This window comes from Mixophyes fleayi, chromosome 1 (genome assembly GCF_038048845.1).
Source record: "Mixophyes fleayi isolate aMixFle1 chromosome 1, aMixFle1.hap1, whole genome shotgun sequence".
Lineage (NCBI taxonomy): Eukaryota > Metazoa > Chordata > Amphibia > Anura > Limnodynastidae > Mixophyes > Mixophyes fleayi.
In genome coordinates, this window is record NC_134402.1 from 383,617,941 (window position 1) to 383,679,899 (window position 61,959).

A 61,959-nucleotide genomic window follows, 5' to 3' on the forward strand; every position below is an offset into this window, starting at 1 on the left:
TAATTTCGAACTACCCCTAGAGTGATTCCAGGGCCTCATGCAGAGTTGGATGTAAGACCATTTGCGTAACATCAAAAATGAATTTCATTACTGCGCATGCGCACAAAACAGACTTACAATTGTGTCTGTATGCAGAGTCAGTTGCATCTTGTTTATATGACTCGTTACACATATAGAGGTGGCTCGGGGCAGGCAAGGAGCGTGCAAGCGTAGGCCTACAGTCATGGCCAAAAGTTTTGAGAATAACACAAGTATTGGTTTTCACTATGTTTGCTGCTTCAGTATTTTTAGACCTTTTTGTCAGATGTTGCTATGTTATACTGAAGTAAAATTACAATCATTTCATAAGTGTCAAAGGCTTTTATTGACAATTACATTAAGTTTATGCGAAGAGTCAATATTTGCAGTGTTGGCCCTTTATTTTTGAAGACTTCTGTAATTTGCCCTGTCATGCTGTCAATCAACTTCTGGGCATCATACTGACTGATGGTTGCCCATTCTTGTCTAATCAATGCTTGGAGTTTGTCAGAATTTGTGGGTTTTTGTTTGTGTCATTTTCAGAACTTTTGGCCATGACTGTAGTACCAGTGTGTCACGACTTGCACTCTGCAGCTGCTGTCTGCAGTGACTTTATTGGATTCATTATGTATTCTACTTGTAGTACCACTGCCCACCAAAGGGGCCACTGTGCTACTTTGATCATTTTCCTTGATTACTGAGAGTTGTGTCACCTGCATGAGGCCTATATAAATCTGCCTGCTTCATACGGTCTGGGCCAGATCATCAGGTCACTCCTGTGAGCATTTCCATGTGCTTTGTTCCAGTCTGCATTATCAAGTTGTTTGTTCCAGTCTGCATTTCCATGTGCTTTGTTCCAGTCTGCATTACCAAGTTGTCAGTTCCAGTCTGCATTACTAAGTTGTCAGTTCCAGTCTGCATTACCAAGTTGTCATCTCCAGTCTGCATTACCAAGTTGTCATCTCCAGTCTGCATTACCAAGTTGTCATCTCCAGTCTGCATTACCAAGTTCTGTTAAATTGTTGATACCATTGAACTGTTGCTCTGTCTTTCCATTTCGGTATATCTGTGCCACAATCTGTGGTGGATTGTTATTTGTGTTCTTAATAAAGCCACTTTAACCACTTACGCTCTCTCCGTGGTCATACCTGGGAAATCCTGACACAGAGCATGAAGTGGGGGTGTATATGGTGGCGTGCCATACCACCACTTCTTCAACTGCTTTTGTTGTGAAACTATTAAATTCAATTCACTTACGTTTTTCATACCGCCACTTGTAAATTTCCGCTTCGATCACTGCCTAGTACAGTAAGGGTGTTTTCAAGTAAATGCAATCGATGTAGACCTGGACACAGACACAGATACACCTGTCAACAAACATATCTGTTGCAGGTGCTCTACCCCTGGTGCAAGCAATGAACTGATAATGATGACGATCAGCTGAAATGCTTCCGATTCAACATACTACGTATATGTGTCTTTCTTTCAGATGTAATTTATGACTGTGTCTTAGACAGAAATTGCGTCCAACTCTACATAAGGCACATTATGTTTTTGGATAAAATGGGAATGTGCATTGATCTCTTGAAAAAATTACTATAGTATATTCCAATATGCATGGAACTATGAGGGTACCACAGTTGCAGTGAAAAAGGGGAAAATGTAAGGGGTTTGGCTTGTAGCCGCTTGTACTAATGTGCAGGACAGTGGCTTCATTTGCCGTACTGTGAGTGATTTGTAACTGCTGCTCATGTGTGTGTGGCAGGTCTGTGCTCTTTGATACGGTGCTCATGTATGTACCTTGGGGCTGTGCAGCAGGTAGCCCTAGAGCCTCAAGCTCTCCAAGGCACCTGTGTGACCCCAGCTCCTTCTTGCTTTATTGTCAGATTTGTTTGTTACAACTTGTAACACTTGTTTAAATTGCTAATTGATATATTACATATAGATGTCTCTTTCTTTGATTGCAAGTATTTTAACTTATTGCTGAGATTGATGGTACTGTGCATCCCTATTGAAGGGTAGAAGTCTACCCATGGGGGCCCTGGAGTGTATCAGATTTTCTATCCCTGCTATAGGGCATATACCCAAGTGTTGGAAGCGATCACCAGTGATTGGGGAAAGGCTGGGAAGAGAGAATTTAACGAGAGGAATGGCACAGTTTCGAAGGGAGGATCTAGAAGAGACAGAAAACTGAGAAAAGAAGGCGGTCTGAGTATTTAAAAAATAAACATGTTGCCGAGACATTCAGGTGATGGAAGGAAAAATAGTTACATATATAATTTAATTAAAAAAAATGCAGTTCAATAATTACAATATTATACTTAAGACATATATATTATTTAAAGAAAACTATAAATGAATTGCAGATTTAATCAACTAAGAGCCTGAAGCTTAGTTGGGCCTACACCTGTTTTTTTTTTTTTGCATAAAATCTTCCTTTCTGTACTAATCAATATGCGTGTTGGGCTGCATCTTACATTTGTGAATACTTTTGCTAAGAGAGGTGGAATGGGTGAAGGGATGGGGGAGGTAAGTGTGGGTCATGTACAGTAAGGGCATGTTCTCTTTGTTGGAAGAGCAGCACTAGGCTCCGTCTACTTGGTTGCCTGTAAATGTAATGGAGAGGAAGTGGGGCAGGACGCCTGTGTCCTGAATGCTCTCCTGACTCCTGCGCATGTCCGAACAGAGCAAACCCGAAGACACAGCCAGCGCCAGCTATGACAGACTGGACTGGTCACACTATAATATGGAGCCATGCAGTGTGGAGTCCCCTATGCTATAGTAGGACACAGCCCCACCAATACACCCAAACAATTTACTAATTTGTTACATACCTAAATCCATGCTGTATATCCTCCTAAATTATACAGCAACTAATGCTTAAGGAAACATGAAAAACCATAAACATAAAGCATACTGCTCCAAGAGGAGCCCCGTCATGAATGACAGGCTGGGAGGCCTGTTCGTTATTTTAGTTTAGAAAAAAGCTCACCGGTTAATAGTCGTGGGGTCTAGCTGCAATGATCTACACGCTAGGGCTAGTTGCTTATTTTAAGGGTGGCACTGTTTTTTAAATGTTTTTGATTTTTTTAAACAGTAAAGATATATGATGAAGCTGTCATCATCATCAGCACAAAGCTGTATCCCCTTTTCTTTGGGAGACACAAATGATACACCTCAGAAGAAGGGTATCTGAAGATGCTGCCAAGTCTAATTAGCCCACACTTCCAGTGAGCATACTACACTTATCTTTGTACCACTGCTGTAATCTACTTGCACTTGTCCACCTCTGATCCATCTCTCCAGACATAAAGTGCGCCATTGCCAGCTATTCAAAACGTAAAATCTGGCAACCAAAGTAAAATACTTTCTAATATATAGCACAAGCAGTTATGTTACCTGCTAAAAGAAAATTTCCCCCAGGTCTTCACTTCCATAAAGACTGATCTCTCCAAATGGCAAATATTGATAATTTCAAGGCTAGAAATGATTGCAATTAAAAGAACCTCAATCCCAAGACTCCTTTTCCTCTTTCATATCTCACTCCATACATTGCTGGTACAGGTACCTGATACCTTTGTACAATTTTAACACAAATTTATAGGTGACTTGTGTGGTTTGTTTGGAACTTCCTCAAGCTCCGATGCCTAACTACAAATGGATGTAGAGACTCCAGCTATTTATCATATTAGTACCTGGCTTTCCAGTTCAGCCAAGTGTTTGTCTAGCTCTCTTTGGCCCATACCTTGAGATGGTTTCATTTAGAATTTAGAGTGTTCCTAGCTCGGGTCTGGGCCTACCCAACATAATCTAGCCAATGGTAACCCTCACCCATTCAGTGATTAGTTATTCTTGGGACCAATGTGGCTTTCACTTTAAGTTAAATACTCTCCCATATTCTCTCACCCCCATATGTCATAACCCAGAGTTCTTCCTTGGACATTGCAAAGCATGTGTATTAGGGTGGTGACAGATGCATTAGAAGATGATTCATGTGTCTCTCAGACTACTATTAAACTATTAAATTTGGTCATACCAATAGAGAGGATCAATAAGAGCACCAAGAACCTGCCGCCAAATCTTAAATCCGGCTAAATGATTAGTGGCAAGCCACATAAATTGTTCTGAAGCACCTCCCTGGCCCCTGCTCCATAGCACATAGCAAAAACAGTCCCATAGCTGCTATGGAGAGGATTAAATAAAATAAAAAAAAACAACAAAAACATAACTATGTCCAGACCTGGGGACTTTGCTTTTTATATAATAGAGCTGACCCGGAAAGTGGTTCCCCCCAACGGCTCACAAACCTCCTATAAACTAAAGCGAGTCTTACAAGTCTCACACATAACTGCCTCTTGTGACCACGGCAGACAGACATACATACATACATACATACATACAGACATACAGACATACAGACATACATACATACAGACATACAGACATACAGACATACATACATACAGACATACAGACATACAGACATACATACATACATACAGACAGACAGACATACATACATACAGACAGACAGACAGACAGACATACATACATACAGACAGACATACTTACAGACATACTTACAGACATACTTACAGACAGACATACATACATACAGACAGACATACTTACAGACATACTTACATACAGACATACAGACATACAGACATACAGACATACATACAGACATACATACATACATACATACATACATACATACATATTCCTCTTCCAACACCCCTTACCCACTTCAAATGACATCTTTACCATGTCCTGATTCATTAATAGTAATATTTTGTTTATCATCTTTCACAGAAGCAAAGGGAAAGTGGCAAATGGCAGTTATATATAATACTGTGCAAACGTTTTAGGCAGATGTGGAAAAAATGCTGCAAAGAAAGAATGCTTTCAAAAATAGAAGTGGTAACAGTTTATTTTTTGTCAATTGACAAAATGCAAAGTGAATGGACAGTAGAGAAAACTAAATCAAATCAATATTTAGTGTGACCACCTTTTGCCTTCAAAATAGCAAACACCATCAATTCTTCTAGGTACACTTGCACTCAACTGTTGAAGGAACTCAGCAGGGAGGTTGTTCCAAACATCTTGGAGAACTAATTACAGATGAAAGTTTTGAGAATGACACAAATATTATTTTTCACAAAGTTTGCTGCTTCAGTGTTTTTAGACATTTTTGTCAGATGTTGCTATGGTATACTGAAGTTAAATTCCAAGCATTTCATGCTCCCCCTATAGTTTAAAATAGACAGCCCCCCCATAGTTTAGAATAGGCAGCCTCCCCTATAGTTTAGCATAGGCAGCCCCACCCATCACTTACCTTTAACTGTTCTGGCCAGCATCGCTCCTCACATCAGGCAGACAGGAAATTACTTCCTGTCTTCTGCATAGTACTCTGGGACCCCATACAGCAACAGGCAGCCTAGTGGCTGGCTGCCTGTTGCTGTCCACTGACCACCAATGTTTCTGATTGCCGCCTAGTCCCCTGCACATATTCCGGCATGCTACGTGACCATCATCACTGTCACTCTGCACTTACACCTGCCCTGTAGTGATACGACAGAAAAACACATACCTTTGAGATGCTCAAGCTTGGTACGCCCTTACTGTACATTGACTACTTGCACATGCCGAATCCTCTCCTCGTTCCGCCCCTGAAATTGTATTCTGTAATAAGGGTTCTTTGTGCTTGAAGATAAATTGGATATTGCTGTGTTCACTGGCATATAGTCTGGTTCTGGGCATGCGCAGAGCGATTTTACAAAAAATGTGGCACATATCTGCATTTACGTTCCTTAATGAATCAGGCCCATTATGTGCCTCTGTCTAGAAAGACCATCGCGTCCTTTCACCCATACCTGCCAAGAGTCCTGATTTTTTTTTGTATGTGGCAAAGTTCTGACTTTTGGTAGCCAGATAGGACATGACCTACTAGAAAAAGTGGAGTTGTATTGCATAAAATGGAAAGATCTTGGGGTTTAGGTAGATATAGGGGATGGTCTATCTGTTATCATGATTTTCCTATTGGGAATATTGGCAGGTACAATTATAAACCAACAGTCCTACTGAGCTTATAATTAGTCATTTTTATATTTGTGTATATGTTTTGTTTCCATATACTGAATAAATGAGACTCAGCAAGAGGTAATAAACTGCTACCACGAAGCTTGAATTGATAGGTTAGGGACAGAAAAAAGTTTATATGACAGGCACAAGTACAATAGTTTATTTATAAAGTGCCAAAACATTCCACAGAACACCACATACAGTGTAGAGAACAAGCGCTACATTTAAATAAACAGTGTTATAAACAAAGACTGTAACCAGCATTAGTAAGGAATCCGTGCAGAAATTAAATACTAATTAATCCCAGAATAGGATACTGATGCTGCAGTTTCAAATGAATGTGTTCCTCTTTACTGTGTCATTTGTTATTGTATGCAGTAGATTGTCAGCTTCCTCACCAGCAGTGCCCTCCCCTCCAATTCTTTTTATGTCTGCATTTATCTTGTATCTCTCTGTTCTATGTATGCTCTATTTTCCCCATTGTCTAGTGCTGTGGTGTCAGCAACAGTAATAATAAACATTATTGCTTGAGTTTTCAAGTTCCCTCCTGTCTTATGTATTGTCATACAGCATTGTATATGGCGTGACTGACAATATACAGTTCATAGAACTTATTTACAGAGGAATGTTCATGGGCTAGATTTACTAAAACTTCTAAAATGGCAAAGTGAAAGTATTGCTCATAGCAACCAATCAGATACTAGCTATGATTTTCTACTACTGTATAGAAAAATGATAGCTAGAATCTGATTGGTTGCTATGGACATCACCTCCACTTTTTTTTTTAAAAAAAAGTTTTAGTAAATCTACCCCCAACTTTGTGGACTTTTTTATTGTCTATTTTGTAAATATAACCAGTCATGTCAAATTGTTTGCTAGATACACAAGAATACACTCACTAGCACTTGCCTTTAATGCAGACTATTGGTGGCCAGGCATACAGTATATAGTCCTCTGCAGGGGCAAATGCAGGATTTGAGGAGAGGGGTTTCCACAGCATACCACCAGTGGGCGTGACCAGCATGCATGGGGGCATGGCTATAATTTTATACAGTGCTGCTAGGTAGCTCTCCAACTCTTCCAATCCCCCTTTAAATACACGAGCAATGCTGCGTGCACTACTGTTAGATGCATGCAGCTCCCCCTTCATGAGCAGAGAAGTGTGAAGTGGGACATACCTCCCAACTGTCCCTGCTGTCAGGACAAAGTCCTGACTGAGTGGGTCAGTCCCCAAACTCAGGATTGCCCCACCAGAATCAGGACAGTTAGCAGAATGCCTAGCTCTCTCCTACCTGTTCTTCCCGCTTTCAATACTTGTTGCTGCCACTTGGGTCCTAACATCAGTTGTGCTTGTCTAGATCCTGGAATGTTGGTTCCCTGTTTGGAAATAGAATAGGTGCATGAGATATAGAAATACCAGCAATGAGTGAACACAGTAGGCCTCCCTGCCTCTATGCAGTCTGACATTAAATCAAAACAATTCATGTTTTATTATTAGTGCCCCTTTCTTGTAACCAGCCTGACTGTAAAATAATTTTATTAACCTTTAATAAAAATACCTATTTCCCCCAAACAACCCCAACATGAATTGTAATCACATTTATTAAATATACCTATTTCCTACGATACATTAAATAACTTACATTCACTTTTAAGAAATAGCAATCCTTTTTCCAAAACTCTGCCACACATTTAATTAATAGCGCCCAAACCACCCCAACATTAAATTAATCATCTCACCTAACATTAATAAGCCTGCACCAACCCCACTATTAAATTAAATTGCCCCACCATAACCCCACAAACAAAATAACACCCATTAATTAGACACCACCTACCTCACAAATTACATTGCCACAAGCCCTGTGCCATCACACACACACACGATACATTGCCACAAGCCTCCTGTGCCATCACACATACACACTACATTGCCACAAGCCCCGTGCCATCACACATACACACTACATTGCCACAAGCCCCGTGCCATCACACTGTCAGGCCCGAATATAGAGGAACACTAACCGGTATTAGCGCTACTGAGCTTATAGGTGCGGAGTCTAAAGTACCCCTGGTTTTCACCAGGGACCCCCGCAAGGAGGTTTGGACTTCGCTGCACAGGGTACGCAGGTCACGGTCATATTAGTCAGTTGCCGGTGTAGTGAGAGAAGGGTCAGACAGTCCGGGTCAAGCCAATCGGTATGCGTGGTACAAAGGGAGAATCCAGGAGAATCGTCAAACTAGCCAAGGTCGCAGGAACACAGTGGGGCACACAGAAAGGAGGAAGGTCAGCAAGCCGGGTCACAACAGGAAGGCAGAATCTGAAGAATGGTCGAGGAAGCCGGGTCACAACAGAGGAACAAAACACTTGGGAGCTAGAGGCAGAAACCTGTTACTCTGGCACCCTAATGTCGCCAGAGCCAGGTTTAAATTAGGGATGAGCGCACTCGGATTTATGAAATCCGAGCCCACCCGAACGTTGCCGATCCGAGTCGGATCCGAGACAGATCCGGGTATTGGCGCCAAATTCAAATCTGAAACTGAGGCTCTGACTCATAATCCCGTTGTCGGATCTCGCGATACTCGGATCCTATAAATTCCCCGCTAGTCGCCGCCATCTTCACTCGGGCATTGATCAGGGTAGAGGGAGGGTGTGTTAGGTGGTCCTCTGTCCTGGTAGATCTCGTGCTGTGCTGTTTAGTTCTGTGCTGTGCTGTTTAGTTCTGTGCTGTGCTGTTTAGTTCTGTGCTGTGCTGTTTAGTTCTGTGCTGTGCTGTGCTGTGTTCTGCAGTATCAGTCCAGTGGTGCTGTGTGCTGTGCTCTGTCCTTCTGAGGTCAGTGGTGCTGCTGGGTCCTGTGCTGTGTCCTGTTCAGTCCAGTGGTGCTGTGTCCTGTGCTCTGTGCTTCTAAGGGCATAGTTATTTCCCCAATATTCCCCTGTGTTTAAAAAAATAAAAAAAAGTTATTTAAAAAAATACCAAAAACTAATTTATTTATTTTTAATTACCACAAAATTTGCACAACCAATCCTGCAGTATAAGCCCATTGGTACTGCAATATTACCAAGTTCACACATTCAGCAGTAAAAGTCCAGTGGTACTGCAATATTACAAAGTTCACACATTCTGCAGTATCAGTCCATTGGTGCTGTGTCCTGTGCTCTGTCCTGCTGAGTTCCGTAGTGCTGCTGGGTCCTGTGCCGTGTCCTGTTCAGTCCAGTGGTGCTGTGTCCTGTGCTCTGTGCTTCTAAGGGCATAGTTATTTCCCCATTATTCCCAAGTTTTTAAAAAATAAAAAAAAAGTAAAAAAAAATAAAAAATTAAAAATTAAAAAAAATATATATAATTATAACCAAATTTGCAAAACCAATCCAGCAGTATAAGTCCATTGGTACTGCAATATTACCAAGTTCACACATTCTGCAGTATCTTGTGCTACATCTAATGGAGACCAAAAATTTGGAGGATAAAGTAGGGAAAGATCAAGACCCACTTCCTCCTAATGCTGAAGCTGCTGCCACTAGTCATGACATAGACGATGAAATGCCATCAACGTCGTCTGGCAAGCACGATGCCCAATCTCCTAGTACAGGGCATGTAAAATCCAAAAAGCCCAAGTTCTCAAAAAACAGCAAAAAAAGAAACTTAAAATCATCTGAGGAGAAACGTAAAGTTGGCAATATGCCAATTACGACAAGTAGTGGCAAGGAACGGCTTAGGCCCTGTCCCGTGTTCATGACTAGTGGTCCAGCTTCACCCAAGGATCTAAGCCCTCCTCCCCCCCCCCCCTACAAAAAATTTAAGAGAGTTATGCTGTCAGCAACAACAACAAAACAGCAAAGAACTCTGCCTTCTAAACAGATGACATCACAAATCCCCAAGGCGAGTCCAAGGGTGTTGTTGGTTGTGAACCCTGACCTTCCCATCACTGTACGGGAAGAGGTGACTCCATCCAGCATTTGCAGCACGCCCTCTGCATATGCTGGAAGGATCACCCACAGTCCAGTTACAGATTTGGCTAATGAAGGTGTGAATGTTGTGCACTGGGAGGAGGATATTGATGTAGCTGGCGCTGAGGAGGATGTTGATGATTATGATGCAGACAGATACCAAATTGCATTTCTCAATTTCTATTTATATTCTAGATTATATAACGGCTGAAAAGTTTTCTGTTTTACTCCTAGTGGAGAGGGGATCTGATGCAGACAGATACCAAACTGCCTTTGTCCATTTCTTTGTATATTTGAATTGCTAGTTCTACAGTCTATGCAGGCTGCTTTATTTATATTCAACTACAAGTGTAGGGCGGGGGGGGGGGGCATAGATAGCCACCAAAGTAACGTGGTCCATTTAATTTCACTTTCTAGCTCCACAGTCTGTGCAGCCTGCTTTTTTTTATCTTCAAAGTATTTATATTTACAAGCCTTGCAATCTAAATTAACTAGAGGTAGTGACGTGGTAGAACTCCAAAAGGCAGTTTGGAAGCCCCTGTACAAACTGGCTCTATTTTTTAACTGAGTTGTCCCCCCTCCAGTGTGTACTCGGAAAGAGTTTTTAGTGCAGCGGGGAACCTGGTCAGTGAGCGGCGAAGGAGGTTGCTTCCTCACAACGTTGAAAAAATGATGTTTATAAAAATGAATAATCAATTCCTCAATGAAGTACAGCACTGCCCTCCAGACAGTACAGAGGGACTGTGGTTGTGGAGTCCAGCGGGGACGAATTGATAATGTGTGAGGAGGAGGAAGTACACACTGTAGGGGGAGAGGAATCAGAGGTTGAGGATAAGGACGACATCTTTCCTCAGTAGAGCCTGTTTAGTTTGTACAGGGAGAGATGAATTGTTTTATTGGTGTGGGGGCCCAAACAAACCAATCATTTCAGCCACAGTTGTTTGGTAGGCCCTGTCGCTGAAATGATTGGTTTGTTAAAGTGTGCATGTCCTATTTCAACAACATAAGGGTGGGTGGGAGGGCCCAAGGACAATTCCATCTTGCAACTTTTTTTTTGGCATTATGTGACCATTCAACAGTCGTTTGCCATGTTCAAAAAGTAAAAGAAAATGCCAACAAATTCAATAAATTAAATCAAAAGTTAAATGCCCTGTCATTATTTAAAACAAGAGGTTTTGACGTGCTAGAATTAGTGTAGTGTCAAGATGTTATAAACACTACACTTGGAAATTGGAGGAGGTAATGTGGCCCCGGTATCAAATTGGGTACCGGGGCCACCCCACTACGCAGTCCAGATACTTGTTTGGTGGAATTCAGACCAGTTGAAGGTGTATTTATTTTATTGTTGCCCCGGTATCAAAATGGGTACCGGGGCCACCCCACTACGCAGTCCAGATACTTGTTTTGTGGAATTCTGACCAGTTGAGGGTTTTATTATTATATTGTGGGGACCACTCTATCTATACCACACTACAACTCTATACCACTCTATTTAATACTTTAATTCTATTTAATACTTTAATTCTATTTAATACTTTAATTCTATTACTAATTACCATAAAGAGGAACAAAATAAACCAATTTTACCAAAAGTATAATATGACTTAGACTTACAAACACTACACTTGAAAGATGGTGCCTTTAAATGAAAAAGTCAGTCTTCATTGCACGACTATGTGCAACAGGGACAGTTTTTTGGTTTACAAAGTCAACCAATAACACTTGGACCCTGTCTGTCTTTAACATACTTGATGGGATCTCAATGACGAATTGTCTGTACCATGTTTGGAGGAGGTATTGTGGCCCCGGTATCAAATTGGGTACCGGGGCCACCCCACTACACAGTCCAGATACTTGTTTGGTGGAATTCAGACCAGTTGAGGGTGTATTTATTTTATTGTGGCCCCGGTATCAAATTGGGTACCGGGGCCACCCCACTACACAGTCCAGATACTTGTTTGGTGGAATTCAGACCAGTTGAGGGTGTATTTATTTTATTGTGGCCCCGGTATCAAATTGGGTACCGGGGCCACCCCACTACGCAGTCCAGATACTTGTTTGGTGGAATTCAGACCAGTTGAGGGTGTATTTATTTTATTGTGGCCCCGGTATCAAATTGGGTACCGGGGCCACCCCACTACGCAGTCCAGATACTTGTTTGGTGGAATTCTGACACGTGGAGGGTGTATTTATTTTATTGTGGCCCCGGTATCAAATTGGGTACCGGGGCCACCCCACTACGCAGTCCAGATACTTGTTTGGTGGAATTCTGACACGTGGAGGGTTTTTTAATTATATTGTGGCCTCGGTACCAAATTGTGTACCGGGGCCACCACACTACGCAGTCAAGATAGATAGATGCGTATCATAGATAAAGTACATTCAGTGGTGTGGGGCAAATTGAAAAATATTCAAAATGCACTGACATTATCAAAAACAAGAGGTTGTCACACGCTAAAACTCCAACATGTATATGATGGAGAGGATGGAGGAGCAGCCGTATGTGTAGTGTAATGCAGACCTGTTGAAGGTTTTTTATATATTTTATTGTGGTGCCCAGTGCCCACTCCTCTACCCAGTCCAGGTACATTTATTGGTGCGAATCATAAAAGTTCAGGGTTTTTAATATATTGTGGTGACCCACTCCTCTACGCAGTCCAGGTACATTTATTGGTGCGATTCATAAAAGTTCAGGGTTTTTAATATATTGTGGTGACCCACTCCTCTACGCAGTCCAGGTACATTTATTGGTGCGATTCATAAAAGTTCAGGGTTTTTAATATATATTGTGGTGACCCACTCCTCTACGCAGTCCAGGTACATTTATTGGTGCGATTCATAAAAGTTCAGGGTTTTTAATATATTGTGGTGACCCACTCCTCTACGCAGTCCAGGTACATTTATTGGTGCGATTCATAAAAGTTCAGGGTTTTTAATATATATTGTGGTGACCCACTCCTCTACGCAGTCCAGGTACATTTATTGGTGCGAATCATACAAGTTGATGGTTTTCTTATTATATATATTGTGGTGACCCACTCCTCTACGCAGTCCAGGTACATTTATTGGTGCGATTCATAAAAGTTCAGGGTTTTTAATATATATTGTGGTGACCCACTCCTCTACGCAGTCCAGGTACATTTATTGGTGCGAATCATACAAGTTGATGGTTTTCTTATTATATATATTGTGGTGACCCACTCCTCTACGCAGTCCAGGTACATTTATTGGTGCGATTCATAAAAGTTCAGGGTTTTTAATATATATTGTGGTGACCCACTCCTCTACGCAGTCCAGGTACATTTATTGGTGCGAATCATACAAGTTGATGGTTTTCTTATTATATATATTGTGGTGACCCACTCCTCTACGCAGTCCAGGTACATTTATTGGTGCGATTCATAAAAGTTCAGGGTTTTTAATATATATTGTGGTGACCCACTCCTCTACGCAGTCCAGGTACATTTATTGGTGCGAATCATACAAGTTGATGGTTTTCTTATTATATATATTGTGGTGACCCACTCCTCTACGCAGTCCAGGTACATTTATTGGTGCGAATCATACAAGTTGATGGTTTTCTTATTATATATATTGTGGTGACCCACTCCTCTACGCAGTCCAGGTACATTTATTGGTGCGATTCATAAAAGTTCAGGGTTTTTAATATATATTGTGGTGACCCACTCCTCTACGCAGTCCAGGTACATTTATTGGTGCGATTCATAAAAGTTCAGGGTTTTTAATATATATTGTGGTGACCCACTCCTCTACGCAGTCCAGGTACATTTATTGGTGCGAATCATACAAGTTGATGGTTTTCTTATTATATATATTGTGGTGACCCACTCCTCTACGCAGTCCAGGTACATTTATTGGTGCGATTCATAAAAGTTCAGGGTTTTTAATATATATTGTGGTGACCCACTCCTCTACGCAGTCCAGGTACATTTATTGGTGCGAATCATACAAGTTGATGGTTTTCTTATTATATATATTGTGGTGACCCACTCCTCTACGCAGTCCAGGTACATTTATTGGTGCGATTCATAAAAGTTCAGGGTTTTTAATATATTGTGGTGACCCACTCCTCTACGCAGTCCAGGTACATTTATTGGTGCGAATCATAAAAGTTCAGGGTTTTTAATATATATTGTGGTGACCCACTCCTCTACGCAGTCCAGAAAGATACCTTGTTGCAACGTTTTGGACTAATAACTATATTGTGAGGTGTTCAGAATACACTGTAAATTAGTGGAAATGCTTTTTATTGAATGTTATTGAGGTTAATAATAGCGTAGGAGTGAAAATAAGCCCAAAAACTTGATTTTTAAACTTTTTATGTTTTTTTCAAAAAAAATCCGAATCCAAAACCTTAAATCCGAACCGAGACCTTTCGTCAAGTGTTTTGCGAGACAAATCCGAACCCCAAAAATAACGAAAATCCGGATCCAAAACACAAAACACGAGACCTCAAAAGTCGCCGGTGCACATCCCTAGTTTAAATAGAGGCAGGTAGGCCAGGATTGATGGCGCAAATTCAGGCACACAGAGTGCCGATAAAAGCGTCCCGTTGCCTAGCAACGGGACAGACCTACGCGGATGCGCCCAACAGGACTGGGGGGCGCGGCTCTGCTGTTGCCCGGCAACAGTCCGGGCTGAGCGGCAGAGACAGGCGTCCGTCCCCGCCGAGTGGAAGAACAGCGGGGACGGTGCCTGACACACACACACATTACATTGCCACAAGCCCCCTGTGCCATCACACATTACATTGCCACAAGCCCCTGTACCATCACACACATTACATTGCCACAAGCCCCTGTACCATTACACACATTATATTGCCACAAGCCCCTTGTGCAATCACACACATTACATTGCCACAAGCCCCCTGTGCCATCACACACACTACATTGCCATAAGGCCCCTGTGTCATCACTCACACTATATTTCCTCAAGCCCCCTGTGCCATCACACACATTACACTGCCACAAGCCCCCTTGTAAACACACAGACACACAACATTGACATCAAAACACACACATCAGCACCTCTCACTTACCTTTAGGTGCACTTCTGCTGCATCGCTCCTCACTGCTCAGACAGGAAGTGAAGTGAGCACTTCCTGTCTGAGGCCAATCCGCAACAGGCAGCCTCATGATTGGCTGCCTGTTGCTGCCACTGACCACCAATGATTTGATCATCACCCCCCCCACCCCACTCTCAGCACCAAAGCACCCCTCTCTTGCTCGCAGGACCTCCGCTCGCGCCCTTCCCCCCCGTGCTCGCCTCCCCCCTTCCACCTGCACGGATGGGGAGAACAAAAAAGAGTCAGGCACACAAGGCAGGGCAGGGTTTTCCAGAGACTAGGAAAACCCCTGCTTGTGCGCCTGCTTTGTCTATACATTACTCCCGTTGCTGAATCATCTGTCTGACATCAACATTTTGAAGTGCAAAAGCTATTGATCCTACTTACTTCTAATCTGATGACATCGGGGTTGTGACACATCGGTGAGAGCTGGCTGTAGACAATGGTGGCAGTACCGTGCTTGCTGACCAGCGATGGCTATCCTGATTGTCAGGAATATATCTACAACATTGGGGCACTCTCCTTTGAAGTCAGAAATTGTTGACAAATATGAAATAGGAATAAATTAAGGATGAGCTATTGGGATTTTATATTATACAAGTTAACCCGTGCATGATACTCATGCCTTCTAGTCAAATCAAGCTACTTAAGGTCTCAAAAAGGTTCTTGTCATGCATTTGGACCTAGCCCAGGCCTCCTCAGGGGAAGAGCGTTACTTCCCGACGCAAGCGGCCTTTTTAATGTGTGTTCATGAGGTAAAATTACCTCACGAAAATGAGTTTGACCCCTCAACTCGTAAATTTAGCCTTTACTACCCCTCCCATGGGGGGAAGGGGGGATGATGGAAGTTAACTGACTTGACTATTCTAATTTTTTTGTCAAATAATGTCAGTATACCAAATTTCAGGTCAATTGGATGAGCCCTTTCTGAGAAAATAGTTTTTTCCACACACACACACACACACTAACGCACACTAACGCACGCCTCTACACATGTGTGTTCATGAGGTAAAATTACCTCACGAAAATGAGTTTGAGCCCTACCAAATTTCAGCCCTTTTTGAATTTTTTTTCCCACACACACTAAGAATTTAGTAGGTCAGTGTATAACTCTGCCCAGCAGGTGGCGCTGCAACTTGGTTTTTTTTTTCCACAGACAGACAGACGCCACTAAGCATTTATATATTAGATTATTTTAATATTATTTTAAAATTATTTTAACTTTGCTGAGCTTTTATTTTAGATATTGGGGACTTATGGTACATAAATACTATACTATTAAACATAATTCAATAATTAATTATAATGATAACAAATAAATCTGTAGTATATTCAACAGGCAGTAATGTATTTTTTAGTAATAATTGTCTCTTTTGAAGAAATTTATAAGATATTAATTTGATTTTGGGGCTGGTGGAGGAAATAAGCCTTTTAGTAAACAGGAATTATTAGTTATTAGTTTATTATTATTTTAGGTTCATTTGGTTAAAATTGAGGATAAGGGGAGAAACATTTTTCTTTCTCATACCAGGCACTAAAATTTTAAGTTGCGTCTCTGCCCTCCCCCCATCCCCCTCCTCCCTCACTGCCACTGGCTTTGCCTCCTTTTTCACCTCAATAATTGTTTAAATCAGACACGGAATCTACTCCTGCCATCTCTCTCTTCCTTTCCTCTAGTTATAATGTGTTGCTATATCATAGTTGCCTACTCTCCAGAAATGTCAGGGAAACTCCCGAATTTCTTGCAGTCCTTCTGGACTCCCGGGAGAGCCGGGCAACCTCCCAGTTCCTAACCACTTGAATAGTAAAGTGGTGTGGGGCAGGGCTTAGGATGCGAATTGCGCGTCATTGTGCCCGCTGCTGTAATAGGTCAGAAAATGTGATGGATATTTGGGGGGCGGGCCAAATGATGCAATCCGCTGGGCCCCACCCCCTTACGCCCTCCTCCCCTGATCTCCCAGAGCATTCCTTGCCAAAGTTGGCAAGTATGTGCTATATGCAGGGCCGCCGAGAGGGGGGGGAGCGGGTACAGTTTACCCAGGCCCGGTCATGCCAGGGGGCCCGGGCCGGGCCCTCGCTGCTAATTTATTTTTTATTCTCTTTTGCGATATTTTTTTTAAACTTTTTTTTATTTTTTTTCCCGCGGGGGGGTCTTGGGTTTCTTGGGAGCTGGAAGAAAAAAAACACAAAAAAAACCAATACTCACGTGATCGCGCGGCGCCGTGTCCCTCCTCTCCTCTTCTCCATTCACACTGACTGCCGGGCGTGACGTCATCAAGTCACGCCCGTCAGTCAGTGAGGAGCGCCGCAGCCAGCATGAAGAAAGAAGACAGAAGAGGAGACAGAAGAGCAGAAAAGAAAAGAAAGAAGTTGACAAAAGGTAAGTAAAGAAAAGGAGAGGCAAGGGGAGGAAAACAGAGATGGACAGTAAGAAATGGTGTATACCCCGGCGCGGGGAGGGGAAGAGGAACAGGGAAAAAAGCTAACAGTAAAGGGACAAACCAACAACAACAACAAAAAAAAAAATATAAATAAATAAATAAAATATAAAAATAAAATAAAATATATATAAAAATCACAGATAAACAAAAACAAAAAATGATTTCAGACAAGTAGGCCAATCCGCGTACTTGTATTTAATGCTGAAAGTGGAGTACACTTACTTCATCATATAAAAGCAATGTAGGTGTAAGAAAAAAGAAGAATTATTGTAGAAAAATACAGTCTAATAATAAAAACGTCTCATGTTGGGAGTGAATAACTCCTAATATTCATAAAAGCCGGCTGAATAGCTGGATGATTCCAAACAAAAATCAGAAAGTTTGTATGGTGCTTGTAGTTGAGTCCGTGAACCAGACTGTCAAAATGAATGTATAAATCCGTATAAGAAATTGTCCAGAAACAACTGGGAGTATGGAATAAAAGTTTAAGGGCAGTGCACTTACCCTATCCCGGAAAAAACATATATATCCTCCGGGTGTCCAGTTCCTTAAAGCTTTCCTCCCAGTCCGTTGCTCATACAGGGCGAGCCCGCCGGAAGTATGAGGAATTAAAGAGCCGGATTTCCGCGCATGCGCGCTGGAGGTGATGGCACTGGAACGCTGCAGAGACAGAATAATAGTATAAATAAAGCGATATCGCAAAAGGTGTATTTGTGTAAGTTCCTACGCGTTTCACCCAAAATAGGGCTTCTTCAGGGAAGGCTGGCAACACAGAGAGGGACAGTACTATAAAGAAAGGGTAGAGAGAAACAGAGGAGGAAAAAAAAGTGGGCGAGAGGAACAGAGGAGGAAAAAAAGGAGAGAGCCACAGGGGAATAAAAAAAAATTGGGGAGAGAGGAACAGAGGAGGCAAAAAAAGTGGGAGAGAGGAACAGAGGAGGAAAAAAAGGAGAGAGCCACAGAGGAATAAAAAAAAATTGGGGAGAGAGGAACAGAGGAGGGAAAAACAATGGGAGAGAGGAACAGGAGGAAAATAAAGTGGGAGAGAGGAACAGGAGGAAAAAAAAAGTGGGAGAGAGGAACAGAGGAGGAAAAAAAAGTGAGAGAGAGGTACAGAGGAGGAAAAAAGTGGGAGAGAGGAACAGAGGAATAAAAAAAGTGGGAGAGAGGCACAAAGTAAAAAAGAAGGGGGAAAAGCAGCATGGAGGTCGCAGTGTGAGCATAAGGGGGTACAGTGTAGTTGTGATGAAGGGGCACAGTATTGTGTGTGTGATGGCACAGGGGGCTTGTTGCAATGTAGTGTGTGTGAGGTAGGTGGCGGCTAATTAATGGGCGCTATTTTGTTTGTAGGGTGATGGTGAGGCAATTTAATAGTGGGGACTATTAATTTAAGATGGGGTGGTTTGGGGGCTATTGAATCTTGGGGTGAGTTTAGGGAGAATGAGGTCTATTTATTAAATGTGACTATGAATTATTTAATGGCAGTGATGGTTGCGGGAAATGGGTATTGCTGGGGCTGTTTGCAGGAAGTTAAATAGGTTTATTTATTAAATGTGAATAGTATTATTTTAATGTTGGGGCTGGAGGAAGGCCTAATTATTAATCGTGGGTGCTATTGATTTAACGCCGGGGCTGGCTGTAATTTTGTAAATGTAGCCATTTTTTTTTTTTCAAAATAGGTCCTTCAACATTCCTGGATCCGGACAAGCCACAACTAAAGAAACCAGCAGCCACAGGTGGAGAAAGTGAGAAGAACAGGTAGGAGAGAGCAGCACAGTGTGTGAAATGTTGTGATTCTAGTAGGGACAATACCAATTTTTGGTGAATGTTGTGCCCAATGTAAGGTGTAGGCCAAGACTGAACTGTTTGTGTACACACTGCATTGTTTGTATACTACACTGTGGTGGTAGATGTCCTGAAAGTCAGGAGTGCTTGAACATATGTGACGCTCCGGCGAATTGAGAGCCTAGTGGTTTTGATGTTAGCCACGCCCCAATGGCACGTTTGCCACGCCCCCAAATGCATGACCACACCTCCCAAAAATTTTGCACCGCCGTTTGGCTAGCTACGCCCCTGAATGTATGACCATACACCTATTTTTTTTTGCGCCGAAACAGCCTCCCCCCCACCTGTTTCCGTGGCTATAGTGTGAAGCACGACGCCCAGATCAAGCATATGCTATGCCTACCAACCTCTTAGTGACTGTGCTGCTCTACCTGTTATTGCAGCTTTCACAACCTGCTGTTAGATCCTGTAAGTTTGAGGTTTGTTAGAAAAATGTATAGGTACATGGATTATGGAAATCCGATCAATAACACAGATCACGCAATATATCATTTACACATCCTACCTTCGAAATGAAAGCACATTTTGAGTATGAAAAAACACCCCAAAAATGATCTGAGCACACTTGCCACATTCATCCCAAAATACATCCACATGCCCCCTACTTTCTCCAAAATCCATGCCACTTAGACCTCTCACATAATCCAAAATAGCCTCAGACCCCCACATGTCACAAATTGCACTTCTATGCACTCAGACTTCCATAAACTCTCACATCCTTCACGTGCTCCAAAACTCACCTACACATGACCTGACCCTCAGACCTCCCCACACTCCCCTCAGAACCCCCACATGCCCTTTACATGCCCAAGACTGCCCCATCATCATCATCCCCATTTATTTATATAGTGCCACTGATTCCGCAGTGCTGTACAGAGAACTCATTCACATCAGTCCCTGCCCCATTGGAGCTTACAGTCTAAATTCCCTAACATACACACACAGACAGAGTAGGGTCAATTTGATAGCAGTCAATTAACCGACTAGTATGTTTTTGGAGTGTGGGAGGAAACCTGAGCACCCGGAGGAAACCCACGCAAACACGGGGAGAACATACAAACTCCACATAGATAAGGCCATGGTCGGGAAGTGAACTCATGACCACAGTGCTGTGAGGCAGAAGTGCTAACCACTTAGCCAACCGTGCTGCCCCATATGTTCATGACATACCCATCAGAACTTTCCCATTTCATCAGACCTTTAGATGCCCATTAGACCTCCACACATGCCAACCAGACCACTATTTTTAGGTGTGTTGTGAATTGTACTGCAATGTGTATTGTCCTGTAATGCTATTTATAATGTTTGTTGTATACATTCTGTAAAGCTCTGCGGACCCTTTGTGGCGCCTTATAAATAAAGATAATACTAAGACTTTTTTGAAGGATAGAGGGATGCCTATGAAGTGTATCAGGTTGCTTGTCACTTGGTTAGATCCACAGGACATAGCATTCTCAATTTGACAATAATATCAAATTTCAAATACCTTTGTTGCAGTGCCATCTGGTGGGCTATATCACAAAATGCCTTACTGCTAAGATAATGCTACAGAACTGGTAGTTGTCCTAAGGCTGGTGTTACATGATCGCTTTACACTCAGCAAGAAAACAAAAACACAGAGAAAGAAAAATTGCTGCCTGAATCATAGGGCCTGATTCATCAAGGTACGCATTCTGAGCGCAAGCAACGTTCAGTACTATACGCACGTATATAGGGGTTGCATGCTCCCACATTCATCAAGGCACGGATCTCAAAACACATGCCTGTTGAATTCAGGTGCGGGACTGCTCTGTCCCTCCTTTACTACACAAGACGCTGCAGGTACGTATAACGATATTAATCCTAGTGGTGATGGTCGCAAAAGCCGATTTTACGATGACCAGCACTAGGCAAGCCAGCTGGGGCTGGTGGCACTATGGCAGGGGAACCTGCTGCAGGGGGTCCCCCTGCCATAATGACACACAGCTCCAGGATGTTCAGTGTGGGGCTGAATTCCCTAGAGAGTGAGGTCTGCAAAAAAAAAAAAAACAAGTGCAGGCCCCCATCTAGGGATACCCAGCCCTGTGCTAAGAGCACTAGAGCTCTTCCCACAACCCTGTAAAAAAAAGAAATATACACAATTTTTAGTTTGTGGAACTACAGGTCCCAGCCAACCCGAGCTGCCATTAACAGTCTGTGCATGCTAGTGCTTGTAGAATCTCTCACTCTCTACTGGCATCTTTCCATCACTATACAAGTGTAAGGGGTGGGGTTATGAATGGAGGCCTGGGATGGGGAAGGAACTCACACTTACCCTACACACCGCGCCGATCTCTGGTTGTCTTCGGGAGCGTCTTCCCACTCCTCGATGGCGGTAGGGGGGGGGGGGGGGATGTCCGAGTACCTAAATGCGACAGGAGATTGGGCCCCTTGTCTAGTAGGCCTGGCACTCGTTTTGCTGTAAAGGGGTGGGGTGAAATGCGGGGAGGTAGTTCCGCAGGGTGAGTGCACCACGGGGAACAGCCTTCGCCGGACTATACTCTCACAAGCTGGTCCGCTATGGCAACTCCCTCGGTCCCTGCTGCTCCAGGGGGTTCTCACTCATGGGGGTCTTCCAATGTCCTTGTCTGCTTGTCTGCCAACCAATGCCTGTAAACAGAGCACAGTCTCCCTACCTAAGCTGTCTCTTTCCTAACTGCTGTTACGCTTCTAAATTCGCTCGCACACCAACCCTGACAACTATCATGCGCGCACAAGCCGCAATAAGAGATACGCAAAACAGCAATGATACAACAAAGAGGACAATCAGTAATAGAGAAGGGGGTACAGTATACAATTGCAATACAGCGTATAAACACTAAGCAATATGAAAAGACACTCACTACGGGCTTAGGCTAGGGGTGGCCTACTAAGGTGTTTCTTGGGTAGGTGTTACAGGAGGGGGACCTAGTGAAGCTAGGGACTATGGCTGTGGATCCGGCCGAGGGGCAGTGGCAGTGGATCCAGCCAAAGGTGCAGTAGCTGTGGATCTGGCCGAAGGGGCTGTGGCTGTGGATCCGGCCGAGGGGCAGTGGCTGTGGATCTGGCCAACGGGGCAGTGGCTGTGGATCTGGCCAAAGGGGCAGTGGCTGTGGATCCGGCCGAAGGGGCAGTGGCTGTGGATCCGGCCGAAGGGGCAGTGGCTGTGGATCCGGCCGAAGGGGCAGTGGCTGTGGAAACGGCCAAAGGGGCAGTGGCTGTGGATCCGGCCGAAGGGGCAGTGGCTGTGGATCCGGCCGAAGGGGCAGTGGCTGTGGATCCGGCCGAAGGGGCAGTGGCTGTGGATCCGGCCGAAGGGGCAGTGGCTGTGGAAACGGCCGAAGGGGCTGTGGCTGTGGATCCGGCCGAAGGGGCAGTGGCTGTGGATCCGGCCGAAGGGGCAGTGGCTGTGGATCCGGCCGAAGGGGCTGTGGCTGTGGATCCGGCCGAAGGGGCTGTGGCTGTGGATCCGGCCGAAGGGGCTGTGGCTGTGCACCCGGCCGAAGGGGCTGTGGATCCGGCCGAAGAGGCTGTGTCTGTGGATCTGGTCTAAGGGGCTGTGTCTGTGGATCTGGCCAAAGGGGCAGTGGCTGTGGATCCGACTGAGGGCTAAGTTTAAGGGAGAGGAGACTAGGGATGAGAGCTAGGGGAGGAGGCCTGAAACTATGCTGGGGCACAGACACAGACAAAGAGCACTTACCTCTTCCTTCCTGGTCGCTGAGAGCTCTGCTGCTGCTGCTCCCTCCCGTGGACCGGCTGTACAGGCTTCTTTCCCTCGTGGCTTCTGGTATTGGGGCACTCCATTGATGCTGTTTTTCCCTTTCTCTGCAGGAAAACACAGCTCTCCAGTCTCCCCTGTGTGCTGTGGCTGCTGCTGCTGCACACTATTCCTATGTTCTCACTCCTTCTCCTGTTTGAAAAGCCCAGCAGGATAGCGGGGGCAGAGCTATGGCTGGGCGTCTTGTGATTGATGTATTGCCTGATGATGTCACCAAGGCATCGCCCCCCAGCTGGAAATGCTACCTAGCAACACTGGTCCCGGCTCTCACACAAGCATGCAGGTATTACTCTTATTCTGAAAAAACAAAATTCTGACCCAAACTCTCTTCAAATCACCATCCCATCTCTCAGCTCCCGTACCCCTCCAAGCTTCTAGAGAGACTTGCCTACACTCACCTCACATGCTTCCTTCCCGCAAACAATCTATTGGATCCTCTTCAGTCTGGCTTTTGTTCTCAACACTCCACAGAGACTGTGTCAATGATCTGATCACTGCTAAAACCAAACTCCATTACTCTCTTCTAATTCTCCTTGATCTCTCTGCTCCAGTTGACACCATTGACCACTTTCTTCTCTTACAGATGCTACAATCCCTAGGACACTGTTCTATCCTGGTTCTCATCCTACCTTTCTAAACACTCTTTCAGTGTAAATTTCTCTGGATCCTCCTCTGCTCTACTTCCTTTATCAGTTGGAGTACCGCAAGTCTCAGTGCTAGGTCCTCTGCTGTTCTCTATCTATACTGCTTCTCTTAGAAATCTTATAAGCTCCTTTTGATTGAAGTATCATCTCTCTGTAGGCGGATGATACCCAAATTTATCTATCCTCTCCTGATCTCTCGACATCTGTGTTGTCCCGTGTTACTGAATGCCTTTCTACCATTTCATCTTGGATGTCCTCTCGCCAACTCAAACTCAATCTTTCTGAAACAGAGCTAATAATATTCCAACCCTCCAACAAGAGCATACCTGACATTTCTATCTTTGTTGATAATATGACCTTAAACCCCACCTCTTAAGCTCGTTGCCTAGGTGTGATCCTTTGTTTCCCACATCGACTCTATATCTAAATCATGTTACGTATATCTAAAAAACATTTCCAGAATACACACATATCTTACACAAGACACTGCAAAAAACCTTAATTCATGCACTTATCATCTCCAGCATTGACTATTGCAATTCCCTCTTTATGGTCTTCCCCCAAAACAGACTCAAATTCCTACAATCTATTTCGCACGCAGCACCTAGATTGATTTTTCTTTCAAATCGTTATTCCTCTGTTGAATCACTCTGTATGTCTCTACACTGGCTGCCTGTTTTCTACCAAATTCAATATAAAATACTTTTACTAACCTACAAGTCCATCAACAAAGCTGCACCAACATACATCTCCTCTCTTGTTTTAAAATATCTCCCAACTCGGCAACTCCGTTCTGCACAGGATCTGTGTCTCACATCCACCCTCATTACATCCTTCCATTCCCCGTTACAGGACTTTTTTCGGGCTGCACCCACTCTAAGGAATTCACTCCCTCGCACAATAAAACTCTCCTCTGGTCTACAAACTTTAAAGCGTTCTCTGAAAACCCACCTCTTCAGACAAGCTTATAGTATTCCTGTACCACTCTCTTAACCTCACTAGATTACCCTATTACCACCTGTTACAAAATTCACACAAGACAACAACCCCCTGACCAACATTGCTGTGTGACGGGATCATTTAGCTTATTAATCACTTTTTACCTTTGCAGTCTGGCTGGACCGAAATGCAAAATGTAGACTTCACCTCATGTATCAAACTCCCATTGTCCCATAGATTGTAAGCTTGCGAGCAGGGCCTTCTCACCTTTGTCTGTTTTACCCCTGTTTGTTTATTACCTTACTTTGTTTGTCCCCAATTGTAAAGCGCTGCGGAATATGTGGGCGCTATATAGATAAATGATGATGATAATCATGGCAGCCAGGGCTTGCTGGCCCTTGGAGAACCACAAGTGTCAGCATGCCCTAACACCCAGGGCCCTATGAGCCATGTAGTACCACAACCTAAAATTTAAATAAAGTACACCCCTCTTATCTTTTTTTTTATTGAACTCACAATATAAATAAACTTTACATTCTAACATGTCATTTATAGTGTATTTTTCATATTCCAGTAATGACCCACTTCAAAAACTTTATCTTTTCCTTTATTTTAACATTTTAATATATAGAATATATTATCCACAGAGGTCTTATGACCCCATACATTTTCAACATACATTTTCAAACATTTTCATCCCTACGACGTGGCTTTCTACATATCAATAGGAGGATCCTCCACCAATATTCTACTCTCAGATCATTTTGTAAATTGAAAACATTGGCGAATTTCATATTGAATATTAGGCAATAATGAGTTTATATAACTCTCCCATATTTCTAATAATTTTTTCACTTGCTTCTCTTTATAAATATAAACTTCTATCCAATCCATCTTAAACATATACTCCTTTTTCTCTTTAAATAGTGTTAATGAAGGGGAGTGAAGCCAAGATTGTAAAATACATTTTTTTGCAACTGCTGAAATAATGAGAAGCATTTTCTTGTTGCCTTTAGTACATTTGAGAGATTTATCTAATATCCCTAACACCGCCCATTCAGGAGATAACAGAACAAAATGAATTAAATCTGTCATGGCACATATCTTAATTTGAACCCAAAATCTTTTTATGTATACACAATCCCATAGACAATGATATAAAGAAGCGTCTGGTTGGTGACATTTAGGAGCATTACTGATACCAATTTTATGAGCTCTAGCAGGTGACAAATAGCCTCTATAAAGGATTTTAAAAAACATTTTGATGTACATATTCATGTTTAACGTGCGACTAGAGCCCAAGAAGGTTTTTTGAATAGAAGAGATGTGTATATGTGGAAAACATATCAGCCATTGTGACACTGCCGTTTGTCTATTAATAGAATAGTGAGGAATGCGCAAAAGTTTATACAAATTTAATAAAGCTTTTTTAGTGAATCTAGTATCAAACAGGGCAGAGTCAAGAGGATTGTCTCAGTCCTCTGGTGAAAGCTTGTCCACCATAAAAGCCACATAGTGTTGTGTTTGATAGACTACTAATGAAGGAATTCTAATAAAATCAAATTAAGAATATATCTCCAAAAAAGACAACATGTTTTTCCGATTTGGATTAGTAAAATCTCGACCGAATTAATACCTGCTTGAGCCCAACTACGAAATGGATTAGATGCTCTACCTTTTTGAAAATCCAAATGACCTAAGAAAGGTATAAACAGGGAGTGTCTTTGTTGTAGACCCCATTCAGACCGATCCTTATGCCATACTTGCCATGCGGTAATGAATAAAGAGTTGTCCAATAGGAAGATCTGAGTGGGGCATATGTAAGAAAATACTTAAAGCCAAGATGTGGAATAAATTGTTGTTCCAGTATAACATTTCTATATGTATCCTGTTGCTTTAGCCAGACTCCAATATATCTGCAAATAGCAGCCTGATTATACAAAATTGTATTCAGAAGGTTTAAACCTCTGTCTTCTTTAGTTTTTTGTAAAATCTTTAAACTTATCATAGCTTTTTTATTATTCCAAATGAGCCTCCAAAAAGCAGAATATAATATATTGGGGAAAGTAATAATTTTGATCAGATTTACTCTACCCACAAAACAGAGATACGGATGTTGCCATGTCTTCAATTCAGCTGTAGCCTGGTGGATCCCGTGATCAACATTAAGTTTATATAAATCTGATATATTTTTAGGTAAGTTTATCCCAAGCAGTGGTGGATCCAGGGGGGGGGGGCGATCGGGGCAATCGATCCACGCTATGTGGACGTCCGTTCAGCAGTGACAGTGTGCTGCCCGGCTGCTCTGATTGTGTTCTGTCAGCCTCAGAAGTTAGAAAGGGGGTGGGGCCTATTTTCTAGATCCGCCCCAGATCCCAAGATACTTAATTTAGACATTAGCCCATTTCAAAGGGAATCCTCCACAAAAAGGTTGTCTAAAAGGGCCCAAAGCCATTGACACTGACTTATCTATGTTAACTGTAAACCCTGAGATGGAAACTGATTAATCATATCCGGAAGAGTTTGAAGACAATACTGCAGGTTAGAAATATATAAGAGCAAATCATCTGCAAATGCTGTAAGTTTAATAACAAATTTACTAACCCATATACCTTGAAAAACTTTCCAGTGTTGAAGAAAACGAATAAGGGGATCAATAGCCAAATTATATAATAATGGATATTATGGACAACCCTGTCTAGTACCTCTAGACATAGATATTATGTCTCCTATTTTATTGTTAATAATAAGTTTTGTACATGGATTATTATACAGATATTTTATAAATTGTAAGAAAAAACAGCAAATTCATGGATTTCCGAAATCCGATGCAGAAAGGATCATGATACCTTGTCAAAGGCCTTCTCTGCACCTAACCTAAAACAATATTCTGTGTGTTTTTAATAAGAGAAGATGATACCTGTTCCCAGTGGAAATGGTAGGTTTGGGTTACAGTGAATTAGTAACACGTGATACTAAGGCTGTCTAACAAGTGTATAGTTTATTTTTGTGAAGAATATAATACAAAGAGTAAATATAACACAAAAGTATATAAAAAGTGATACTTAGCTGCCAATAAATGTTTCCAGTAAATATATGTTCAGTCACTGATGATTCTAGGGCTCCATTTTTCTAATAAGAAAAGTAGAATAAACAAACTGGGAAACAAACAGAGTACTCGGCACCCCTGCAGTGGTCCGAGCAGAAGCGGAGTTATGTCACAGTTATCTAGCTTTTATTAACCAAAAAACAAGGGTCTGGGAAATCACATGATTTTTTGGACTTTCTATTGGTATTTTACTGATAAGAAGCTTGCACATGTGCAGTATCCACAGAGACACCACCCTAGTAAAATATGCTTAAATAAGCTTAAAGTCTTGATTAAGAAGCGTGATTGACCTATAACAACAAATAAGCTCCGGATCCCTTTCTGGCTTAAGTAATAAAATAGTGTGGGCGTCATTAAAGTTTGGCACTAAGGTTTGATGTCTATGAATTTTTTGATAAATATCAACAAGAACAGGCGTAATCTCCATTTTTAAGATTTTGTAATAATCAACTTTTGAACGGTAAGTATATGATCTATCATTACGATTGAAAGGTCGCCATGGATCCACCATATCATGCTGAGATTTCATTAGATGGATACCTTCTCTATGCAAATATGGTTTTAAAGTAGGTGTAGCTGATTTATCTAATTCTGGATTATCTATGATATTAAAATCTCCACCAACAATCAAATTGTGAGAGGTACATTGCATCAGAAGTTGAGATCTTTAATTAGAAGTCTTGGTTAGGAAAGTTTGGTGCGTAGTTATTAAGAATAGTACATTTCTTACCATTAATAACAATGTCCATCAAGACATATCTTCCTTCCCGATCCCAAATAACATCTCCTTTACTAATTTATTTACTCGTAAATTCATTCTTGAAATCAATTACTTCTAAGAAAGTAGTTCTGGAGCTATCCCAATGAGTTTCCTGTAATAACACCACACATCTTGATCAATTCCTGATATGGAATATATTCACGGATAAAGATGTATAGGGCATATAAATAGTTGTCATCCTACGCCTATTGTGGGGAACAACAAAATGGTAAAAAGCCTGCAGTATACCAAAAGGGATCCATCACAGCCCTGCAGATGCTCCCATTGATGCAATCTGGCTGGACCAATATGCAGTGTGTAGATTTAACCTCTTGTATCCGACTCCCATTGACTTTGTACGCTTGCGAGCAGGGCCCACTTACCTCTTTGTCTGTTTTAGCCAGTATTGTTTATTACTGTGTTTGTCCCCAATTTTAAAAAGCTACGGAATTTGATGGCACTATATAAATAAATGTTGATGATGATGAAAACCCCAGCCTATAAATCGACCTCTAGTCTATTAATATCTCATTATGCGCGGGTTGATCCTCCATAGAGCATCATGGTTTACCATTGTGCTGTTTATGAGTTTATTTTTGCCAAGCAGGATCCTGTGGATTATTTTAGCTGCAAGGCAGAAGAAAAGAAGATTATTTGCAACTACCTGTGGAATACTTTTTTTTTTTTTTGGACAACTACTAGACCTTGGAATATTATGGTTTTTTTTATGGTTTCAAGCATTATGGATAAAAAGCTTACAAGATTACAGATAAAGATATCAGTATATGGGGATTTATTAAGACTAGCCCTAGAGCTGTTGCAGAAAGACAAGTTACTTTCACAGCCGTATTGATGGATATGGCTGCATGCGCCCACATTGTAAATTCACTATGGCAATACTTCCATTCTCTGCCCAGATCACTCCCTGAAATCTGACCGGGTAGTAAGTACCCTTTCTGTGCGCTGGCCTGCAGGTGTAGATTGAGAGAAGGACAGGACACCTAGGAGAGACACATGCCTTATTGGTAGAGAGAAGGATACCAGTGAAGAAGCCTGGAAGAGAGACAGAGAGGTAGAACTTGCTGAAAGCGTCCTGAATGAGGGACATGTTTTACAATGAACCTGTGCAAGTGAAACTCCGGGTGAGCCCAGTGAACACCTATTGTTGGGGCATTCAAATCTAGTCCCTGGCCAGAGAGGAAGTCTCACAACCTGGGTACAGCAGAGAAGACAGCAAGCAAGAGGAGGTCTGGTCCATGCTGATTACTGCTTAATCCTACCCAGTGTCCTGCCTATATGGTGACAGATAAGTGTGCTCACAGTTGATATACATATACATTTATATCACACAGAGACTGTGACATAAGTGGAGGACCATTCCTATTCTGAGTTGAATAATCACAATATTATATTTCCTCATTATATAAGGACACTGTCAACTTCAGCCTGTTAGTATTTCCTTTCTGGAGCACAGTAAAAGATATCCACTTAATAAATATAATTTGCTGGCAAGTTCATGTAACCCCTGTTACCATCTGAGTGCACCAATGCTACCAAACATTCCTTATTGTGATTATATTGTTTGCATTAGATAGACAGAGTGAAAGGTTTCCATGTGAGTATAAGAGAGGAGCAAACTGACCTCATTGCATGTATAGAGGAGCCTTTGCCTCAACGTCTAGTTATTGAGTTGTCAGCCCTGTGTGTTACTCATATGATATGCTATAGTTATCTTGAAGGGATGTAATGATGAAGTTTGATCTAGTACAATTCCATTATATACAAATTATATTACATTCCAGTCTATTCTACTTTGTTAATTGCTTTTTTTGTTTATTTACAGGTTTAGATTGGCCGGTAAACTGTGACTGTCAGAGTGGTAGGACTGTAGGGACATATAATCTGAATGCATCTGAATTATGAGATGCATCTCACAATTAGTCAGGTGATTGATAAGATGCATTGCTACTGTGATTGAGAATTGCATTTTGTACATTAAAATCCATTTCCCCATTACCTCCCTCTTTAATAAATGCACCACAGTGGGTTTTATTTCCCTACTGTGTTATGTTATTCCTGAGAGGTCTGTGTGGATTCAAGGTAGTTTCCAAAGTCGTGCCCTGGTAGGGTAAGTTACCCACATCCCTGTCACACCACCGCCGCCTCTCTGCTCCGTCTCCTCCCCTCCACTCACTGACACTAGTGAGTGGAGGGGAGGAGACGGAGCAGAGAGGCGGCGGTGGTGAGCAATAGCCTCTCCCCCTCCCCCGTGCATCTAAATGCTGTGTGGCGGCCCTGACAGGTATGGTCAGTGGTCGCCGCACAGTTTTAAAGTAATTTACATTCTTTTGGCGCCCTCCAGGCGCCCTCCAGAGCCCGGCGCCCTAGGCAAGTGCCTAACCTTGCCTAATGGGAGCGCCGGGCCTGCACACATCATATCTGCAACACCTCTCTCTGGGACAGTGTGAGGGGGTGTTACTTAAAAATTAGCCAAAGAGGAGGCCACACAATAAATCCTGGATAATAATGTTTGTCAAATCTAAAGTACTCTATACAAATTGTCAATGCCCATCGTGACCATTTATCTTCTTCAATGTTAGAGATATTTTTCAAGCAATCCAACATGGCATTAACAACAGATTGACGAAAACAGTCTATGATGGTAGAAATTGGGTGGAAGAGTGAATTCATGGCTAATACTATTGGGTGAGCAGTGTGTGTTATAACTGATTTATGCACTTTTTGTAAAGAGTACAGAATTGGGCAAACAGGAAATCACTGCAATACTTTGCAATAATTCTTTTAATAACCTATATAAACCGTTTGTTTGCATAAGTTACTAGGATCACCTCTCAAGAGAACTGATGTCTTTTGTCCCAGGAATTCCCCACAATACTAGTAATAGATTTCCCACAGAATCTCAATTGTCTGTAGGATGGATTAATATGGAAAGATTTGTCAGTTTCCCTCTTATTAGATGTAAGGTTACAAGGAAGATATTGTTTCTTCAGTATTAGGCCCAGTAATTGCCGATGTAATATAAGGCTGAACATTTTCAAGAATGGTGGGATATTATCATGCTAATTCTTCAAATAAAAATATTGTTTTTGTTTCTCTTCCTTATGAGTGCATTGTTTTGTAGTCTCCTTTCATTTTTAAATGTGCATTATTGATATTGTGTGCCTTATATTAGTTTCAAGTTTAATTGAGTGATTCCTTTCCCCCTGCGTGGGGAACCCCCATGTGTTTCCCTTTGTTTGTAATTTCCTCTCCCCTTTCTTTTTTTTCTGTACCCCGTATACCTTTGAAAAATTTGAATAAAAATATTGATGCAAAAAAAAAATACTTATAAATAAAAATGAATATAATTTATCATTTTGTTTTTATTATTTTTTTCTATTTTTATTTTCATTTTTATAACTATTTTTATTTTCATATTCATTTTATTTTTTTCATTTTTATTCATCTATTTGTAACACCCCCTTCTGTATTATGCCTTGTGAGGTTGTATGTATAGTGAATGATGCAGACGCTTCTTACCTCAGTACTTGGTTTTCAGTGCCTCCACCTGAATCGCTGCTTTCTCTTCCGGGGGGTGTTCTAAAGATACACCAGGAGGAGATTCGGAAAACCCCCTGCCCAGTATTACCACTCTGTGACAAACTGTGTGCTGAAAAAGCCAGCCAGGCACATCTATGAAATGGAAACCCTAAATGCAGCTTTGTCATTTTATATAAAAATATACTTTAGTATAATTTGAAATAATAATGTGAACAATACAATACTGTAATAAGACAGTGTGGATGAAAGTTGAGCACCACTTCTTACTGCGAACACCAGGTTAACTCAATAAATCGTAATAAATCAATAATATTAACAGCATACAACATAAACATTAATTGCTACAACCTTATATACTGGAACAATATATCAGGTGCTAACCTTACCGGCTCCTGATACTGGGAATATCTCAAGGGTTGAATGTATATATTTTTACTTATAGCTCTACAATGTACTGCCAAACACACACATCAGCAGTATTCAGACATACCACACAAATGGAGCAGTGTACTGCAAGTCGGGGCTTTTCTGTATGGATGCCAGCATGGCATGGAAGCATCATGTTTCCAGTTTGCAGCTTTTGGAGGTCTTTAAATCATCATCATCATCATCATCAGTTATTTATATAGCGCCACTAATTACGCAGCGCTGTACAGAGAACTCATTCACATCAGTCCCTGCCCCATTGGAGCTTACAGTCTAAATTCCCTAACATACACACACACATAGACTAAGGTCAATTTTTGATAGCAGCCAATTAACCTACTACTATGTTTTTGGAGTGTGGGAGGAAACCGGAGCACCCGGAGGAAACCCACGCAAACACAGGGAGAACATACAAACTCCACACAGATAAGGCCATGGTCGGGATTCAAACTCATGACCCCAGTGCTGTGAGGCAGAAGTGCTAACCACTAGACCACTGTGCTGCCCAAATCACTTGCAGTAAGGTACAGCAGTCACAGTGTGCAAACCCTCCTGCAGCAACCACTGTAAAATACTCAACTTGTATCCTTTATTATTTGTATCCTGGGACTTATAGTTCCAAAACTTTATGTTAACACCAAAAGGATCACCTTGTGGTATAAGCTCAAATGCTGATTGGACAAACACTTGGGGCTAGATTTACTAAGCTGCAGGTTTGAAAAAGTGGGGATGTTGCCTATAGCAACCAATCAGATTCTAGCTTTCATTTATTTAGTACCTTCTACAAAATGATAGCTAGAATCTGAATGGTTGCTATAGGCAACATCCCCACTTTTTCAAACCCGCAGCTTAGTAAATCTAGCCCTTGGTGCGCATTTACCTGCCAACCCATCTATCCCTGACTCTTCAGCTCTTGTGGCCAGATATAGTTCAAACCCCACTTGAATAATAAAAGATAAATTAGCCAGTTACTTATCTGTACCAGTGTGTGTCACAGGTCTGAACTTAATTATCTCCAAAATTGCTGACTTGCAAAATGTCCTTCTTCAGAGGTGCATGCAAACCTCCTCCTACAGCTTCAAACTGTGACTTCCCAGCAGGTTCTGTTCACCACTCCACTCTGCTCTGATATCTCTGCAGACTGTCTGTTCTCTCTGCTCACACCACCAATTCAGTGCCTTTCTGCCTAGGGTCACCTATCTGGACTTGTCACATAGCTCAGCAGGGCCGTAACTAGGGCTGTGCGACAGGGGTGACCGCTCAGGGCGCAACGCTGAAGGGGGGCACAATTTATGAATATTTTAGGTTAGTTTGGTTCAAATTGACGGCTAGGGGGCGGCATTTGTCTTTTTCGCCCCAGGTGCTAGAATTCTAAGTTACGGCTCTGCAGCTCAGTCTCTCTCATGGTGCTCTTCTCTCCCCTCCTCCCCTGCTCTCTGGTTTCTCAGTCTTGTTAAGATCCGCCCCCTTTCACAGTAGCCTTGTGGGAGATATAGTTTCTCTTCCTGGGCTGGTAAATGACAATATCCATCTCTTCTCTTATTGATGCAATTGTGATTAGTAGCCCCTGGGTGCTCAAGTCTAACTGCAGCATCCTCAAGGGTTACATATATGGCGTTGATGAGACTATTGATCTGACTTGCATAAAAATCCATATAAAAAATCTATAACTATAAATTTGGGATTGCTTTGAATAGATTGATTGGTATATGTTCTGGTAGTCGCAACCAATCTAATTATATTGAAAAAGATTTTAGTCAATTTCAAATGAGAACCAATGGATCCTTTATCAGGATTTATGAAGTATGGTACTCTAAAATACAAACAGTGGGTTGCTACCTAATAATAGTGTGAATACCAGGTCGTAGTTTACTTCTGGTTGTCAACAAGTGGTTGCTGCACAACTACATCATCGGCTCTAGTTTGTTATTGGGCAAAGTATTGACAAACCCCCTGGATGGCCGACAACAAACTTTAACATCTTTTCGGACTTCCTTAAAATATTTACCATCAAGTTGTGTGCTAAATAGCTATCATAAGTCTGAATATAAATATATATATATATATATATATAATTAGTGACAAAGGGAGTGGTTTGCCACAGGTGCAGGGCGACTGATGTCAGGCAGTGGCCGGTGTCTAGACAGGAGGACTATGACTAGTCAGTGTTAGGTTGCCTGTTGTCATCCATATAGAAGTGTCTGCTGCTTTATTGTGGAGCAATAAAACTGATAAGCAAGAAGTTGTTCATGTGTGTATCACCCAAAGGGTGTCCGTGTCACAATCTATAAATATCTATACATACATACATATCTTGATCATATGAAGGTACTGGGTGCTAAGTACCCTATGTGCGGGTTAGAGTGGATTGACTAACGCCCACAATATGGAGATCATGTAGAGTTGAATGCAAACTGCATTTTGAGCGTATTATAAATAGCATTTTTTTACATTTGTGCATGCCCACAAAGCACTGGTAACATTTGTGCATGCCCACAAAGCACTGGTTACATTTGTGCATGCCCACAAAGCACTGGTAACATTTGTGCATGCCCACAAAGCACTGGTAACATTTGTGCATGCCCACAAAGCACTGGTTACATTTGTGCATGCCCACAAAGCACTGGTTACATTTGCGGCCATATGTAGACAGAGTTGCATCTTGCGCTTATGGCTGGGGGCATATATGGGCGTGTTGGAGTAAATGCAACTTGTGTAGAATGAGACTCGGAAGCATATGCACAGGAAACTTGTGGCTGCTTGGTCAGTAGTGTAAGTTATGTACTTATAGTGATGATCACCAGATTATATGTGTCTGGCTCAGCATACCCATGTAAAATGTGTCCTTTTCTTGGATGTAATTTCCTTATGCATAAATTGCATCCAACTCTACATGAGGCCCTGAGTGACAAGAACAACAGAGTATCCAGTCTGATGAGGCTTTATTCCTAATAGTGCAACACTGGCTATAAAATATAGGATAGAAAATAGGACTATTGGTTATCCTAAAACATGTGGGTAGTTGTTTTGTATAGTGGCAATCTGATATAAGCTCCATTCTGACAGGAACTAATGTGAATGACAAATATTCTCTGTACAGCGCTGTGGAATTGGTGGTGCTATATAAATAAATGGTGATGATGATGATGATGAGGTACCATGAAATAGAAGGTCATGTGCTCTCCTTCTAAGCTTCAGAATTTTAAAATAAATATTAGTAGGGGTCTAGTATCCTCAGCAGTGTTAAGGAAAGTGTCTTTTTTTGTAAATTGAAATGTGTCCTCCTAATCTAATGTATGCATTATGAGTACCAAGGTATAATTGGAACAATCCAATAGGTTACTCGGTGTATTGGAATTGAGTTTATTTGAGTTTATTTAAAACTAATAATATTTAAATAAGTTCTAGGTATCATGATGCAATTAAAATCCAATAATATTTTATAGACAGAGATCCATGATTGGAAATAATAAACACACTACTCCTTCTGCATGTTCTACCAGCTTCTGTCCCACTAGCTCCTATTGTCTAAACATTGCCCTCTCCTCCAGACTGTAAACCCCCACAGCAAAGCTCTCTCTCCACCTTTTGTCCCTAGTCTGCACCTCCTCATTCTACTGTCCCTAAATGTTCTATTTTTCATGCAATTGAATTTTCTGATTTCTAACTCTGTGGACGCTGCAGAGTTTTGTGAAGCCTTAAAAATAAACCATGATGATAGTGATACACATACAAGGGATAAACAGTTTATCTTTGTTAAGGTATGTCTACTGAGAATTGTATCCCTTGAGAACCAAGTGCCAAAGGGAATCCTAGATCGATTGGGAATAAATAACCCTTACTAATAAGTGTTCTTGATATATCAAGTTGAACTTTTTCTTTGCCTCCGGTATTGAAGAGGTTAAGCAAAGCTGACGATCATTATAACTTATGCCCTAGAGGTGGCGCTCGCGTCTAGCACAAATCACCGATTACAACTTCCACAGAGTGAGAATGGAAAGATAATGAATGACTCGTTTGAATTTATTACAAGGCTGTAATTTTCCTATTCGTTAAAATGAATGTCTCGCTACATACATGGAATGTATATTACAGTCATAATATACAGCAATTAAATCTAGCTGATACGACAAGTGGTTTATATTAGGAAGATACTGCATTTATTTTTTTTAAAAGGAAAAGGTCTATTGTGCGAGGCACATGTCTGTATTATAGTGAACTTTGTTACCTACCCGTGTTTCGGTTCACAAGGCTATAAGTCTTCTCTGCATTTACTCATTTTATTTCAGCAACCGATTTTTAAATAATGAACAAATTCGTAAGTATTAAACAGGGTGTAATCCATGTCACTGGTTACGTATGTATTATAAATTCTATAGATATATATATATATATAATATGCTTTACATGAGAGCAATATTACAGCATAGCGATGAATATGTGAAATCTACTAATTATTTATTGCAGTATTCAACGTTTTGACGCAATATCACGCCTTTAAATATTTAAAAGGTGTAAAAATACGAATTCATAAGAAATTATTTTATCTATTTTTTTTATTAAAGGTAATATTATATAGATCGGTTATCACTATATCACAGAATGGAACAGCTAAACTTAATGTACTTTTAAATAAATAATAACATGAATATAATTACCTACCAACACAAATATACTGGATAATGAGGTGAAATGCTTAGTCTTTTTATTACAAAGTTATGTTGATAGTCTTTTTTAGCTTTATCGGTAATATATAATCTCAGTAATTATGTGCATATTCCATTGTGTCTGTGGGAATTCAAGCTCAGAATAAATAGAGCACTATCATTTTATTACTACAATGAGAAGTGGATATCTGTATGAACTTTTTTATAAAGAGAATGCTGCAGTTTACTATAAAATTAAGTTAAATGCAGCCATATATTGGGTAGTATAGTATTTTAACCAGGTTGTGACTGGTATAGGATTATATCTATTTATAATTGGTCAAGTACCTGTGAGAAATATGGGGAAAGTCTTAAAAATATGAGGGATGTCACAACCTATATAACTGAGGGGATTTAAAGACCGTAGGATATGAATAGATAGCGAGTGCTCTGACACTGCAGAAGCAGCAAAGTGTATCAGCTCATAGTCCCACTACACCCGGAGTATAACACGGCTCTGCTGGGTGAGATCTGTATGTGCAGAACATTACCTGGACTGTTACTATGGAGTGTTGTTGTGGATATTGTTAAATTAATATACAACTTATTATTGACTTATTTTGTTTTAGCCTATAGATAGTGCATAGAAATGTATGGATGGTGTGTTTGTGTATGCGCGTAGATATATATAGCGTGAGTGTATACAGATATATGTATATACAGAAGACGTATATATATATATATATATATATATATATATATATATATATATATATATATATATGTGTGTGTGTGTATATATAAAATGTGTGTGTATCGATTTATCTATATAAAGCTATGACATCTATATGTGATTATGTGTGGGGTGTATGTCAAAAAGGAGTTAGAATCATAGTACATGTTTGTGCTTTAAATGTTGTATATTAGCTACTGGAAATACATTATTTTACTTGAGCCATAACTCTAGTATAAATAACATTTAGCGATAACAATATCAGCAGCAACAGCACTACAACTAATAACTACAGTAATAATAATAATAATAATAATAATAATAATAATAATAATAATAATATTTCATTGTAACAAAAGGGTTGTTACTTTAATAATTAAGTGTCAAATATAGGTGAAAACTATATATATATATATATATATATATATATATATATATATATATATATATATATATATATATATATATACAGGGCACACGCACACCATTTATGAGTAACTAGTCATGCCTAATGTACTTTTTGTTTTCAGCTAACATGCCCCATGAATGATGTGCAGTGAGTGAGTCCTGTAGTCATCAGTGCTGGCCATCTGCAGACACTGGAGTCCTGGGACAGTCCAAGAGGACAAACTCCCATTGAGGACCAGCACTATTCTCCTCGGCTGCAGAACACTGGAGGCTGCTTGTCCTGTATGTTATGTTTCCCTTCACCATTAGCAGGAGTGACGTTCCAGCCATGTGATGGACCCTGTTTGCTATAAGGAGAGCTGGAGACCCGCCCTTTTCGGGACTGAGACCCAATCTATTCTGAGAGCCTCGCAGAGACTCCTGCAAGTCCTCTCTCTCTCCAGCAGCTCATGCCTGAATGCAGGGCTGGGGGGAAAGGTCACTGTACCCTCAGCACACCGCAGCCCAGGCTCTGAGATACGCTGCCAGGCTCACTGTGCCCCCTGCTGTGTCAGCGGCTTGGAGGAGGGCTCCCAGCACCCAGGGGAGCAGGAGAGGAGAGGTCTCCTCCTAGCCCTTCAGCCTTATGATCTGCCCTGCAAGCCATGACTCTGAGCTCTGAGATGTCCGATGCCTCTGCCCTGGCGGATGAGACCGACATTGATGTGGTGGGTGAGGGGGAGGACGAGGAGCCCAGGGGGTGCCACTATGCCGAGGAAGAGGAAGAGGAGGTGGTGGTGGCAGAGGACATCTTGATGCCAAGGTCCCCACAGTGCTCATCAACCAAAGACTCGTACAAGCCGGCCAGCAAGAACACCCTGGTGAAGCCCCCCTACTCTTACATTGCCTTAATCACCATGGCCATCCTGCAGAGCCCCAAGAAGCGCCTGACCCTCAGCGAGATCTGCGAGTTCATCAGCCAGCGCTTCCCCTACTACCGGGAGAAGTTCCCCGCCTGGCAGAACTCCATCCGCCACAACCTCTCCCTCAATGACTGCTTCGTCAAGATCCCCCGGGAGCCCGGCAACCCGGGCAAAGGCAACTACTGGACGCTGGACCCGGAGTCTGCAGACATGTTTGACAACGGCAGCTTTCTCAGGAGGAGGAAGCGCTTTAAGAGACAGCAAACCCCAGAGCTGCTGCTCAGGGACCCCGGGCACTTCATCCCAGCTGCAGCCTATGGCTATGGACCCTACAGCTGTGGGTATGGCATCCAGCTGCAGCCCTTCCACCCACATTCTGCCCTCATTGCCTTCCAGTCCCAGCACAGACAGCCAGCCAATGTCCCCTCCATGCCAGCCCCTTCCCTTATGCCACCTGCCAGCGATCTTAGCAGGACCTGTACCTATTACCCTCACCAACTCAGCCCAGCACTTCCAGCCTCCATGCAGACTGCCAAGACCAGCTCAGCACTGAACCGCTCCACCTTTTCCATTGAGAGTATTATTGGTGGGGACATGAGCCCAGTACAGTGTAATTCTTCCAAAGCCTCTGCAGTCCCTGTTATATCCAGGGCCCTGGTGACTTTCTCCAGCTCTCCTAGTGCTGCCTTAGGTGGGGCCCTGCAGCCTGGAACAGTCCTTACAAATGGGGAACCTTATACCACTAGGATTGCAAATTCTTAAACAAATCAGACATGTACTGAGAAGGTAGGATGCTTTCTATGGGTTATGCATTATTTTTGCCTTTTTGTGCCATTTGGTTAACCAAGAAAGGCTGTAGCAGCCAAACCTCCAGCCTAATGTACTGTACTGTTATTTATACCAAGTCAAGGTAACCTGCAAATGCAAACAGCCTTCACAGTAGCAAGATACTCTAAATCTACTCTCATAAACAACTGTTTGTGAGATTCTCAGGTCTGGCGAGTCATAGAAATTCTCTAGGAATACAACCAATATCTATTAGTGCACCAATAATAAGTGCTTTTGTGATGAATGATTACTTGTTTACACAGAGACATCTGTCAATTTTTTCATTTTTTTATTTTAACCTGTGTTTTGTATTATAATAGACTGATGGATTTTTTTGTACTTAAGTGTTCTTATTTACAACAAATAATGTAAAAAAAACTTTACTGCCAAGTATTATTATTGTACCAAGCTAATGTAAATTTTTCACATTTTTTCAAAAAATAAAATGTTTAATTTTAAAAATACACATAGTGAAGGTTTTTTTATTTCCAATTTTGTAAATTTACTTCCTAGAACATACTTTGTGGGGGATAGGAACCAGCCGTATTAAACATATGTATGTGTATTTATTTATATGTAATAAAACAATAAAAAATAATGACATACATATACAAACATTATGGTAATGCTTAAAACCAACCAAATTATGATAGAAACATTGCTATATAATTCAGTTGCCTGCATTTCAGAACCAATAAAACAGCTCTGTCATTGCACGAATTTTCTGATTTTGAAGATTTTCAGAGTTTGAAGATGGATAAACAACTAACTAATAACAACTTTTTACGTAAATCGACATGGAGGTAAATGGCTAATTGTGAGGATAGCTAGAAGCGAAAATAGTGTAGTTACTTTGCAATTGTTCTCATGTCTACTTTTATATGCTAAAACGCCTTCTGAATAACAAATATATGATTAATATAATTGTTTGACGTCGGCTATAACATAACTCCTTTTAAATCACCGAGTGTTAATCTTATCTCTTTTTAATGAACGAAATATTATTAAATTCCAGTACATTGCAAGTACATTCATGCAGCCTATCTGCAGGGTTATAAATACTTGAAAACAGTTTTACTCAACAGCTTGGTTTGTAAATAAACTGTATTTTCTTTTTATGAAACGTGCTTACATTTTATACAAAACCGTTTTGTGATTATTCTAGGTACACATATTTCCCGTATGTTTTTTCAGTAAGGATTAATTTGATTTGAGTAAAAGGCCTAGGCTACATAAGCAATGTAATTATGTCTATTGACCTAGTTTATAAATGGTTTATTTTTAACCATATTTAAAAGTGCCGTTACTAATGCTTAAATCGTTTTATCCAGTACATAGCAGTTCCATACATTTTACATTATTGACAGTAACTATAATTTTTTAAGAAATACATGAGTTTGTACTTCATAATATAAAGCCACACGGCCTGCAAAAAAAAATAAATGTAACATATTCAGAGTGAAGCAAATAACTAGACTATATGCATATATAAAACACTATTCCTTTTCGTGGTTAGATTTATATGTTACACTGTGTTTTCTTGCTTTAACAAATATTTTTTACGCTATATTTTTACATACACAATTCTCAGAGTATATTATTATAGGCTGTTATCAATTAATCTCTGTTAATGAATAAACACGTTGGCTGTGGTATATATATACTGCGAGAAGCTAGTACTTTTATCAAGTGCATTCGTGATCTTGTTTAATGCTCAGGGACCAGAATCAGGGCAATTGCAGCCTCTGGAGGTCAATTCTTCACCTCGGGGGCAATAATTTCACCCCGTAGAAGATGGATTAAATTCACTTCCCCTGTCATTCAGCTCCTAATGGACTGAGAAAGCAAGTTCATGCCACTTCAGTGTTCAACACATTTTACTTGCCTACATAAGCATTGAGAGAAAAAGACGGGAAAAACATGAAAACAATTTATAGCATTGTTATGGCCTGCATAAGATACATATAAAGGAACTGAAATGCATAGTTATACTGGCTACATTTAATAAACATATTAGAGATAATTTAAAATATATATTTTGATTTCTAAATGATGGCGAATAAATAAATATATTTCAATATAAACACTATATATAACCTATATATCTGTCTCATATCTATCTATCTAATCTATCTATCTATCTATCTATCTATCTATCTAATGTTTATCTAGCTAATGTCTATCTTTCTATCTATCTATCTATCTATCTATCTATCTATCTATCTATCTATCTATATAACATCTGTCTATCTATCTAACATCTGTCTATATACCTGTCTGTCTATTATCTAGCTATATGTATTATATGATCTGTCGATGAAGCGATGTAGGCATATATCTATATATATTTATATATATATTTGATATCTATATATAATCCATAATAATCCATGTCTATACTTCTATTTATTAATGTATAATAATATATCTATTTACTTATCTATCAATCAAACATTCTAGCACTTTATACCTGACTTATCTATGAATCGAGATTTCATCAAGAATCCATCTGTAATGTTTCTGTCTTTATATGTCTAGCTATAAATCTACTATTATCTATCTGTATATCTCTATCTATATATCTATATCTAGCCATTTCATATTATCATTTAGCTATCTGTGTGTGCAAACAGTTTACTGTGGGTCACCTCTTGCATGTAAAATGTTATGAATTATGTAAAGCATTTTGGTCAAGTGCATGCAGAGCTTTAGGGATTTACATTTATTTGAGACATTGTGATACATATGTAACACTAGATCGAAAACCATCACAATTCGGTACAAATATTCATATGCACTGAGAGTACCAGTGAAGTCTTATAATGAGTGTTGGTAGTGACCACAGTGCTCTACTATTGATCAACATTCACTATTGTGCAGTGTATTACTGTCCCTAATACACGCACAAGGAGTAGGTCACTGCTATGCTTAACAATGATGTCATTAACATCTGACTAGGTTGTGATGTCTGCCTGGTTTGTTACATTGTCAGACAAATATTGTTCTCTACGTCTCCAAAATAATAACAGTGCCTGGACTATGGTGTATACTAATGTGAAGAGAACAAGTCATTCTCAGAACTCCTGCCCATTAGACAAACCTCACTAGTTATTATGTTATAATATGGAGGTATTTCATCAGGTTACACAACTTGTCCGCACTTTCATAGGTAAGGACACTGATATAGAAAGGAAATGTCTCATTCTAGGAAGATACAGGTTATCTAATCCATGACCTCTTCCGACATTGTGCAATATGTCACTTATAGAGAGAATGAGTTCTTGTAGAAGAATAAACCTTCCCACATCTAATATATATATATATATATATATATATATATATATATATATATATATATATACAGTTTCACAATATCTGGTATTTCTAACTAAGCGTTTATAACACGAGTTTTCTATAGAAATGATTTACACATAATTAGACAGGCGAGGGTCCAACTTCCCTAAAAAGAATAGGAATAGGTTTACATTCAGTAAAACAATACATCTATAAGTGCTATTGAAATCTGTCCGGATTTAGATATAACTATAATTGATCTGGTTAAACATCCGTACAGTAAACCTACAAGATGCTTGTATTTCACCCATGTTATTAATTACACTTAATGCTCGCCAGATTATAAGAGTGGGCTTGTGGGAGTGATGTACTAACATGCTACAGAGGTGCAATCTGCCTTAGCATTCATCCAGCTGCATCCAGGCATATAGTAGTTAGGTTAATGAAAGCAGATTTCTCTTTGGTCGCTATGGATCGTTGCACTTTCTGTACTTAGTTCTTGAATTCCCTCTAATGTGCCTATAGTGCAACTCTACCTCTATATTATGCCTGCAGTGTGTATATAGCAGGGACCTTGTAGTCTATAGTTTGAAATAAGAGACATTTGATTGCTGTAATTAGTTTGCAGGCAATACACATGCAGTCATGTACTACACAGTTCTATATCTGCCATATATAACTAGCAAAGAAATCCTCAAAAACGTACAATTGAAATAGAAATGTCTATATTAAAATAGTACGTAACGTGGATGGGAAGAAAGGGATTTACTAAAACAATCCATGAGACGCATGTTTGTTAAATCAATCATTCTACTGATTATCTACAGTTGTATGACATTATTTGTTGTATCATATGCCTGTAATGGTTTTCTAGTTTGGCGTTTATTGAAGAATTAATAGTCTTTAACCAAGTCATAAGTTGTTTGAGTTGCGACTAAACGTGACCTCTATGATGAGCGTGGGTTAGCGATTTTATAGCGTTAATCCCGATTTAGAGCTGTAAAAATAAATGTCAACCTGTGAGGCCGCTGAGAGTGGCTGCAGGGAGTGAATGATGTGGGGCAGAGTGGGAGAGGACAGGCCGCAGTGCAGGAGATGCTCAGTGCACACTGCCAGATCAGTGTGTAGAGCAGGTGCTGGAACAAAGCCCCAGCCTTTGATCAGACCTCTATCCACACATTGCGAGCCTCCATTCGCATGCTAATGATCCCAATGTCCTCCCTAGTGAGGGCCAACAGAGAGAAGCTTGTAATGATGGCAGGATGAGCGCTGCAAGTGGCTGTCTATAAAGGAGGTTGCCTGATAAAAGTAACTGATGGCCACCATCTCCCTCCCTCCACAAAGTGGCTTTACCACAACTCATTAACCCGCAGCGATTCCCCGGGCCCAGGGAAAGGACGGAGGGCCTGAGCCTGTGATAAGACGCTGGGGTATCCAGCTAAGGTTTTAATCAGTCCCCGAAGAAGGACCACACAAAAAGAAACATCTTATTTCTGTTTCTGTGACTAGGAAGCATGATCTGTGGTTAGATTAGGCAAATGGTACAGATTGGGAACGTAATGAAGGCCTTATGGGGTTTGTTTTGTACCACACACAGAGCCTCCCGCAGTTATCCTCCCTTCCAAATATTGCTCTTTGTTTCCTCTCTGTGATTTATTTGTTCTTTAAATGGAATACTCCTGATCCCGAGGACGCACACGGGAAACTCCGGATCTGTAATGAAATAAATTAATACATCTAATGGCTGAAACGTATACATGTAAAATTGCTATGTGATAAAGAATGTGTATGTCATGTACTAAACTTACTTTTCCACTCCAAATAGAAGGTAAGAATGTTTCTTTCTTTCTTTCTTTCTTTCTTTCTTTCTATCTTTCTTTCTTTCTTTCCTACTTTCTTTCTTTCTTCCCTTCTTTCTTTTTTTCTTTCAGTTCTTTCTGTACTTTCAGTATTTCTTTCTGTATTTCTATCTAATCTCTCTCTCTCTCTCTCTCTCTCTCTCTCTCTCTCTCTCTCTCTCTCTCTCTCTCTCTCTCTCTCTCTCTCTCACCTCTCTCTCTCTCACTCCCACTCACCTCTCTCACCTTTCTCTCTCTTTCTCACTTCCACTCACCTCTCTCTCTCTCTCTCTCTCTCTCTCTCTCGCTCTCGAGACGGCCAATTCTGGAATATTTAGTCACAAATACATACTAAATTAAATAATAAATGTAAATACACAGGTGAAGATTGTGACGATTAATTAAAGGAAGCTTCACACTGCTTTAAAAAATAATTAACATTACATATTATTCTGTATGGATATAACGTTATCAATTACGTTTATTTACTAAACGTAAGTATGACTAGTGAGAGTATATTTTTAAAACATATTTTATACATACAAAAATGTATTTTTAAGTGAAATATACGAGCTTGGCAATATTAAACTTAGAGCAAACAAACAAATAAATAAATAAATGAGTGTCCAGGCTAAAACAGCTGAATAAACAGTAAAACAACTGTAAATTGTTCGTCTTTTGCATTTGTTTGCTTTTATGCTAGTGATTTAATAATGTGCACTGGGGAATAACATAGTTATATGAAAACAAAATGTGGTAAAATAATATTTTCAACATTTGTATTGTTTTTCCAAACATGACTCAACTTGACCACTATAATAAGTATTTGCAAACAATTTACAGTACTTCGTTTAAATGTGTTTTAATTTTAAATGGATAACTAGATAATCCAGCCCTCCAGTACATATATTACAAATTAATCGGTTTCCCTTCAACTGGTGTTTATGATGTGACTGGCAGCAGTGTTGAGGGGTACAAGAAAAGGAGCAAATTTGCATCTTGGCAAAACCATGTTGCATTGGAGGGGGAGGTAAGTTTTTAATGTGGGGACAGATTTATAGTTGGGGTAATGCATATCCTAGATCAACTTTATTTTCAGTGTAAAAATAAAGCTATCAAGTATTTGTGTGCTAAATGGAAAAACAGCCAGTATTTTCCTTATATGCAAAAAAATAAGTAAATTTGTACCCCTTACATTGCAACATGGTTTGTCCAGGTGCAAATTTGCTCCTTTTCTTTGCTTTGCTCCTAACTCAAAAGCAGGACCTTAAAGTATAAATGTACCAGTGAAGATTATTTTTTAGCAGTAATTGTGTACAGCTTATTCCCAATGCACTAATTCTGGATGCTGTAATTTATGACAGCGAGTCATTAGCATAATGCAGACAATAAATTACTGCTTTGTATCAAGCTTAAGTTTGTGCTGTTGGCCCATACTGGACGTAGGCTGCATTGCATTGCATGTGTTTGCAACTCCTGCTTCCCTAGTAACTGTGGGGAACATGCAGAGTTTAATGCAAAGTGTGTTTTGCTGTGTGTAATAACCTTATTACATTTGCACATGCACAGAAGGCACTAGTTGTGGCCATAGGAAGACTGAGTCACATCTTGCGCTTACTACCGCTTGTAGCCCCTTATGGTTGAAGGGGCAGAATGGGGGAAGGAGGGGACGTGTAAGCATAGCCAAACTGCATTAGGGGTGTGTTGGTGCAAATGCGACTTATGTATGCTGATACTCAGACGCACAGACTCCTGTTAGGTAGCAGAAAACTTGCGGGTGCCCAACCGCTGGTGTAAATTACAAACTAATAATGATGATCAGCTTAGATGCATCCAGCTCAACTTACCCGTGTAATATGTGTCTTACTTTCATGCACAGTTTACATTTGCGTTTTAGATGGAAATTGTATCCAACTCTACATGTGCCCTGTGTCACCAGGAACGCACCACAAGCGGTTGTGTTTGCCCAAATATCCCAAATCACAAGCAGAAGTTAGAGGAAACATGAAGCTGGGCACATCCATGCATTAATATTCCTGTTGAGCTTTCCCTGCTGAGTTTTCCATATGCATGAAAACTTCCACTTCATCACATGTGGGGCTTTGATAATCTATGTTGGGTCAACATGAAAAAGGTTTAGAGGGGATGAAACTGTAACAAGAATGAACTAGGTGTGATCTCTGGAATGTCTGTGTACAATATCTGGATATTCCACTGAGAGCTATACTATAAAGTCCATAAAGAGGGAATTTATGGCAAATGCAAAATGTACAAAAAGTTTATGCTGCTTTGAAAGTAATTGTTTAGGCTATACGTCTATGCATATTGCATTATACATAAGATGTTTGATTGCAATTAATGATTAAGCTATTAGGGTTGCAGTCATGTGGGCCTGATGTAGAGTCGGACACAAGTCCAACTCATCAGTGCAAATAGCAATTTTAGCCAAGGGTCCGTCTCAGTTTGCACTCCGACTGAGACAGATCTCCCCCTTGCACCTCTCTGCACTTAGAGAGGTGTTATGGGGGGAAGGTAGTGGGCGAGCCTAGCAGTGTAAAGGCTGTTCACGCACTTTTCATGCTGTGATGAGTTGAAAGCAGCCGCAGATAGGTCTCCAGGAGAGGTATCTTTTGCAGGTGCTTTCTGTTGGGTCAACAAACTTTGCTGTATTAAAAAAAAAAAAAAGTAGAAAAAAATAATTACATTTAGAAAAAAGGTGTGCACCCCCTCCCAAACAGCTTAACCAGCCCTAGTGCTGTTTGGGGGGGGAGAAGCACTAATTTTTGTTTATATTTACATCAATTTATTTATTAATTCATCTGTTTTACAGGGCTGCTGTGGATACACTTAGGTGTATCATGCACCCGGCCCATAAGGCAGATAAAGAGGTGTGTTTGTGCAATTTGCATAGTATTCTGAGTCGCATGGATCTAAAGATCTGTGTGACTTGGAATCCTGTGTAAATTACGGGATGCAATTTACACTTACGATTTCAGTGTACATTGCGTCGGACTCTACATCAGGCTCATATGACTATAACCAAACATCTTCTAAAATAGTAATAGTAATGTTTCTATATGTTGTGTTTCAGTTTGCATGTTAAACTGTATTGGCAAATTCCTGAACATCCTCTTAACCTCCCTACCTGATTATCACCCCTATACTGAGTTTTATCAAGCTTACCTTTATTCTCCTTATACACTGAAACAACCATCTGACCCTCAAACCAACAATGCAGTGTGGCCTGATCACAGAGCCCCACTAAGGACTTCTACCCAGTGTAATCTGACAGGATCAATATGCAGTCTGTGGATAAGGATACTTTTAGACTGTATGCTCCAGTAAACAGGACCCACTCACCTTTTCTCTCATGTCATGTTTGTTTATGTTCATGTGTGTAAATTTTCTTTATTTTCCTTCTATATATGTTGGTGTACATCTATGCTGATGTATTAGAATTAATGCATAATTGTAAAAATATGTAATGTGTTAAAGTGCAATGCATAGTGAGGCAGCAATGCTAACCACTGTGGCACCCATTATTAGTGTTGTGATTAGATTGTCATGCATGCAGAAAACCTCAATCTACCCATTACCCAGAGCCAACATACTGACTGTCTCTTTACAAAAGACATAGGGGGACATGTAGAGTTGGAAGCAAACGCCCTCATGTTGACTTATTAAGCAATTGACTCTTAAATCATATCCTACGTTACAAGCGTCTGATTATCTTTACAGATATAATTCGCCACTTCCCAGTAAGGCCAACAAATAAATAATAATGAAAGAAGACAGTGCCCCCCTCCGTATACCCCCCACCAGCTCAACCAGTTCTAGTGTTGGGCTTGAGTTCAGGCCGTAAATGAGTACAGATCTTGCACCAGGGGGAGAGCAGCCACTACAAGTAAATCTCCTAGAGGCCTATCAGCGGCTCCCCTTTCTTTATTAAGCTTAATCCTGAGCGTCTACTACCTCACGTTTCACAACTCTAAATTTCCAGAGACGCAATATTGAGTCGCTTCTTGCGCTTAGTAACACGTATGGCCCCTTACGAATGAAGAGGAGAAACGAAGAAGAGAGTGGGCATGTTAGCATAGCCAAAATACATTCTGGGAGTGTTGGTGCAAATGCACTTTATGTAGATTGAGATTTGAGATATGCGTCTGTCCGGAGACGGGAATCTTGCGGGTGCATAACCACTGGTATAAGCTACAAACTAATGATGAAATGTGTCTGGCTCAACATACTGGTATAAAATGTGTATTTTTTTGGGTTGCAATTGCCATCTGCGGTTTAGACAGAATTTGCATTCTGCTCTACATAAGGGTAGAGAGTAGCTATGGGAAATGAAATTGTGCAAGTTTCAAAGTGTGAGAATGATTTGGGGGGACTGATGTGAATGAGTTCTCTGTACAGCGCTGCGGAATTAGTGGCGCTATATAAAAAATAACTGATGATGATGATGATGATAATATCATAGTGCAGAGATTAATCATTGGGTCTCAGATTTCAATAAACATCTGTGAAAGCAGGGGGTAAGGAACAACTGCTGCCACCTACCAGGTTGTGTAAAATTCATCAATTTTTTTATGACTAAAAAACTCTTAGGTCTTCTGCTTATTTGGAAATGCTTCCAAACTTGTCTCCACCCATTTAGGTTCATTTGCATATCCCATCCCACAAAATGCAAATTTGTCTTTGCATCAAGTGTATGGCAATCCCACATTCAACAACACAATACAAATCTCCAATCCGCTCACGTCTCTCCAGTTCTGCTCATCATAAGAGACATTGCGCAATTGGTCACAATCCCTTAGAAAGAGTAATAGTAGTTACATTACATCACAAAGCATTGGATGGACTAGTGTAGACTAGAGAACAGTCTGTGATTGGTGTGTTTGGAACTCTTTTGTTTGTAATCCTTTGTGTTCTCCAGGAATATGCCAGTGTGACCTCAGTGTGTTAGCTAAGGTGACGAAGTAAAGCTGCAATACAATTAGGTTATTTAGGCGTCCCAAGTACCAAATGGCTGGATCAGTCCAATATTGCCAGCAATGAGTCCTCGCTTCACCCTTTGGCCCTATGCTGTACCCCATTTCTATCTGTTTTGGTCAACCGCTCTATATTTACACATTTATTTATAAGAAAGCCATTGGGGGTAAATGTATGAACTTTTGATTTTATCAAATCGATGATTTTCTTTTAGTCCAACCCGGCGGTTTTGCCTTTAATTAAATTGGCATTTTAAATATGGACGGAAAAATCACAGAAAACTCAATTTTCAGAAATATACCCTAAAGTGTGTAAAACCAGCAGAAGGCTGTCTTAAGGATAGAAAGTTATGTGTCATCTAGCAATGTGTTATGTCATCAATGTGTAGTGTAAATAGTGTGTAAAGGAGAAATGTGTGTGTGAAAGCTGTGTATTACTAGTGTGTTTGACAGCAGTGTCAGAAGAAATGTTTGTCTAGAGATGTACTAGTGGGAGTGACCAACTCAAAACTCTGTAATGCGATGTGGAAGTGACAAGCAGGTGTCAGTAATGTTTTACTAATGATCTACGACGTGTAAATGTGTATATTTAACAACAAAGTGCAAATATGCAGAACCCCACATCAACTAAACGTGCACTAAATTGATCATTACTGATTGGTTGTTATGGGTTATTATCACCAATATTATCTTTTATAGTAAATAATCTCCACCAGTTTGTTGTCATTGTGTAAGTCTATACCTGTATGCAGTATTGTGTAACTGGTGTGACAGAGATCGGTGTGTTATTAGAAATGATTGAAGAAATAGTGTGGTGCAGTGGGACATTTAGAGTGAAGAGCAAATCCAGTAATGGGTTCAAATTTGCACCTGGAATAACCATGTTGCAATGTACAGGGTAAAATGTATATGTTTGCTCATTGGAAAATACTGTCTGTGTTTGCACGTAGCACACAAATACTAGGCAGCTTTATGTTTACACTTTGATTTAGAGTTGAGCTAAGATGTGCCCCTCACCCATATGTATGTCCACCCAAACATTTTACATTTGTCCCCTTTCAGGGCAACATGGTTTTGAAAAACTGCAAAACTGCCCCTTCTAGCTGGATTTACTCCTAACCCTAAATGTGGTCCAGCAATCAGTTTGTTACTAGCAGTATGTCAGGGAGCAGTGTGTTACTAGCAGAATATGAGGAAGCAATGTGTTACTAGCAGTGTGTCAAGGAGCAGTGTGTTTCTAGCAGTGTGTGAGGAAGCATTGTGTTACTAGCAGTATATGAGGAAGCCGTGTGTTACTAGCAATGTTTCAGGGAGCAGTGTGCTACTATCAGTGTGTTACTAGCATTATATGAGGAAGCCGTGTGTTACTAGCAGTGTGTCAGGGAGCAGTGTGCTACTATCAGTGTGTTACTAGCAGTATATGAGGATGCAATGTGTTACTATCAGTGTGTGAGGAAGCAGTGTGTTTCTAGCGGTGTGTGAGGAAGCAGTGTGTTACTAGCAGTGTGTGAGGAAGTAGTGTGTTACTATTGGTGTGTGAGGAATCACATGTGTTACAAGCAGTGTGTCAGGGAGCAGTGTGTTACTAGCAGAGTGCTACTAGCAGTATATGAGGAAGCAATGTGTTACTATTGGTGTGTGAGGAAGCAGTGTGTTACTAGCAGTGTGTCAGGGAGCATTGTGTTACTAGCAGTGTGTCAGGGAACAATGTGTTACTAGCCGTGTGTCAGAGAGCAGTGTGTTACTAGCAGTGTGTCAGTGAGCAGTGTGTTACTATCGGTGTGTGAGGAAGCAGTGTGTTACTAGCAGTGTGTCAGGGAGCAGTGTGTTACTAGCAGTGTGTCAGGGAGCATTGTGTTACTAGCAGTGTGTCAGGGAGCAGTGTGTTACTAGCAGTGTGTTACTAGCAGTATATGAGGAAGCAATGTGTTACTAGCAGTGTGTCAGGGAGCAGTGTGTTACTAGCAGTGTGTCAGGGAGCAGTGTGTTACTAGCAGTATATGAGGAAGCAATGTGTTACTAACAGTGTGTCAGGGAGAAGTGTGTTACTAGCAGTGTGTCAAGAAGCAGTGTGTTACTAGCAGAGTGTGAGGAAGCGGTGTGTTACTAGCAGTGTGTGAGGAAGCAGTTTGTTGCTAGCAATGTGTGAGTAAGCAGGGTGTTACTAGCGGTGTGTGAGGAAGCAGTGTGTTACTAGCAATGTGTGAGTAAGCAGTGTGTTACTAGCGGTGTGAGATGAAGCAGTGTGTTACTAGCCGATGTGTGAGGAAGCAGTGTGTTACTAGTGGTGTGTGAGGAAGCAGTGTGTTGCTAGCAATGTGTGAGTAAGCAGTGTGTTACTAGCAGTGTGTGAGGAAGCAGTGTGTTGCTAGCAATGTGTGAGTAAGCAAGGTGTTACTAGCAGTGTGTGAGGAAGCAGTGTGTTGCTAGCAATGTGTGAGTAAGCAGTGTGTTATTAGCGGTGTGTGAGGAAGCAGTGTGTTATTAGTGGTGTGTGAGGAAGCAGTGTGTTGCTAGCAATATGTGAGTAAGCAGGGTGTTACTAGCGGTGTGTGAGGAAGCAGTGTGTTACTAGCAATGTGTGAGTAGGCAGTGTGTTATTAACGGTGTGTGAGGAATCAGGGTGTTACTAGCGGTGTGTGAGGAAGCAATGTGTTACTAGTGGTGTGTGAGTAAGCAGTGTGTTATTAGCAATGTGTGAGGAAGCAGGGTGTTACTAGCAGTGTGTGTGAGGAAGCAGTGTGTTGCTAACAATATGTGAGTAAGCAGGGTGTTACTAGCAGTGTGTGAGGAAGCAGTGTGTTACTAGCAATGTGTGAGTAAGCAGTGTGTTATTAGCGGTGTGTGAGGAAGCAGGGTGTGACTAGCAGTGTGTTACTAGCGGTGTGTGAGTAAGCAGTGTGTTATTAGCGATGTATGACGAAGCAAGGTGTTACTAGCGATGTGTGAGGAAGCAGTGTGTTACTAGCGGTGTGCGAGGAAGCAGTGTGTTACTATCGGTGTGTGAGGAAGCAGTGTGTTACTATCGGTGTGTGAGGAAGCAGTGTGTTACTAGCGGTGTGTGAGGAAGCAGTGTGTTACTAGTCGTGTGTAAGGAAACAGTGTGTTATTAGCAATGTGTTAGGGATCAGTGTGTTATTATTAGTATGTCAGGAAGCAGCTTTTTGCTAATTGTGTTTCAGGGTGTGATGTGATACTAGCATTGTGTTAATAGCAGTGTGTCAGGAATCATTTTGTTGCTAGGAATGTATTAATGATCTGAGTGTAACTGGCTGTGTGTCCTGCAGTGGTGTATTACTAGCAGTACATCAAGAGTCAGTGTGTCTGGGAGCAGTGTGTTACTAGCAATGTATAATGGAGTGTGTTACTAGCAGTACATCAGGATTCAGTGTGTTACTGGCAGTGTGTCTGGGAGCAGTGTATTACTAGCAGTGTATGATGAAGCAGTGTGTTACTAGCAGTACATCAGGAGTCAGTGTATTACTAGTAGAGATGCTCACTGACCCCAGTGTTTTGGTTTTGGATCTGGATTAGCTTCGGGTTTTGGTTTTGGTTTTGCCAAAACCGCCCTTGCGTGTTTTGGTTTTGGTTTTGTTTAGCTATTTTTTTTATAAAATTATTTTTTTTTGGGTAAAATCACATAATTTTGTTATTATTTTGTACCTACATTATTATTAACCTCACTAACACTAAATTCCAGTGATTTCCATTCAATTTTTGCCATCTCACAGGTCACAATATGTTTTTAATACACTTTCAGCCAAAACTGCAGCGATCTGGCTGGATGGTAAGCGACAGAGCAATGACTCAAACACACGGCAGTTCCTACCACATCTAGGAAACATTGCAACGAGCGCTCCACCTGTTTCTTGAATAAGTGAGGTAATTCTACAGCTAATACATGGCAAGGATCGATCGCTCCACCTGTTTCTTGGATAAGTGAGGTAATTCTACAGCTAATATATGGCAATGAGTACTCCACCTGTTTCTTGGATAAGTGAGGTAATTCTACAGCTAATACATGTCAATGAGCGCTGACCCCCCCGGGATGAGTGCTTTTATCAGACACACACCAATCCAGGGTGCCATACAACGCACTAAAAAGAGCTATTGAAATTCACATTTAAAAGCCAGATCATCAGTGAGCTTAGAATCAGCCCCAATGAACTGCTTTAAGGACGCTATTAATCAAAATGACCAAAGCACCTTTTCTCTTTGGGTGTATATTACACCTTACACTTATTAGTGCATATTAAGAAAAAAAGCCTGCAAAGACTTTTAGATAAATAAAAATGACCAAAGCAGCTCTTCTATAAGGGTGTATATTACACCCTACACATATTACTGCAAATTCTGAAAAATACAGTTTAATCCCTGCTAGGCCCCCCTAAGCAAGCTATCAATGGCCTAAAGGCATGTTAGACCAACAGTGCTGTGAAGTGAATTCTACACTGTCAAGATGATGTCGTCATCATCTTCAGCATCATCCTCACACTCATCAGTGTGTACATTATCATCACAGACTATTCATCTCCGCTGGAATCCGCCATTAGAGAAGTGTCAGTATTTGGATGTATTTGCCGGTAAAGGCCTTCCTCATGGAATATGTAGTTGATGTTTTCCACATTTTCAGGAAGTAACCTCCTACGCCGATCACTGACAAGGTTCCCGGCTGTGCTGAAAACTCTTTCTGAGTACACACTGGAGGTTGGGCAGCTTAGGTATTGCAAAGCAAGTTTGTACATGGGTTTCCAAATACAGTGCTATATTAGGATTTCAGCACTCAGAAAAATCAGCTGTTTTAGAAGGGGGAATATGACACCCCAAACACTTTGTAGTGCAAATTCAGAAAAATACAGTGCTGCTATATTACAATTTCAGCACTCAGCAAATACAGTTTTTTTTAGAATGGGGGATATGACACCCCAAACACTTTGTAGTGCAAATTCAGAAATATACAGTGCTGCTATATTACAATTTCAGCACTCAGCAAATACAGTTTTTTTTTAGAAGGGGGCATATGACACCCCAAACACTTTGTAGCGCAAATTCAGAAATATACAGTGCTGCTATATTACAATTTCAGCACTCAGCAAATACAGTTTTTTAAGAAGGGGACATATGACACCCCAAACACTTTGTAGTGCAAATTCAGAAATATACAGTGCTGCTATATTACAATTTCAGCACTCAGCAAATACAGTTTTTTAAGAAGAGGGGCTATGACACTCCAAACACTTTGTAGTTCAAATTATGAAAAATGCCTGCTCTATACTGCTCTATTCCTGCTCTATTCCTGCTCTATTCCTGCTCTAATCTGTGACCTAACCCTTCTCTGTCCCTCTCTCAAATGGCGCTAGATCGCCGTGGAGGCGTGTATTTATTCATTCTAAAACTCGAGAGATCCGAGATATCCAATGACTTCACAATGACGTTTTGCCTCGTATTGGAAACCGAATAGGTGCGAGAGTACCGAGCTGACTCGGCTCAGTACTCGGATCCCCGAAGTTCGGGTGGGTTCAGTTTCAAGGAAACCGAGCCTGCCCACCTCTAATTACTAGCAGTGTGTCTGGGAGCATTGTCTTACTAGCAGTGTGTCAGGAATCATTTTGTTGCTAGGAGTGTATTAATGATCTGTGTGTTACTGGCTGTGTGTCCTGGAGCAGTGTATTACTAGCAGTACATCAGGAGTCAGTGTGTTACTAGCAGTGTGTCTGGGAGCAGTGTATTACTGGCAGTGTATGATGAAGCAGTGTATTACTAGCAGTGTATGATGAAGCAGTGTATTACTAGCAGTGTGTCAGGAATCATTTTGTTGCTAGGAGTTTATTAATGATCTGTGTGTTACTGGCTGTGTGTCCTGGAGCAGTGTATTACTAGCAGTACATCAGGAGTCAGTGTGTTACTAGCAGTGTGTCTGGGAGCAGTGTATTACTGGCAGTGTATGATGAAGCAGTGTATTACTAGCAGTGTATGATGAAGCAGTGTATTACTAACAGTGTATGATGAAGCAGTGTGTTACTAGCAGTGTGTCTGGGAGCAGTGTATTACTGGCAGTGTATGATGAAGCAGTGTATTACTAGCAGTGTATGATGAAGCAGTGTATTACTAACAGTGTATGATGAAGCAGTGTATTACTAGCAGTGTATGATGAAGCAGTGTATTACTAGCAGTGTATGATGAAGCACTGTATTATTAGCAGTACATCAGGAGTCAGTGTGTTATGGAGCAATGACAGTGACTCTAACAGAGTGGAAACATTGACTTGTCCCAGTGACTGCAGTGTGACCTCTGGGCATTCCTGGTGCAGCCTGTTCTTTTATCTGAGACTCACACAAAGACACCCTCTGCCCACTCTAAATCCTCTTGTTATTAAACATAAGCATGGTTTGTTTGCAGACAAAAATTATGAGCTTAGCATGAGCTATGTGTTTAATAAGCGAAGGAGCTTTTATATAGTAACCAGAATTTGTTATGCTTATGGATGTGAACATAAACATTTAGTAGTGTACAGTACATAAGATCTTCTACTCATCTAGACCATTGTCTGTGCACTTCAGAAACGTGTTAAACAATCCATCATATAGTTTGCAGGGTATTTTACCAGAAAGTAGTGACTTGCAGAATCAATCACTGGATAGTCACATATTAATCCTTACGCTGTCCTAAGGAGTGCATCTGAATAACTATGGTGGGTGGATGAATGTATTATTAACAGTATTGAATATTTATAAAGTGCCAATATATTCTGCAGCACTGTACAATAAGACAACTTGTAATATGAACAAATAATTATCATACAATGAGACATGAGGTATAAATGTTCTTGTCATATGAGTATACTGTGTAAATAAAGAAGTGAATGTGAGTCAATAAAAGAAAAAGAAAGGTGCAATGACCATGTTATAAATTGTAATGGAAGTGGTTAGCACCAGAGTGAGTAAAATAACAAAACATGCATGTACACTGTACACACACTGCAGATTTATGTTCATGTGAGTGATGTGCTGGACTCTTTATCCATGTTCTATAGTTGTCATGTGGAGGAGTATTGATATCTCTGAGTGTTGATAAATAATGACCTGGCTGGGATCCAGTAGGCACTAGGAACTGATCATCTGATCATTGATAATTATTATACACAGAAATAAAAGCATTACTATTACATATAATGTTGTAGCTGAGGGGATCTATATTCCATGATTGTATTAGATGAAAACTGAACTCTGGGTGAGGATCCCTTGTGTTCTGTAGGGTCACCTACAAGCAGCTGGCACAGTGCTTATTAGTTCCACTGTTATGACATTATGCTCTTGTACCACCTGTACCTGGTGCTATATGTTGAATATAGACACATATTTCCTCTGGCTAAGAGTGGATTGAAGAGGGTCAGGGCACATGTCTAAGTCACAAAATTGCAACAATTAAGTTTTATTTTACATGCAAGACCTGTAAATGAACTACAACAATGGAGACTGATTAATATAAATGTAAAAGAACTGAAGTGTAACACTACCTTCCTGATGACAAGTTGTAAAGTGTGGGACACGTAACCAAAGTAGTCAATCAATATGAAATTTGAAATAAAGGCAATCCAATGTCATCATCATCATCAGCTATTTATATAGCGCCACTATTTCCGCAGCGCTGTACAGAGAACTGACTCACATTAGTCCCTGCCCCATTGGAGCTTACAGTGTAAATTCCCTAACATACACACACAGACCGAGAGAGACTAATGTCAATGTAATAGCAGCCAATTAACCTACTAGTAATGCATGTGTACTTTCCACTAAATTTCAAAAATAGCTAAATGAGGATAAACAAATGGCTCATTGAAGAAAAACAGGAAAGACCCAATTTATTGAGGAATACATCAAAGTAAATCAGTAAATTGCAGTGTTCCCTGTGCGTAAAGCACGTTTGTGTTTGAGTAGGTGACATCTCATGGTACATTTGGGTGTCAGCCCAAGTGTGTACAGACCGTAAGACCAAGTACAGTGGTACTCAAACAGCCGTGCTCATTTGCAATGTGTGTCTAGTCATAAATGCCCTCAGCTGTCTTGTAAAGAGTTTTTCTTTTTACACTTGATGTAGTAGTTGGTAGAGAGCGAAGGCAGATACTGAATTAATTAAGAAGCCTAGGAACATCCTCATGAATATTGGTCATCACTAATGAATACTGGTCAGGTCTCATGAATACTGGTCAGGTCTCATGAATATTGGTCAGGTCTCATGAAGAATACTGGTCATCCCTCATGAATACTGGTCAGGTCTCATGAATATTGGTCATCACTCATGAATATTGGTCAGGTCTCATGAATATTGGTCAGGTCTCATGAATATTGGTCATCCCTCATGAATACTAGTCATGAATATTGGTAATCACTGATGAATACTGGTCAAGTCTCATGAATTTTGGTCATCCCCAGGGCCGGATTAACCATAGGGCTAACTGGGCTACAGCCCAGGGGCCTCGGGCATCCAGGGGGCCCTTGAAAGTGCTCAGCAGCAGTATTGATCGGTCGGGTGCGGGGTGCCCCCGGCGCAGTCAATGCTGCTGAGCACTTTCACTGCAGTCCTTCCCCGGCACACTGCAGTCTCCTTACTGAGGAGATCTCGTGAGTCTCACTCTCACGAGATCTCCTCAGTAAAGAGCGTACAGCACGCCGGGGAAGGACTGCAATGCCATGAGGAGGTAAGTGCCTTGGGGGTGGCTCGGCTCACCGGGGAAGGGGGGGGGCGGCTCGGATCACCGGGGGGGGGGCGCTCGGATCACGTGGGGGGGCCCTCACAGGGGAATGGAGGCCCCCTTAGCCCAGGGGCCTCCATTCCCTTAATCCGGCCCTGCACAGGCCACGTTACTTTTTACAGTAACACGGACAATTAACCCCCCCCTAGAATAGTTCAAGAGGGGGAGGCAAGGGGGGGTGTATAAGAGTATTGCCATGTATAGTACAAGCACTTTCAAGTAAATGTGACAGATGCAGACATGGACGCAGGAACAGATAAACCTCTCAGGAAACGTATCTGTGACAGGTGCTCTAACCCGGATGTAAGAAGCAAACTGATAACGATAATGACCATCTGAGATGCCTCCAATTCAGCACCATGTTTAGAATGTGTCTTCTTTCTGACACAATTTACTCCTGGATTGTAGATGGAAATTGCAAACAACTCAACATTAACCTGTTCAAAAAATAGTGCTTTTATTCTATTATGATATTCATTTTATTATACAGTTTGTGGTAATTTTAGAGAAAGATTCTATAGAGCAGTCAATATCCCACATGATAAAGAGCACTTGTTGTCTACACACAGACATGGCTGCCATTTTGAAAGCTGACCTATTATTTATGAGAATGCATCCTTCTAACTGACTAGAAACATCACTGAAGCCCGGCTTAGAATTACCGCAATAACGGTAATTTTTTAATGCTGCGGGAAACGCCAACAATTGAATATGCCCTTTAGTGGCCAATTCAATTAGGTAGCATTATTCTAGGAGTAACAGCCTGCACACTATTACCGTTAGTATGGTAAAAGTGCGCAGTACTAATGCTAGTGCTGCAATTTTAACGCTGATTTTTGCTCGTACCTCTCTGGGCTGCGAGTAAAAATCTGGGTAAAAATTAAAGTAGTAAAGGTAATACTACTAACGCCAAGTTAATCCCAGACTAACGTGGCCAAATTACTATAGTAGATGCTTTGCACAACAGTTTGCAGATCTTCAGTCCATATGACTGGATTGCTATTGCAAAAGTAAAAACTAGAAAAATCTCAAAAAAGCCTACTCAAATTGGGCTACACCTACATTAAGTTGTAACGTCTATTTCTGTCTTCTAAAACAGTCTCAATTATCTTTAACACATGTCATCAATAACTCACAACTCATCTTTGCAGGCTTTTAATTTTGCATTGATTCGTGTGTGCTCCGTCTAGAACGTCAACATATCCTGTTTGAAGCTAATGCTCAGGTCTGATGCTTTCATATCCAAGGTTGTATAAAATTGTTGTTTGCTGTTCTCAATCGAGCTCTCTTAGGAACGCCTTAAAATAGAGCGCCCTGAGCTGTCCCCATTACGGAAAGATTTCCCATGTGCCAAATTATGTGCTCTTGTCCAGATTCTGGCGCAAACTGCGTCTGCGCTGCACCCTGTAATAACCCTCGCTGTGCAGAATACCAGCAGGTCACTTTGTTTTTATTGATTATGGATCGGACAATGTGAGCAGCATTTCTTCAGTGTTTATGTGTCAACCCATTGACTTTTCTTCTACATTCTTTCATGTTTGTAACATTAATTTTTCACATTTTATATGACTTTTAACGTTTGAAACTGTTGCCGCCTGTTAAATAATGGATATAAAACTGCCGCTGTAAAACTCTCATTGAAAGTTGTTCTAACGTTCCGTCCATATGCACACCCGTGTCCTCTTGGATTACAGAATTAAGGTTTACACAAGGTTAAGATGGGTACAGATCACAGGACATAACTGCCAGTTGGCATCAGGAGGGTTAAGTATATTACTTTTTTTTTATAAAACATTTCATAAAACAGAAATGAACCAATTACTTTATTGTCACCATTAAAAGAGAAACAAGAACAACTCTGGAACTCGGGTAACTGCATTATGATGCCACAATGTCTTCACACCAGTCACTGGAAGCGGCCATGTTCCAATCATCTATCCCTATCCTCATCGTCATGTTTCTGCCCAATATGTGTGTGACATTGATGTTTGATGTCCCAGCTGGTGGAAATAGCCATTTAAATATTTATTAGCTTTTCAGAAGACTAAAGTGATATTTATTACACAGCAGACAAAATACCTAATAGTAAAAAAATTGTGCCAGTGTATTAAACTCACCCCAGACTAAAAAATAGTCATAAACAGAAGCTTTGATTGAGAACCATTGTCGAGGACTTTGCACAAGATGGCACAGTGGGTAAGGAACATTTAGTGCACACACTATTATATTACTATTATAGGTGGAGAGTGACGATCCAGCCATTCCTAAATGTCCAATTTAAACTTAAACCTATTTCAGCTTCTTAGTTACATTTCTGTAGCGCTTGTAGGGGAATAATGTAATTATTGTAAAATAATATATTAGAACATTAGTTGTGTACAAAATACACCAGATAATATTTACTCGCGCATAATTTCAATAATAAAAAAATGAGAGAATTAAGGACTAAACAACGAATTTTCAATAATATGATACAATTTAATTGGAATTAAATATTTAGCAATAAATCGTAATAAATCGTGGTTCTTATTGTACTTGTTGAGACTTTTTATATGTTCTATGCTTTATTGCTTATACCCGTTTCAAATAATATTTGATATTGTACTTTATTTTACTCCAGTTTTGTGTTTTGTGTTTTTTTCCCTGTGTGCACATGTTTATATATTCCATATATCGTTATAACACGTATTATTAAATATAGTCCGTGCAATTTGTGCCACAGTTATGCCTTTAATATGGATATCAAGCATTCAATTACATTTTTTTCTGTTTATTTTTGTTTAGTTATTATACGTTTAAATAATATGATTTTATTATTTTATATGAAAATAAAAAAGGAACTTAAAACGCGTTGAAATTAATTCTCTAATGTTTATACAATGATATCACAGTTGAGAAATATTTGATAAACACAATAAACAAAAATA

The 61,959-nt window shown here is 40.7% G+C and overlaps 1 protein-coding gene across 1 annotated transcript; it reads left to right on the plus strand.

Moving 5' to 3' along the window:
• Positions 1-36,829: 36,829 nt before the first annotated feature.
• Positions 36,830-40,478, plus strand: FOXD1 (forkhead box D1). Its single transcript, XM_075193116.1, has 2 exons — positions 36,830-36,958; positions 38,550-40,478. Exon 2 carries the CDS (start codon positions 39,072-39,074, stop codon positions 40,089-40,091), a length of 1,020 nt encoding a protein of 339 aa, XP_075049217.1. The 5' UTR covers positions 36,830-36,958; positions 38,550-39,071; the 3' UTR covers positions 40,092-40,478.
• Positions 40,479-61,959: the final 21,481 nt, after the last annotated feature.

Excerpts from the sequence above, each read along its gene's own strand:
- FOXD1 (XM_075193116.1), top strand. The coding sequence starts at position 39,072 with ATGACTCTGAGCTCTGAGATGTCCGATGCCTCTGCCCTGGCGGATGAG.